Source organism: Perna viridis, chromosome 9 (assembly GCF_037379345.1).
Source record: "Perna viridis isolate PV_CMFRI_1.1 ecotype Kerala chromosome 9, ASM3737934v1, whole genome shotgun sequence".
NCBI lineage: Eukaryota > Metazoa > Mollusca > Bivalvia > Mytilida > Mytilidae > Perna > Perna viridis.
The window spans coordinates 26,550,308-26,613,540 of record NC_142453.1 but is presented as its reverse complement, the minus strand read 5'-3'; the positions used below and the strand labels follow the sequence as shown (position 1 = coordinate 26,613,540).

The window sequence follows — 63,233 nt, the reverse complement described above, 5'->3', positions numbered from 1 at the left end:
AAATCAGATTGACTGATTTTGCAACGAAGAGTACAGTCCTATTATTACCCCACAATTAAATTGAAGCTGCGATCAAATCTAGTATTACGAACAATCGCGCAAAATTAATTTGAACAAGGTCTCTAAAATCATGTGTTAAGAAGAAAGTGTGAATGACGGACAGACGGATGGAAGCAGACTTTTGGCATCCCATTTTCGTTGCACTATGCATAGGGAATAAAAGGAAGCAATTTGACCTAAGATGAGAACAAAACGGCATATATATCAGATCATCAAATAATCTTTTATAATTGCATTGATTACAAGTCATGTAGAAAGCAATTCCTAAGGTTTGAATAAAGAAGTAAGGCTTCGTCGATTGTTGCTGGCAAAGTCCAGTTGTTCTCTTCCATGTAAATATTGCAGAGCTCTAAGATATCTTTATCACAAAATCTCTCTTCGCGAAAAATGCATTCGGTTTTACAGACATCTATTTGAACTTGTTCAACTTCACATAGATACCTTTGAGTCCCATAGGAGGCAGGAAGCATGTACATGACCATTGGACGTCCGTGAGGACAATTTTGGTTTTTGGTAGGGCGAATACGATGTGTGTTCCACGTGGTCCCCTCGCAAAATATTGCCGTCTTCTTAGCCGTTTTCTTAGCCGAGCGTCAACTCCAGTAGGATCAATTATCTGCATCATCAATTGCACGGTATCTCTAGATATGTCAATACCACTCTGAATAAATTAAAGATGCATCCATCGATAACCTTGGTGTCCTCCTGATGATTGAACTTTATCCTGGATGATAAGTGCTGCTTGCAAAACATCAGTGTTTGATTTTCTACGACTTAAAGTTGCCCTCTTTAGGATTCTTTTTAGTGTTTTCATAGTAATAAAGATTCCATAAACTTCTAAAAGCAATCTTAAAATGGTTTTGTGTTCAAAACCAAGTCTAAAATAAAACTTGCATATCTGTTCCCTGCCAGAATTACAAAATGTTCTACAATTGTAGAATAAAAAAAACTCTACTTCTGCACACTATATTTCTGAAATTCAACGAAATGATTTTATATTTCTGTGGTTACATAGTTGGATACTACTTATTAATTTTTTTTATATCCCACGCAATTATCCTAACCACATCTTAATATTTTTTCTAATAATGTGTATGTATAAAAGTCATTTTTAGAATCATCCCACCAATGTGCCGACAAAGTACGTGGAAATTACGATATAGTTATGTTGAAATTAGACTTACATTGTCGAAATTACGACATCGTATGTCGAAATTGCAATGCAATTATGTCGAATTTACGATATGACCGTGTCGTAAATTCAACAGAAAGTTACAGCAATGATGTCATATCCGGTTTGACTTCCGCCACCTCGATAATAGCCGACGGTAAGTCCTAATATTTGATGTTAAAAGTTTTATTGGAAAGCGATAAACTTAAAGAACCTTTAAGAAGAAGCATGATTATTCACCAAGAGAAGAGCAAGACTTTGATGCTACAAATTCAATCGCAAAATAGCAACTCACAACTAAATAAATGGCACATTGGTGGGATGATTCTAAAAATGACTTATATATATACCCATTATAAGAAAAAATATCAAGATGTGGTTAGGATAATTGCGTGGGATATAGAAAAAAAGCAATAAGTAGTATCCAACTATGTAACCACAGAAGTATAAAATCATTTCGTTGAATTTCAGAAATGTAGTGTACAGAAGTAGAGTTTTTTTTATTCTACAATTGTGCGATGAACATTTTGTAATTCTGATTTATTGTCTCTTTTTATTTCTTTGTATAGCTATGGACAGGGAACAGATATGCAAGTTTTATTTTAGACTTGGTTTTGAATATAAAACCATTTTAAGATTGCTTTTAGAAGTTTATGGAATCTTTATTACTATGAGAACACTAAAAAGAACCCTAAAGAGGGCAACTTTAAGTCGTAGAAAAAATCAAACACTGATGTTTTGCAAGCAGCACTTATCATCCAGGATAAAGTTCAATCATCAGGAGGACACCAAGGTTATCGATGGATGCATCTTCAATTTATTCAGAGTGGTATTGACATATCTAGAGATACCGTGCAATTGATGATGCAGATAATTGATCCTACTGGAGTTGACGCTCGGCTAAGAAAACGGCTAAGAAGACGGCAATATTTTGCGAGGGGACCCGACTTTCTCTGGCATCTGGATTCTTACGACAAGTTAAAAAGATATGGACTGTGCATTAACGGCTGTATCGATGGGTTCTCCAGGCAGGTAATTTGGTTACACGCTTATACAACCAGCCGTAGTTGCAGGCTACTATATGGAAGCAGTTGATTCCAGAAAAGGGTGCCCAAACCATGTGCGAGGCGACCAAGGCACAGAAAACGGACATGTAGCAGAAATGCAAAATTTTTTGAGAGAGGAAAAATCATTTATTTATGGCTGAAGTACGGCAAATCAAAGAATAGAAATGTTCTGGAATATTTTGAGAAGACAATGTTGCCAGATTTGGATTGATAAATAAGGAGCCTTAGCAGATGAGGGTCTTTTTGACCTTGGAATTCTAGACAGAAATATATTTCAGTTTTGCTGATTGTCCCCTCTTCAGGTGAGCTAACTTTCAAAATTCCGTTTTAGTTTGGCAACAGGTAACTAGCAAAGCATATGAGTAACGAATATTTCTTGTTTTGTACAAAATTAATATGTTTATTTCGTCGTATTTTGCAAGCGAAATTTTCATGATAAAACTGGAAAATGGAGACTTATTTTCGCCGCCAGAGCAAATACGTAAAAGTTAATGCACGGAATATGATTAGAATAAGTATAAGTCTAGGGGTTGGGATTAATATAAGAGTAGGTTAGAGTTAGAGTTAATGGTCAAAGTGCAAGCTTCTTTCGGTATTTGATAAGGAACCAAATGATAATAGATTGAATGTGACTCGTCCAATAATAGTATGTGATACCATTTGCAAGGTTGAATAGGGTTTTTTGTTGCTTTTGCTTTTTTATTTGTCTTTCACTTAGCCATTTAATATTGACAGTTCGAAGTAAAGTTAGAGCATCATTTTGGACAGTAGATGTACATTCATATGTGTATTTAATAAATGTTAATTTAACATTACAATGACCACATGGAACACACATCGTATTCGCCCTACCAAAAGCCAAAATTGTCCTCACGGACGTCCAATGGTCATGTACATGTTTCCTACCTCCTATGGGACTCGACGGTATCTATTTGAAGTTAAACAAGTTAAAATAGATAAAACCGAATGCATTTTTCGCGAAGAGAGATTTCGTGATGAAGATATCTGTGAGCTCTGCCTTATTTACGTGGAAGAGAACAACTGGACTTTGCCAGCAACAATCGACGAAGCCTTACTTCTTTACTCAAACCTTAGGAATTGCTTTCTACATGACTTGTAATCAATGCAATTATAAAAGATTATTTGATGATCTGATATATATGCCGTTTTGTTCTCATCTTAGGCTTCCTTTTATTCCCTATGCATAGTGCAACGAAAATGGGATGCCAAAAGTCTGCTTCCGTCCGTCTGTCCGTCATTCACACTTTCTTCTTAACACATGATTTTAGAGACCTTGTTCAAATTAATTTTGCGCGATTGTTAGTAATACTAGATTTGATCGCAGCTTCAATTTAATTGTGGGGTAATAATAGGACTTTACTCTTCGTTGCAAAATCAGTCAATCTGGTTTCAATTATGCCATTGGCATTTTAAGTTTTATGAAAAGAAAAAGATGTCAAATAAAGCTAGATTTGTTGAATTTATACGACCGGAGAAAAACAATCTTTCCTATTATGCAATGAGGATGTCGTCGTCGTCGTAGTTAGTTTTTTTATGCGATAACTTTAGATGTAGTGAACTAAATGAAATTTGGATATATTGTTCATTGCTTCTAGTGGCATTATTTAAAATGACGTAGAAGGTTTAATTTGTATTCAATTTTAACGATTCTTTTTTTAATACGTTTCTTATACAATTCTGTGTTGTGAGTTTGACAAATTTAAAATACCGTTGGCCATTTTAGTTGTCAACAGGAGGCCTGAATGGGGCCACACCCTAAAAAGCACTTTCTTCATTTTCGGTCATTTTTTAGGGTATCCTGCACAAAATGGCCGTTTGGATTTTGATCCGTTAAAATCATGCCCCCGTTACTAAAAATAAACATATGGATTAGAGAGAGCAGTTGTTTTGCATGTATCTCAAAAAACCGTTAAGTTCAATCAACCTCTGACGGAATAAAAGTGTTCAACATGAGATCTATCTGTGGTCTAATTGTAGTGAAAATATGTTGACCCATGTTGGAATTATCTTTTTTGGACGTTTTTCTTTGCTGTTTTTTTATGTTATTACTTTCAAAAATCTTCTCCTCAGAAACAACTTCCAAGACTTCAATGAAAATATGTATGATTGTCTCTTAGGGTATCTTGCACAAAATGACAGTTTGGATTTTTGATTTGTGAAAATACATGGCCCCTGTTACTTAAAATAGCACATAGGGGTCAAAATACATATTTTTTGCAAATAACCCAAAAACAGTTGAATTATGCAAAATTCTGGTGGAGGGTAATATTATTCGACTTCAGAACACGGGCCGAACATGGCCGTCGTAACTAAGAACTGATTGTTTGTTTTGTTTGTTGGGGTTTAACGTCCGAGCAGCAATATTTCAGCTATATTCAGACAATGAACATGAAATTGATGATAAAATGAACATGAAATGATGATGAAATGAAAAAAAGGATGGGACACAAGGACATTGAGGTCAACAAATTTTGATTGCCACTGGAAATAGGGAGAGATGGGTTGGGTCGGGCAATTTAGCCTCCGCCCTATGGTTCCTAATCCGGGAGAGTACCACAGTAGGGTTCTTTAACGTGCGAGCAACGTGGCATCTTTCCCAAGACGGTGCACCACTATGATTTGCGGTCAGGTTTTCCGTATTATAGCATGACAACCCCAGCATTTAACACGCTAGGGGTACCCCATTCCACCACCTGGGACACACAACCCAGTTGCTCTGTGGGCAAAGCGCCCTAGCCCCCGGCAAGGGTTCTGAGCACTGTTTAGTCGCCTTTTACGACAAGCTTAGTGCTGCTGCAGGCCTATTCTTTTAACACTCGGACCTGCATGGGGGCAACTAAGAACTGAACATAAGGGTCAAAATCCTTTTTTTTGACATTTTTCCTCGTGCAACTGTAGAAGAATAATAAAGATGAAAGCTACTGAAAAGATAAACATTATATTCTGAGTTAACTGGCAGTATTGAAAGAGTAATCAAAAGAACCAAGGTTATAGAGGTAATCAACAGAATGTAATCCTGGGACAAATACCAGACATGGAAAACAGACACACACAACAAAGAACACAAAGTAACTAAAATCGTACATACAAAGTAAAAAAAGCAAATGAGCAACTCGTATGTGCTGTAGGGATGTTGCCACAGATGAAAGGAAAGTTGACAATTCTGAATGAAAAGTCATCAGGTTTGTTGTAAAGTTTGGTCAACAGTTGTCCTTTATCATCGATTTCCAAGTGTAGGTCAAGATATGAGGCTGACCTCACAGTGTCTGTAGTATCCTTTATCTCAAGTTCTTTTGGGGTAGATGCGATGTATCAAATCGCCGAAATTAGGATTGTTTAAAGATAATACGTCATCTATATATCGGAAACTGAGATTAAAGGGTCTAGCTAAACGTTATTCTTTCTTTCGGATCGGATTAGCTATAAAGTCAGTCACATAAGAGTAAAGAAATAGGTCAGCAGGTAGAGAAGCATAATTTGTTCCCATTGGAATGCCGACCGTTTGTTGAAAAAAGCGTCCACCACACTGGACAAATATGTTGTCGATTAAAAATTACAGCATTTTGTAAATATCTTCTGCATATTTGGAAGATGATTTGGAATTATTTTTCACAAGGTATGAGGAATCTCAACCAAGAATTATATATTTGTATCTAGGTGTACCATCTTTTTTGGAAAAAAACATCGATATATAATGTTTTAAGTAGGGATTTTAACTGACTATGGGGAATAGAAGTATACAGTGTTGAAAAATCATAGGTTTCAAAGCTATTATATTCTGATAATAGTCTTGAACTGATTGTCTCTAAAAGATCTTTCGATTTTTTTTCAGGATCCACATTGAATTGATACCACTACGGGAGTAACAAGTATTGTGTTAGGACTGCAGACCCTCTTCAACAACTGCAGAGTATAGACGTTAAAAGTTTTGAAAGAGGTTTGGTGGTAAATTTTGGAGATCCAGATATGTAACCTTGTTTGTATGAAATTTTGTGGAGTTTAGGAATCCAGTACATAGACGGTAAATCACAATCATCGTCCTTGGTAGAGGACCAAAAGAAGATAGCACAGATTTATGGTTTTCCACAATTTATTCTTTGGAGAATGTGGTGGCAGTATAGGTCTTATCACTGCTATTATTTTCTACATCTACCTCTGATGAATAAACATTGGATGTAAAACGTTTTGCAGACAAAAACAATGCTGTTTTGGGCTTTATCTGCTGGTACGACAACATATTTTTCATGTATAGTAGAGAATGCTTTTTCTACATTAGGGTCTCTGAAAACTGATGTAGTATTGGGACTCATTGGCCGACTTAAAACTTTCATTCGTTTCAAAATTAAAGATCTAGACCTCACGGCCTTTAACCACTCTGACAGAGTTGTAATCAATGTCTTCATGTTCTCGTTTTATCCATTTTCTTGCGTAGTCCGCGGCATCCATAAAAAGTTATAATTCCAATTTTTGGAGCGTGGTTCACGGTACTTGGGACCTTTAGAAAGGATATTACGCAGAGATTCGTTTTCGATGATGGGTAAATCTTCCGAAACGACGTGACCCGAAGGACCATATTTGAATGGAGAGTTTTTGCAAGAACAGTCAGGTGTTTTAGCCTTGAAGTCCTCAATCTCGAGGTTCTGCAATAGCCTTTTATAATTGAAATCACTTCAAAAAGGCGTCAAAAATGCGATGGTGTCAAAGTACTCTGGCGAGAACACAACCCTCTCCTTGTAAAATCTTACAGAAATAAACGAACTTAAATCAGTTCAAAAAACGCCCGAATCCCTTGTTAAAACAGTTTCAACTGTTTATACGTGATACAAATGTACAAGAAAAGGACCACTAGCAATTGACTGACATGCCAGCTCCAGACCAGTTTACACCCGGAAAGAGTTATACCCTCACCGTATGCAATATCAATCCCAATTCTTCCAATGCGGGTGGTGAATCACGGTACATCTTCAGTCCATACATAGGAGCTCATTTACTGATTTTACTTTGTATGTATTATTTTTGTCACATTATGTTCTTTGTTGTGTCTCTCTGTTTTCCATTCCTGGTCTTTGTCTCTTGATTACATTCTTTTGATTTCCGCTAGAATCTTGGTTGCCTTGCAACGGATTACTGTTTTTTCAAATTTAAAACTACTTAGAAATACGAGCAAATCGAACCAATTATGATATGTAAACACCATCTAATATTTAACAGGATGGTGAGAAGTGGACGTCACCATCTAAAAACGGATAGATGACAAAAGATGGTACAGAAAATAAACAGTAAACACAGAAATATGCCTTGCCTGTTACACATGTTCAGTGGGCTATGACTGTGGTCATATACATATAAAAAACATAAATGTAGAGCAACATAATCCTAATGCACCCTTATTATCATCGTCCTAGAAGGACTAACAGATAATGTAAATTCGGACAGAGAGACAGATGGACTGACGAACAAAACTGGCATACCCCGAACTTCAGTTTAGGGGTATAAAAAGTGTTTTCTACACCTTTAGGCCTCCTTCGAATGGGAAATGCCTTTAAATGCACTTTTAAACTCAAAACTATTTTCAATTGCAGGTGTCGCCCATGACTCATTGGGTAAAGTGAGGTAAATGTAAGTGATACAGGAAAGGTGAATGCATTATACAACCAAAATTGTTTTGAGTACAATATAAATAACATTTAAATGCAACAATGTCTTTATTGATAATCGGGTGTTCTTGGCACATAAAATTAAAAAAGATGTCGAACCCTATAGCATGCTAAGAATACCCCCCCACTCAACAATTTCAATCAAAGCTGGGAAAGGAACACAGTACAAATTATCATAAGAAAGCAATATACCATATATTTAAGTATTCCCTGCAATAGCAGCTGATCAGTAAGTTTCAAAAATTTACATTATGCAGATATAAAAGCTACAAAATAGATTGGTAAAATGGAGGTAGATTAACCACAAACTTGAAAAAAGGGAGACATGGTACAAGTCATCATGAGAAAGTAATATACCAAATAGTTAAGCATTTTCTCTTGTAAAAGCTGAGAAATCTGTTAGAAAAAAGTGTAACGAACGGACAGATTGACAGACAGATTGACAGACAGACAGACAAGATTATTGCAGTATATATAACAAAAACAAAATCATGAACCATGTTCCATATCTATTAGCTGGAATGTCACACCTTGGTCTACAGATACATACATGTATGTACCTCATTTGCCATTTAGATTCAGCTACTGGACTCAATATAAAATTTATACATGTTAACAAGATTAAAATTAAGCATTACTGCAATAATGTCTTGATTGCAAATCAAATGTACAATATGATAAATAATTATATATTGACGGAAGTCTTATCTGGTCTGCCGATACTTCATTGCTATTTAGCTTTAGCTTTAAGACTCAATATAAAATTCATACATGTTTACAAGTTCATAATTGACATTATTGCAACAATGTCTTTATTGCAAATCAAATGTATCCTTTATCGATACATGAAGTAAAATAAAACAACAAATAAATAAAAGTGAAAACTAAACAAATCAAACATTCAACAAGATCACAATGTCTCATCTGGTCTTTTAAAACATCTCATTTGCTATTTAGCTTTTTTTTTTAAATCTATGAAAATCATCAAATCTGATGTTAATGAAGAATAATTCTTATAAGGAGATCATATTCGTAGATAATGTTGAGCTAAGTTTAAAGTTTAAAGAAAACACTGTGAAAAATTATCATGATACTAGTTAGCTTAGAAAAGAGTCGTATAAAAATACAGCCATAGCGTCATTGCAAATAACGTATTCTCACTTAACAACATGATGATGAACACCAAGTGATGATATGTTTACACAGTGTCCATCACCCAAAAGTTCTCGCTTAGGATGCTGTCAAATTCTGAACGGAAATTCATAAAGTTTTCATATATTTTGGATAACTTTAGTATACATCCGCATTTGTGAGCAATTGGCCTCCTGTGTATACCCTGCATAACCGCAAATTCCACTTTAATACATCTACCGATTTTCTTCATTTATGGCTTAAATTTTTGGAAATATCTTCAATTTTGATAATCCGGCTGTCAGGCTAATTTTTGGTTCAAAAACATATTTATTTTTTACGTAATTTTAAGGAAAAACATGTTGAAAAAAAGTTTTTGCGTATCCGGAATGCACTGACAGTCGGATTCCGAAAATTTTATCCTTTCAGCGTCCATCCGTAACCCTGGTTTCAGAAGAAAAAAACAATAACAGCTTGCGAATCGATTGGATATTAGGGTGGTTAGGGCGTGGTTTTCACAAAAATTAAAGCGGGACCGGTTATCGTTCTTGCAACCGGATGTTACTGATCCGCCATAGCTTCTGCTAAGATTTTCGAACACTCGTGGAAAAAAGCCTTTTACCGACTCTTTTCTGGACGGACTTTTGACTGGTGGTGCAGACAACGATGGACCTAGGCCATGGAGGCCAATCACTTACGGTAAGTACCTAAATTATGTCTAATATAAGCATAATCGTACTGTTTCCGTAAGGTCAAGTTCTAGAATGACCTTTTATCATCTGCAAGTTTAAAAACTACTTTCACCTTCTTGGAAGGTCTGATTTTTGTTTGATTCTGTATGAGCTAATTTAAAAAGGTTACTCTCATTTAGCATTAGTTGGAATATGTTTCCAAAACATTTTTTTTCAACGATGAATGAGGTAAATTCTCCCAACGTTTGATTGCAATCCATTCGGAATCTTTTGGACTTTATTGACTTTTCTATATTATCGGAAGTATCTGCATTTTACCTTGATTTTTTCCTATTGGTTAGGAGAATTTGCACACATTGTATTTAATTTCCTTGATAATTCAATTTTAATTTATATGTAGTGCCGAATTTATATGAAACTCACATCTTTAAGCATAAACCTTCTTTGTATTTATTTAAACTGTTTTATTTATTCAAAATTATCATCTGTAGAAAAAAAATTCAACCTTAAATTGCTTCTTCAAATGATACACAACTTTTTTTTCTGGTTTTCATTTTATCTTAATATCAGCGTTAATATATATTAATTATGACTTTTATCAGAAAAGTTATCATGTAGCCCTGCTTGTACTTTACTTGATAAATAGAACTTATTTGATGAGATTTATATGTGTGGTTATTGCATATTTTACATATGACGTGCATCTTCTTTAAGTTTACTTTATATATTCATATTGTACAATTTTTAACAGCTAACTTACATATTCATTTTTAGAGGATTGTAAATGCTCTACTTATTTAATATTCATATACATGTACAATTGCTTGGAAAAGGTTTAAAATCCTACTAATATACATTATTTATCGTTAAATTTTAATTAATTATGGTTTAATATTTTTTCTGCCTTTTTAGGATCACATTGATTGACTCCTAATACCAATCTTTTGTTGTATGTATATACAACATACTTGTGCTATGTTTTTTTTCTTCTAATTATTGATTTATTTCGGAAGAAAGTATTAGTAAACAGGCTGCCTAAATATTTATTTTATTTTGTCATATAAAAAGTAAACTTTGATGTAAACTTAATTATGATTAAGTTTTATTTTCTGTTTGTTTTTCAACATTTTAGTTTCATTTTGTTGAGTTCTGGAGATGTTCCGAATTCATGGTAAGTTAGTTTTTATACTTTGATTTAGTTTAGTAGCTTTATTTATTTTGATAGTAAAACTTTTGAGTCTTTCAATTATGGTAACAAATAAGCATTTACATTTGAATCATATATTACTTACAAGAACAGTCGATTAGTTTTGTGTTTAGACTCTGCTTTAAAACTGCTTCACAGTACATATTCATTGAATTCCACTACTTGTTTATTTCAGATGGCCTGAGGAGCATAGTGGGCTATGCTATGAGACGAATATGGGCTGAGTCTGAGGTAGGACCATGTGGGGATGGAAGAGTTGGAAGCTCTCATCCCAGGGTATGTATGGTAGGTATGGCTGATGTTTGTCAGATCCAGACTAGGGTGAGTAAGTTAGTAAATATGATGGATGGGGAAGCTTACTTTCCCATCTATCAATTTTTGAGTCTCAACTGGATAGAGTAGGTCCTTCTTCAAGTGCACAGGTATGTATGCTGCTCTATCCAGACACCAGGTCCCGAGGAGAATTGAAGTACTTGCCAGAATGTAGACAGATAGGACTGACAGAAGCTGACCTATTGGACACTGGTGCCACAAGAAGACTTCCCTCAGGACAGATGTCACTAGGACTGATGATGGAGGTCAACAGGTATGTTGATAAGTATTGTGATGGTTCTAAAGTAGATTTTTTATTTTAATTTTTATGAAATAATTAATTCTTTATTCAAGGTAACGAAGATAACTGACACAGAGAAGAACACCTTGCATGTGAGAGTGAAGAGACAAGTGGACAGGATGAAGAAGATGAAGAAAGCCAAACAGATGAGTCAGATAGAAATGATGAAGAGAGAAGTGTTCGACATGCCTGGAAGTGGAGATGCCTTGGTTGACAGGTTGAATTCATATGGTGGAAACAGTAAGTAGGGTAGTTCCAGACAAACCTGAACCCGATAACGTGATTGGTAAGGGAGTTCAACACTTGATAGAAGAACCAGACGGATCCAGCAAATGGTATTATGGTATTGTTACAGGACTTAAGGTAAGACATGGTAAGTACATGTACAGTTTGGTGTATGATGGTGAGACAGAGACTTACAGATTCCCCTTGCTAGATGTCCTAGAGACTGGAGAGTTGAAGATTGTGCCCCTGGATCCTTCTTTTATTGTAGGTAGACGAGTTGACCACCATTTTCGTCAAGAGGCTGATGGTGAGGAGTTTTGATACACAGGAACTGTCACACGACATGATGCTGATACAGGTTTGTCAACTGTAGCATATGATTACAAGGATGGTGATGATGATGATGACGATGAGGAAGATGACATCAACATTTTTGAGGAGCCTATATTAGAGGACTATCAGAACGGAAATGTGAGGATTTTATTGTAGGAAAAATTTTTCAGCAAAATTAATTCGTTTTCTTTTTTCCTTTAGCACTAACTCTTTTTGCTTCATTTCAGGTTCTTAAACCATTTTGTTTTCTTGTAGATTTTTATCCAGGGGCTTTTAGTTTCAGGTACTAATTATTATTTCTTTATTTGTAGATTGGTTGCAGCAAAGCGTTTCGAACGCAGCGAAATTATTCATATTAAGTTATTTAACATAGCATTAATACAACCTTATAAAACAATCTTCTTGTTTTGAAATGAAGATAATTATTCTGGAAAAGGAAGTTTGGTGTTTTTAACTCCTCGCCACATCTGTTGTCATCAAGTGTTCCTGATGACGGTTAATCCAGAAAACCGCTTTGTGAGCAACCAACATCAAATAAAGTTTTACATTTTTTCAGATTGTTAGCAAACCAGATTATGATTTAATAGAAAGTAAATTAACTCTAAGTAAATTGATAAGGTAAATGATGTTAATAGGTGTAATGTCCTTATGTACATAATCTCTTTTGTAGATTTGACAGACATAGTAGATCCTGGTAAAGAAACCCTTCTGGCCTGAAATGGAAACTTCGAAAAGTTCATTAAACTTAATCAAATGATGATATTTTGTTTATTATCATTTAATGTACATAATAGTACACATAAGGAAACAGCTAGGGCTTCAAAGTTCCAAAGTGAAAGGATGCGCATTGGTTCAAGTCAATGTATTCATAAAAAGTTTCTCAATTTCTTGGGAAAACAGCATTTGTTTTTAAGCAATTTTAACATAGTAATGAGATTATTATTATGGTAATAGACCCTTTTTAAACAAGAAAACATTACAAGACTACATTAGGAATCTTCGAATTGACCAGATCTTGATATAATATTATTTTGTCACTTTTTTGCGGCAAAAATGTATGTTTATTTTGATTATCGTCTGGCTTCATTTAAGGTATAGGCCTAACAAATTTTCATCCACATTAAACATTTTATAGCAAAATAAGATGAAAGTATCTTCATGTGATAGCTTATATTCTAAGCTTTAAAATGGTACCACATAAGTATATGGTATGTTGATATTTTGATCAATATTAGCATAAATATGCGGTTGTTTTTTTAAAAAAATTTTGAGCATGAAACATGATTTTTCAAGTCAAGCAACTTAGTTGCCACACAAAACAATTGACAGAAAAAATTAGATATTTTTTTTGAATTCTTAGTAAGCAAAAATGTATTTTTTGTTGAAAAAACGCATTTAAAATAAAAGAGGGTCGGCCGCAGTGTTTTTGATTCCAATGATAAAAAAAATCAGAGGTTTTGACATAATATTTGTTTATTTGTTTCTGTTTAATGGATTACTCTTGAAAGAACAGCAAAGTATCAGATTTCTACTACCTTCCAATTTCCAAATATGAATATCCAAAAATGGCACTTTAATTCACGATGCTGTTTACAGTGCTTTTTTGCCAATTTTAAAAAAGTGTCATTTTCTTTGTATCTAAGATACAAGTTTCCTGATAAATGGCTTTATTTAAATGATTAAGACACAATGTATGAATTTCTTTACCTGTTTAACTTATTTGGGCCCCAAAAATGCCCAAAATGTGACTTTTTTTGCCTTCTCAAGAAAAATGACCAAAGATTTGAACTTTAAATTGTAATAACTTTTGAACCCCTTGACCGATTTTAAAAATTTTTGCACCATTAAGTTACATTTCGTGGGCTCTTTCAAACTAATATAAACTTTGTACACTTTCTATATACTTCATATTTTGACTGACCTCCCTACCATTAGCGGTGGCGGATCCAGAGGGGGACCAATGTTTGGCCCTGTTTAGTGGGCCCCTCTTATGAAACTTTCTGGATCCACCACTGATTAGTACTTATAAATAAAGTAATATAAGTACTAATGGGGAAAAATAAAATGCCAGGATGTGAAATAAAGAGAAAACCTACGACAAAAATGCATTTCATTTTGTAGGTGTTGTCGATATGTACCAGATTTACAAGGGGTTAATAGTGACAGGAAAAAGAAACGCCTAATAAAAATTGAATGTGGTTCACTATCCCCAAATTGGGGACATTTAGCCGAGTTTTACATCCCAAAGTTCCAATTCAATAATTACCCCACAAATCATGAAGTAAATATGACTGATTTTAATAAAATAAACTCCTAACTGTTTCGTACATATGAAGTTCTAATTTGGAATCATAACTTAACTTTTTTGTAGTTTTCGAACTATTCCGGTTTAAATTATTTATTCAATAAATCTTACAAGGCCTCCTCTCAAAATGGGATACATGATATGGTCACCCCCTTTCAATGTTTAGAAAACTAGAAGTTTTGTCTATGAGCCAAGCACGTGGAGCCAAGGCATGCCTCCGATCGTTTTAACCAAGTCGCTCAAGCAGAAAATGTAGGTCAAGGTGACCTAATTCATAATCAATCCTGTTGTACTACGTGTAACCGAGATCTATCTACCGATCAAGTATGGATGCCAGCATATATATTTCCAAATTTCCCGAAAATGATTTTTTTTAATGATTTTTTTTATTGAAAAGCTACGCCGAGTGTAGCATGATACCACAGAGAATATTGGGGGACCTATACGGACAGTAATTTGCTTGGACACATGAAGAGAATTGTGGATTGTCTACGCATCTTTGTCACATGTAGTACATACTGCATTCTTTAAAAAAAAATATTGAATGATTTTTTTTCCAAATCAGACAAAGAATCAAAAAGTAAACGTTTGGTCATACATGTAGCCAAACTGTGGCCATTACAACGATTTAAGACACGTTAAATCCGTTGCCATATTACTGAAAGCCGTGGTTTAAAGCTACATTTTAGAGAAGAAATCATTAAATTCCATTGAAAAATTAAAACTCGGTCCCGTTGACCCTTAATTACTCGGAAACCAGAGATTTTATTGAGGAACATAACGTTTTTTTTTTTTTATTTTATCAAAATCACACCAGAAATAAAAAAAGATATATATATATTTGGTCGTTGCCAGACTTTGCGTGTGATATTCTATCAACCATTTATTCCACAGTAACACTGTCACGTTTCGCCAGCTAGGTTTTAGGACGTTTTAATTTGCTACATTTATTTAATCTTTTGTCATTTATCAGTCATTTATAAGGGGCAATAATTATTATACTGTTAAGCTGTTATACGCTTTTTCACATTTTTCTACGAATTTTTACGCTATGTTACGGATGATTCAGGTTTTTGTGTTAGGTTTTAAAACGTTTTGTCACGTATAATGTACATTTTACTCCGTTTTGCTAGAATTCAGTACGTTTGAACTACGGTAAGGTGCGTTTCAAATACGTTTTAGTACGCTCTGATACGCTTTAAAGTTTTGTACGTAGATTCTGCGTACTATCACGTGTCACCACGTTTTAACTTACAAATATCACTTGAAACGGCATACATAACTCAATCCTATAGGTGAAATACTCATAAATCAGCAAACCAAAAGCTCAAGTAACTAATTTTCAAATTTGCAATATAACATAATTGTTCATAATTACATTCCTCAGATTTACATGGTTATTCTGTTATTTTTCCGGCCCCGTGCAGGTCCGGGTGTTAAAAGAATAGGCCTGCAGCAGCGCTAAGCTTGTCGTAAAAGGCGACTAAATAGTGCTCAGAACCTTAGCCGGGGGCTAAGGTGCTCCGCCCACAGAACAACTGGGATGTGTGACCCAGGTGGTGGAATGGGGTACCCCTGGCGTGTTAAATGCTGGGGTTGTCAGGCTATAATACGGAAAACCTGACCGCAAACCATAGTGGTGCACCGTGTTGGGAAAGATGCCACGTTGCTCGCACGTTAAAGAACCCTACTGTGGTATTCTCCCGGAGTAGGAACCATAGGGCTCCGCCACAGGAGGTTAAATTGCCCGACCCTACCCACCTCTCGCTATTTCCGGTGGCAATCAAAATTTGTCGACCCCGTTGTCCTTGTGTCCCATCCCTTTTTCATTTCGTCATCGTTTCGTGTTCATTTCGTCATCAATTTCATTTTCATCGTCTGAATATAGCTGAAATATTGCTGCTCGGACGTTAAACCCCAAAAAACAAACAAACAAGTTATTATTCCGAGACCTATATTGACCAATCAGTGAAGATGAAGCATAAAATCAATCTTTATATTCAATCTTTGTTTATGCAAACACGAACCGAAATTGGCACACTGTGCTCTTCTAGTTCACAATATTTTCTATGTATTGCAGATTTATGCAACCAATGCTGAAAATCCTGTCAAACGTGGATTTTTACTTAGTAACAATGTCGTCAATGGTAAATGCGAAGGAAAACGCAAGACAAGCGCAATAATACCTCTGTATAGTAAAGCCTAAAATATGTATCATCTAACATAACATAACAACAAAACCTATCAGAACGTATCAACCTCGTACTCAAATGCATTCACACCTTTGGACTACTGTTTTTTATTAGGCATTAATACGGTTTTAGTACGCATTGATACATTTGCGATACCTTTTTCTAAGTTTTAGTACTTTTAAATTGTCGTACCGTTTGTTTTGTGCAGACCAATACAAATCGGACTGGTCACGTATCAATCTACGTATAGCTACGTATATAACCGTTTTAAGTACGCGTTGATTCGATTTGATACATATATTACCGTTTCACTATGTTTATATGAAAACGTAGTTAAACGGGATAGCCAAAACGTGACAGTTTGAGCTTTAATCTAGTACAGGTCTTTAAATCACACACCTATCGTCGGTGACATTGATTTTTGAGGGTATTTTAGGGTATATGAAAGGTCCATACTTACCCAAATACATTATATCTCCACATCTATGCACGTTTTTATCAATAACTAAACGATTCTTCCAAATAAAACTCATTTAAAGCAATGTGTTATGTAATTTGTTGAAAATAAACGCATGCGACAGACTAATTTCATGAAATGTAGTTGTTCGGAGAACGACTGGGGGATAAAAAATGATCTGTATGGCTGCGAACTAGTCTACATTTTATAACATAAAGATATAAGTAGTATCATCTAGAGATGTGCTATCGTCATTATAATACAAACATGAATATTCTGCAATGGCATAATAACGCGTAAAAATATCGAAATATCATTTCCATACCTTTCTTCTTTCCACCGGTAGCCATTGCGCGATCAATTCGTTATATCAAATATTATGTTGTAATTTCAACTTAACTATGTCGTAATTTCGAATTAGTTATGTCGTTATTTCGACATATTATGTCGTAATTTCGACATAGTATGTCGTAATTTCGACTTAGCTATGTGGTTATTTCGACTCAGTATGTCGTAATTTCGACTTAGCTATGTGGTTATTTCGACATATTATGTCGTAATTTTGACATAGCTATGTTGTAATTTCGATATAGTATGTCGTACTTTCGACTTAACTATGTCGTAATTTCGACATATTTATTTTTTTTCAAATGACCCTAACCGGCTTCCGTACATATCGGCAGTCAACTTCCTGTTCTAAAAGTAAATTCAGATATTTCCGTTCATGACTGATTTCATTTGCATAAAAAAATTTAAAAATCGTTACAGAAATTCATAAACAAAACCTGATAAGATTGAATAAAAATTTGAAATAGAATCGTATGCATATATTTGTCGTAATTTTGACATAGCTATGTTTTATTTTCGACATAGGATGTCGTAATTTCGACGTAGTATGTCGTAATTTCAACATATTTTTTTTTCAAATGACCCTAAACAGCTTCCGTATTCTACCGAGGTAAAATTTATTTTATATTCATAGGACTTATGATGTGTAGAATGATACTTGCGATTTTTGAGTACATGTAAAACTTTTCGGGATATGGGATCTCTGTAACAATCATAAAGCGATAGCTCTAATGTTAGTGCTAATTTCTTTATTACAGATAAGAAACTATTGGAATAGATGTTTATGTATAATAAAAGGTATGTGAATCATTTAACCATATCAGAAGCGTTTAATGGTATCCATGTTTGTTTACGATCAAAATTCTAATTGCCGAAGCCGAATAAGGTGAACAACCAGTCAAAATCCAAGAAAAGACATACGCTAATTAGAGTAGTATAATGACTTTGACATTCTCGAAAACTCTAGTAAAACAGGTGAATCTACCGTCTAGCGCACACAGTTATTTATTTCATGTTCGACCCCGTGCTTGTGAAAAGTAGTATATCTCGAACAATTGTATACATAGTACATTAAATGTGCATTTAATCAAAATTAAGCACACTTCTATTTGTGTATTAAGATGATAATTGCGGTAATAAATAAATTTAAAAGATAACGAATGCATGCACGGCCAGAAAATTGCGACATAAAGTAAATTAAATTCATATTCTAAGATTTCAACTGTCCCGAACTCGATCTTTCATGAAAATATTGATTTCACACCTGATTAACGGAACGCTACTCCCGACAAGAGTACCAGTACCGAGGAGTGTCTCTGCAAGTCTCTGCAAGTACAGAGGATAATACGAACATGTTTATTTTTTATTGGTCTTTGATAATTTTATTTGATAACCCATAAGGGTTTCGTGCTGAAGCTTCCTCGTGTTCAAAATCTTTTTTGCTAAATTTTAACTGACCTATAAAAAATATTGTCCAGAAAATCTCCCTTAAACTCACATTGGGTCACCTATCATATACTGTTTATTGTGTCAAATTCTCCATGTTAATTGTTTTATTTCAAAATAAAGATAAAAGAAAGCTGCCCACGCTATCTCTTAATTTGGTCAATCTACACGCTGACCTTCTCCCTAACAGTTAGAATGGGGAAACGCTCTTGGACCCACGTGGGGTCTGGAAGTAAGCCAGAGCGTCAACAGAGCAGCCTAGCCGCTAGTAGGACACACTCTTACTGAGCTCATCGGTCGGATATCCAGAAGGTTGGGGTCCGCTACCTCAAACAACAAACAGACATTTAATAACAGAATCCCCGCAAGGAACGGTCGTGCGAGATCCGTAAGGATAGCCAAGACCGTAAAAACCCCAATCATCATCTCTTGGTCATAATTAAGTCTACCGGGCTTGTTAATTAACATAACCCAGCGCCAAAGAAAGAATGATACACAGAGTGTCACTATTTTAGTTGAACCCTCCAGTTCAAGTTCTTAAAAATAGTGAGCTAAAGTAGTTGTGTATTCACCAAGCGCGGGGATGTATGCCTAACTAAAATGAAAAGCTGACAGAAAACGAGAAGAACTTAAGTCTTCTTAATTTCTAAACACGATGATTGCACCCATACATAGATCAGTGGACCACTTTGCATCATATATATCATCTATATATCTATAGATCCTCTGTCAATTCATGAATGGCTGAAAATCTTCCTTTCGGAAGTGACATGTACATGCAGTTAGGATGTGACTGTTTTAACGCGCATGCCATGTGTTATAGGAAGTGTCCCATACAGTATTCTTGTTGGTCGAGACATCAGCATTACGGTGTATTATCAAAACTAAGTTAAATGTAATAACAGTAAAAATAGGCAAAGCCTAAAATCATTATTATTATTTCTAAAAAAATATATTTATCTGAAAATATAGAACAGATTGAGATTCTTACCAAACTCTGTAAACATGTATCATGCACAGAAACTTTGTGAGATTTTTTGATCCGTTGACCAACATGTTGGATTTATGGTCTTTCAGCTTTTCTATGTTTTCATATTTAAAGACCAACCCCTCTGAAACCTCAACTGAACAATGTTTTCAAACTTATAGGGACGTGGACCTCATTCATTTTTACAAATGATTCATTTTTGTTTGGCTCAAACGGCTTAGCGTGTAACAGGAATGATCGATATCTTTTTTGTTCCAAAGGATGAGCGATTCTACGGGGCGCCGAATGGGAATCTTGTGGTTTTGTACTCAAGATTCAATTTTGTACAGACAAAAGTGAATTTTGTTCAACAAAAAATGTGTTAAGATTAACAAAATTTATAACATACTACAAATTTTGTCATACAAAGTAATCTTTTAAGTGGACAAAATTCATTTTTGTATCACAGACTTTACTTTGTTACCGAATTTGAATACTGGGTTACAATAGTCAATTTTGTATGCAAATTAATTTAGTTTGGATTCTGTAAACTAATTTGCATACAAAATTGAGAAATACGAAATTCGACTTTGTGTTTACAAAATTTAATTCTGTCATAACAAAATCACTTTTGTATGCAATTTAACACAAAATTCACTTTTGTGTCACAAAATTTAATTTTGTCTCACAAAAGTCAATTTTGTATGCAAATTAGTTTACAGAATCCTTTGGATATGTAAATGACTTCTCTCAGCATGATTTTGTAAGAAGGTTTCTCATTGGATATAGTAACCGCGGGTTTCGCAGAAGCTGGTTTCCGATTACTTTGAGCAAGGACATGTCATATGGGTGATGGGCTATTCTGCAAAAGTAAGTAATACCTAATAAAGTATTACTTATTTTTGTAGAATAGCGCACCAACCATATGATATTTCCTGGCTCGAAGTAATCGGAAACCTGCGAGACCCGCGGTTACTGTATCCTATGAGAGACATTCTTTAAAAATCTCTAGGAGAGAGCATTCATTTGCAAATCGAAGGGATTCCGTCAAAATTGATTTTGATTGCAAAAAGATCAAGTTCCATTCGGCGCCCCGTAGATTCGGGCTCTTTAGAGTATCTCGTTGTGGTGTTTATGGATGACATAACCGAGACTTGATCCTTCACCGTCTACTGACTTTTTTAACCTCCATAAGAATGGAACATAATTAAATCCCTATAAAAATCACTCACTCGTTACCTAAACATAATGACCACGCGGTTTAACATGTGAGCTTTTGTCCACTTTGATACTTGTGGTAGTAATGACAATTGGCACGGAAGAGGTAAGAGCTTTTTTTTTAATTTTGCAATATTAATTTTACTTCGATTACAGTATGTGAGTATCGATTAGATTTAAAAACACGATGATTTTTCAACTCTATGGGGAAACAAATGAGTTAATCTTTAGTGGGATCATATCTATAGGCGAACATCGCCAAAAGTACAACGTGTAAGTGCTGTATAATTATCATATAATCGAGCGTGATATGATTATCATATTTATCAATTTACATATGTTTATCACATGACTATCACATGTTTTTTTTCTCAAACATATGATACTCATATGTTTACGTACCAAATTTTTGTATATTATATGTTAATTTAGGAATGGCCGTTATATTCTATGAAGAAATAACCCCAATCACATGGTGCACACTAAATAACTTGCATAGCAGGTTGTTTTCAAGTGTGCACCACGGGCAAAAAATATAACAGTCATTTTTTATAATTTTTATCCAATCAGAGAGCGTGTTACTTCTGAAATTAAATTTTAATCATATGACTATCCTATGTTAAACACCATATGAATCAGACAACATATGATGATCACATGTGGTATATTTGGTTGTGTAGCACTCTAATAAGATCGGTTTAAATAAGGTATAAACATAATTTTTTTTATTTATTTAGACAAGTCAAGCACATATAATACTTTATAAAATACAGTATACAAATACACATAGACATAAACGTACACAGATAAAGACATTACATGATTAAAAATTAGCATTTATATGTCACCTTGAAACTTGTCGAGGATAGCCCATAAAGCCATACGTATAAAAAAGGCTTTTTTCCGATGGGGTCCTTAAAAAGAAAAGAATTCATGATAAATACTTGAATCTACTCTTGAAGAATTTCGCATTTGTTAAAATATTAACAGTTTATGTAAATACAAATTTATTATATTAAAAAGTGACATTTTGTAGTTAAAAATAAATAAATTCATTTCCTTCTCCCCTTTTGGCTTCTTTTTTCATAAAGAGTCTACATTTAACTTCAGTTTTGAAAGAATTTTTTTGGTTATATTTTTAACAGTAAGTGGTAATTTGTTCCAAGTTTGTATAGCATGATATGTGAAACTATCTTTACTACATAATTTACAATAAGCTATAATTTAAATTTGAAGCACACCTTGTATTTCCTGGATTCATTTTGAAATTTTCACACAAATATTCAGGTGCAGTACCATGGTAGATATTAAAAACATGGTTAATTCTCAGTTGGTTCACTCTGTCTGGCACCGAAAGCCATGCTGATACTGTCAAATGTTTCAAAATTTATGCTTGTTCTGGGTCAAAGGCCGGGAGTTAACGTAACAACTTTGTTTTGCAAGATTTGCAATTTTTTGGCTAATCCCGCCCCTAAACTACTGTACCAAGAGGTACATAAATAACCAAAATAGTATTGTATCAAAGATGTTGTCAGTGTTATTCTCGATCTGGAATCAAGACATTTAGCATTTCTATATAAAAATTGCAGTCTTCCATTGACTTTAGAAACAATATTTGACACTAATTTTTCAAAGTTCAAATTACTATCAATATAAACTCCGAGATAATTGACAACATCTGTAGCTTTAATTACATGATCATAACATTTAACAGAAAAATTTGAGATTTGTTTGATTTTTCTTTTGGGACCAAATAACATACATTCGGTTTTACCTAAATGCAATGATAATTTATTATCAATCAGCCAGTCTCAACATTGCTCAAACACACTTCATAATGTGTTTGATATTTTGATTTGGATCTTTATGTGGAAATAATATTGCACTATCGTCTGCATATAAAATTAGTTTACATTTGTTATCTATGCTAATTGACATATCGTTCACGTAAGTTAAAAGTAGCAAGGCCCAGAATGCTACCCAGAATGCTACCCTGAGGTACACCACAAGTTACATTCTGTGGTTCAGATATAGTATTATTTACAGACACAAATTGTATTTTTGCGACAAATATGAATGAAACCAATCGATTGTATACCCATAACTTTAAGTTTACTACATAATATATTATGGTCGACAGTGTCAAAGCCTTTTGCAGGTCCGACATTATCATACCAGTGTACAAACCGTTGGCATTGTTTGTTCTCAGATAATCTAACAAATATATAAGACAAGTATCCGTCGAGTATTTTTGCCTAAAACCATATTGTAAATTATATAACTAATTATTATCTTGTAAAAAATTGTATGAGTTGTTTGTAAACACTCTTTTCTAAAATTTTTAATACAAGACTTAAAATGCTGACGCCTATAATTTCAAACTTCTAGTGGACTATTTTTCTTATAGAGAGGTTTGACTCTTGCATATTTCATACTCAGAGAGACTACCCTAGAAGATATAGATTTGTTTATTATTGACCTAATTGGATACTTTAAAACTCTAGCACCATCCCGTATAAATCTTGCAGAGATTTCGTCTAATCCAGTGTTTTTTTTGAAGCGTTTAAAGATGAAAGTTCTTTAAAAATGAAATCCTCAGACACTGGTTGTGAAAATAGTTTTTTGTTATCTGGACTTTTCCTCTTATAAAAATCTAAAAATAATTAAGTGCCGTTTGTCAAAGCTCGACCCTTTTCAATTTGGTTACAATTATTTCTAGCTAAACAAATGCTACGCTAGTGGGTTTTACATACCATAAGATACATGGTGTTTCTAAATGTCTGTAACGCTATTTCTCATCTGATTCCGTCATAAGATTATTTTTTTTCCATCACTAACACTTTGTCGGACTGAGACTTAATATTAAAAAGAATCATGAATTTACCGACTTAATAGGATACCTCCTTCAAAAGAAATTTGTCTAGAATCTTTCCACTCATTTTGCTGTTTTTTGATAATTGAAACTTGACAATTAAAGGGACAGAACGTCAGCTACGTCATATAGATGGAGATGCTCTAAAACATGATGAATTGCTCAAAATCTGTTTGTCGGAAGTGACGTAAAATGGAAATGATCGATGTATGCAGTTAAGAACTGATTGTAGTAGACTGGTTCCTAATCGCAATATGCAGTATGTTACGCATATACATGTATGAATAAAAAGATAGTTTTTGGCTAGTAGTCAATACCTGGAATGTAATCCCGGGAACCAGGATCTTTAGACGCAGACGCACCATGTGTGTCATAGGTGATGTCTTACATTCCCATTGGTTGAGACAAAACCCATAACAATTAAACACAATAGCTCCGCACCTCATTGGCAAAGCCTTAAATCATATTTAACGCATATATATCCTATAGGAATAATGATTGCTACTGATTACATTACATTACATGGTAATATAAAAAAGGCCACACATACAGACAACAGATACACAGTGTTATTCAAGTCATCGTAGCAGGTCATGACTCCAATGTCCAGCCAACTCTGCTACTCGTTTAGCAAGTATCGCTCTGTAGCAAACAACATAGAAAACGTATAACGCGTAATTAGCTACTATTCCTGGCAAACATGATGTCAATTTCAGCGTCCCCTACCTTGGACTTGTCAAATGTGTTTAGCTCTACCTAGAATGTTGCTTGATTGATTGTGGTTTTACGTCCTAAGGCACATATTTAATGCATTTCAGGACGAGAAAGTTAAAACTTTAGTCAGTCCGAATAGATGTGCTTTGAACTAGTTCGACACAATGTGGCCGATTTTCATTGTGCTAGCTAAAAGAAACAAAAACTAAGAGGTATGCATTGCACGGTGATTTTCACCCCACTTGGACACATCATTCTGATTCTATTCAACCAGCTGTAACTCAAACACCAGTATTTTGCATGTTTGGCGATGTAGCAGTGACTATCTATTGCATAGTCTTAAGCGTGACTGGGCCGATACTGTATCCGACGACTTACCGCAATCAAGGCGAGCACACAGACAGGGATGGATCCTTAGAGAAGGTTCTTGGGATTGGAACCACCCTCCTTTTTGTTGGAATAGTTGGTTAATAGATTATGCAAAATGGTATAAATGAACAAACTATAGCTTGCAAAAAGTATCTGCTTTGAAATGCTTACTTTTATCAATATCTGATCGAAGAACATTAATTAAAACACACATACCCTCTCATACAAAACAAAAATATTCCAGACATTAATCTTCTTCAGGAGAGGATTTAGGATTTTAGTTAGGGGATCGCATTGTTAAAATATTTTTAGGTTAAATTTTTGAAATATTCTTCTAGAGTGAGTGGAATGTAGATATCTATTGTGGTAAAACTAGCACAAAATTAAAGTTTCTACCCCTGACAACCCATGCTTTGCAAATTTTAGGGGGTGCACGCCCGCCACAACCCCGCCTGAATCAGCCCCTGTTCTTTCAACTTTTCTATCTGATTAATTCGTATAATTGTTCTGAGTAACATGTGCATTTATTTTAACAGCAGTTTGACTTTATTTCTCGATTTCTCAGGTAAACTGTCGCTACATATAAGGAAATTGAACCTTACCGCTTAAATAATTTTGAAAATTCTTTATAGTGACGATAATGTTATTATATATAGTTTACCCCTAATTATACACTGTTTATGGTTTAGACTTGATGTTATTAATTCTTTGTTCACCCGTTCCGGTTCCGTATTAATAAAGTGGGAATAGTAAAGTAAAGTATTTATTTGCCTATTGTAGATAAAGCGATGAAGAATAAAGACCCCTCAAACCATCTGCTCATAAGAAATTTGTTGGTATCGACAAAAACCAAACACATTCTCCATGGAGTTAATGCAGAGGCTCATAGTGGGGACCTCATGGCTGTCATGGGGCCTACAGGTAAACACTTTGCTGTGTTGTCAGATAACAATAAAAACAACAAAAATGCCCACACATTGTAGGGTTTTGCAATTTGTTACTTGATAAAGCATGTTAAAGGGAAATATAAGTGTAGCTATAGGGGTTGGTTTTACAAATATTTTTGTTTTGTTTTACCAGTTTAATTTGACCTGATACACTTTACATTTACATTCCATTTGCGGTGCACGTGTCAAATAAATATTACTTGTTTTTTTTTATTAGGATATAAAAAGGTTAAAAAAATCAACATTAATGTTTATATTTGTTTATTTAACAATTTTAGGACTGACTTCAATCTTGCAATTGACGTACATGTCATTTTTGCGCAAAATATTAATATATGTAGACGCTCGTACATAAAGACATGTTTCTGGTTTTTCATCAAGAATTTCATTGTCGAAAGCTTTCAAAACCGATGATCGAAATATGGACTTGTATTTAGTTAGATGATTCTATTATAGTTAAGAAATAGCTAACTGTCATATTTATTTATTGTTTTACGCATAACAAAACACTTCCTATGCTTTTGGATCCATTAGGTCATGTGACCAGACTGACAAGCAATTTAGGTTTATTTATCGTCTGCGAAAAGTTCTGATAAAAAAACACCGACAAAACAACAATCTTGTGGTGGCAAGAGAATATAAATTATGAATTATTACATTGTATATTTACAGGCTCCGGGAAAACAACTTTGTTGAATGCCGTCGCCGGAAGAGTGGATGTTACTTCGGGGGATGTAACCCTAAATGGACAAACTTTTAACAAACAACTCCGGCGTCGCCTTGGCTACGTTATTCAGGAAGACGTGTTCATGTCCAGTTTGTCACTTTATGAAACGTTATACGTAAGTTATAATAAGGCTCTAGACACTTCGAACGGTCTGATATCTTCCATGCAGTCTATAAAAACGCAACACTGAAGCGCATTTTACATCACGTCTACTTTTTATACCCCCACTCGACGGGTGGATTGTTTTTTGAAATCACCTCGACCGTCCGTCTAAATTTCGTTGCAATTATTTCGGTTCAAAATGGATGGATTTATTTAAAATTTTGTGTGTGGCTTTATATTGATGGGGCATACCTTGTAAGCGTGTTGTCCGGTATCAACTCTGTTTCATTGGACATTACTATTTTTCACTGTATAAATGAAAGAGAAAATTTTCTTCACAAAACTCACAGCTCTCAATACATGGATTTGGTTAAAATTTGGTTTGTTGCTTTATATAGATGGGGCATACGTTGTAAGCGATTTTGGGTATTGTCCGATGTCAACTTTCTGTTAGAGTGGAGTATACCTAACCCGACAACACGTGTAACTTCGTGTTTACGCAAACCTCGGACGGCTTGCCTATTATTGCGTAAAAATAAAACACTCGGAAAAGCATGACGTTCAATAAGAAATTTGTCGTAAGTTAATTATGATGTACAGGTAGCAATTCTCCTTCGTATAATGACGTCATAAATTACAGGTTAGGAGTAATATTACTAATCAGATATTCCCCTTAGACAGGGAAGTAACTTTTGGGTAATGAAAATTAAACTAATTTAAATGAGATCGTCGATGATCTACCACGTAACCTACATTCTTCCCATCTGTCATGTAACATTCTCAAAGTCACATCAAGGTACTTGCATATTTAGATTTTATAGATTATCAGTTCTTTATTTGTCGAAAATAAATGCACGATTGAATAATCACTGGCTTGAATCAACCCTTTGCGCTGTTTACATGAGTAGGGTAAATTGAGTACATGGATGTTATTCTTGTACTTTTACTATTACGTTCAGTCTTAATTGGTACATCCGTATAGTTGATTTTCTTGAATAATTCGTTGGTGCACAAGCTGACAGCATTTTTTTTATTTTCTCCATAAAATATATAGGCAGTTTTTATCGCAAGCATATATTTACAAGGAGCACACCGTCAATTTATTCCCGGATTTTCCACGATTTTATTAGGTTAGATTATGCTTTACTTTCTTTAGTCACTTAATGAACAAACAGGGCACTACACTTATTAAAAAAACGTTCACAATTAATATTATCACATATTTGATAGTTATATGTTCAGTTATGTTATCACGTACACAGGCAAATATTTCTCACGTGAAATTCATGTTGATCGAGCTTCACATAAAATACACGTGAACTTCACATGAAATGAACATGATTTTCACGTGAAATTTACTTAACACGAACTTCATATGAACAATTCGCGTGAATTTCACATCAAGGGTCGATTGTCCAAACTTCACGTGAACTCTGTCATAAAGTTTATTCGCTCAATTTAGGTGAAAATCATGTGAAATTCAAGTCAAAATGATGGGAAATAATTTCGCCTGTGTATTTGATAGTGTTATGTACTAGTGTCATTCCTCGAACCATAACGGATCCTTGGCTAAAGCCCTCAGTCTGATATGGAGATCTGGAGATGATACCGGAGCCTATATGGAAAATGCCAAGTTATTATAATTATTATAAAATATGTGCACGATTACACATTCAATAGGGGTATATTCATATTCAATACTTAAAGTAAAGATCCTATGACGATTCCAATTGATCGGATTTCTTTGAACAAACCAGATTTTTTGGAATTTCTGAATTAATTGGTCCCACACGCGATTCAAATACTCCCACACAGAATAACGTTTTGATTACAAAACACTTATTAATATTTAACTATCACCCGTTAGAAATTAAATTATAAGAAGTGATTCTAATTTTGAACAGGTTGTATACCCAATAACCTGATTTGGGCCAGTTTAAACCTAGGGTTTATAAGTGTAAACTGCAGTAAGCCAGGGTGCTCTGTATATATAACATACTCATAAATTAGAAACATTCCTTATAATAATCCTAAATATATAAGCATAAATAGGTGGATTAATGTATATCGCTTGATATAGTTCCGATTTGTTTAATTTTGACAAAAAGTTAAGTACTCCGCCGGGGAGTGTACAACTAAGCAAATGATAATATCTTCGATTTAAAAAAAAAAATAAAGTATTTGCGAAGTGTACAGTTGATGGATATTTAGAGACTAATACGATTCATCAATATGAACAAATGAGCATTGATATATGGGTGATAGTAGACAAAAAAACATAGCTTATTGTTTACAACAACGTCTAATCATTTGAAAATTGATAACTTAACACCCTTGTAAGAGAGTTTTTTTTCTCAACCACTTTATAAATATCTTTTATACATATATTTTTTTTCTTAGTTTACGGCAATGATACGTATCCCTGAGTTCATAAGTCACAAGGAGAAATGCAGGCGGATACAGGAGATCATTGATGCTTTAGATCTGAACAAATGTAAACACACAGGCAAGCTATTTATATTTTATTTTCTGCTCCCGAAAGAAGCTATAAGTCCAACATAACATAATAACATGAAAATTAAGGATACGGTATACAATGGGATCCGAAAACTTCCTTCATGATGGCGAAAAAGGGTTTAATGGCACATAAATTTTCTCCATCACTGATGAGCAGGCGCCGCAGAAGCAATGGCTGCCATGACAGTTTTTGTTGTCAATAGATTCCCGCGATTTTACGTCCTTCGGGAGTATTTTAGGTAGTACCTGTCTCGTATTAAATTCAATAACGTATAATACGCTGACTACCACTTCACATTGCATTGTTTTTCAAGAGAAAGGGCTGATAGAGTATACCGTACATTCTTGTTACATTTACACCAGAATTGTGAATCAGATCAATACATCTTCTATCCTGCACTACTTTCAGTGATTGGTGATATGTTCGTCCGAGGAATATCTGGCGGAGAGAAAAAGCGCGCCAACATAGCATGCGAACTGCTGACAGATCCTGATATAATGTTACTTGATGTAAGAATAGCTTGCATAGACGGACGACAAAGCAAACATAAACATTTACAAAACAAAAAAAAAAAGCAATTTTATACAATTTACCCGATACAATAAATCTAAACTTTTCATCTGGTGTTTATGATGGGAACATTTACTCAAAGAATATGTAGAATTTAAATTGCTTTTAAAATTTAAAAATCATGAGGAATGTAAATAATATCTAAATACGTTATCTTGTGTAAAGAACTTTGGTTCGATTTACGCATAACCTAAAGCGCTTCTCTGAATATATTATCTCGTATGAAGAACTCATGGTTCGAATTTCGCAGAATAAACCGCAAAGCTGTTTATCAAATGGGTGAATCGAACCAAAGTTCTTTATACAAGATAACTTATTCAGATATTATTTACATTCCTTATGATTTAATATTTTGGCAAAAATTATGATAAATTGATATTAATTTATTCCAATTCATATGCCTTTTTTTCAGACAGGATTATTTCATTGGTAAAAGTAGTCGGGTTAAAAGGGGCGTGGTTTAAAATTCGTGACCTTCTTTATTGATAGGAAAATTTTGTATCCAAGATAAAATAAAAATGGCGGCATACTTTCTAACAGTAAAATTGTCATATTAAATTATAATATAATTGATGTACAAACGAAATCGAGGTAATTGTGTATATATACATAAAATGCAAAATTCATGCATTAATGCAATACAGTTCAGGAAATACTACATCAAAGTGGGTTACTTGTAATATACTGATAAGATAGGTAAACTACGTTTATTCAACTTGCTGGAATATATAAAATCATGTAGTATGTTCCCATATATCCATTAAAATTACACCAAAATCTTGTTTTCAGGAGCCTACGTCTGGACTGGATTCAAGTACAGCTCACAGTATTATGATGCAACTCCGGAGCTATGCTACACATTCAAACAAAACAATAATAGCTACAGTACATCAGCCTTCGAGTCAAGTATATCATATGTTTTCTACTCTACTGTTGTTGATGGACGGTCACGTAAGTCTCACGTCAGCAAGTGTATCATATGATTCAGATTGTTAGTGGGCGGTCACGTGAGTCTCTCGCCACTCTTCTCGTCAGTTGTATCATATGATTCAGATTATTTGTGGACGGTCACGTGAGTTTCTGATCAGTCTTCTGGTCAAGTGATCATATGATTCAGATTGCTGATGGGCAGTCACGTGAGTCTCTCATCACTCTCCTGATCAGGTGTATCATATGTTCTTTACATTAATATTGTTCATAAACGACAACGATATTCTCACATCAGTGTTTTAGTCAAGTGTACATTTTGGAGCCTGGAATAAATTAGGCATTTGTGATGTTTTAAAGATAATTAAATACAAGCGTTAATAGTAGTAAATGAGAGAGGAGTAAACTTTGGTAGATTTATGTAATTTCCAGTCGTTACCAATATTTTATTCGATTTTCATCTAGTTACTGTTTCTTTTCTTGTACTCTCCATCTAACTGTTCCAATCATGAAAATTATATTTGTAGATGTTTTAAGTTTATTCCCCGTAAATAACATCTTTTTACCATCAAGGAATGCAGCAATTGAGAATGAGGAATTAAATTTAATGTAATTATGAACTGGAGAACTTGGAAGGGAAATAAGTACAGGAATTATAAATTTACATGGTGTTCAATTCAAGTAAAAACCATTAAATTAGGAGACATATTTTTATTAAAAAGAATTAATATGATAATGAAAAAATTGTAATGAGAACTATCTATAATGAGTTACGGGAAATCTTTTACATGATATATTTAGAGTGAAACCAAAACTACTATTATAACCATAGGGAAATGGTTGCTTTTTAGCCTTAAAATATAACAACTTTCTTGCTGATGATTTACATAGCTGTACAATTTTGAACGTATACAGTGTAAAACAAACCTGTAGTTATATGACTGATGAAAAAAAAAAAAAAAAACAAAAACAAAAACAAAAGCAAAACAAACAAAGGAACAAATAAACAAACAGTAAAGAAATTAAATTAAATTTTTATTTTCAATTATTTCATTTGTATGATTTCTTTTCAATTGAAGGTTGCTTATTTTGGTGGTGCTCAGTCTGCATTAGATTATTTTGAGAAAATGGGTTTACCATGTGCCATACACTTTAACCCTGCAGATTTCTTGGGTAAGTATTATCTCCATCTTAACGTCGAAACATTTCAATTTGCTTCTGTTTGTGCGTGTGTCGTCTGTTCAATTAACTACATTTCTAGATCCATACATTCGAATGACTTTAAATTAGAAATGTTAACAGGGTCAACATGATGGTCATCAACTTCCTGTTCAAAGAAGATAATTTTCTTTTCATAGTTAATAGGTAACCTAGCATTATAGTTTTCTCAAAATTTGTTTACTTTTTTATCAACGTCATCGTGATCTTAAAAATATGCGTATCAAATACCACAAACTTTTTGTGTATAAAATTCCCATTGATCGCGATTCTTTTGAATATGTTTCCCCAACTGTTATGTAAATTACATACAATGTCCTCCTTTTCAAAGCTCCCTGGGAACTGAATTGCGCCTGGAAATTGTAAGCATCAATTTAGAAAATGTAAATAGCAACCTTGTAGTGAATTCGATACATAATCTAGCACTTGAGTAACAATACCGGAAGCTGATTATCCATTATTCCACTTCAGACTTGATTCAGTTGCAATGTTTTGATGGCAATGAAACTTAACGTTCTTGACATCATTGCCATTTATTAATGCAAACGATGCCAATTTAGAACAAACATACATACTGTGTAAAATTTAAAACGTAAAAGCTCAGTAATGCAACATCCATCTAATGTGCATATCAGTATCACCAAAGTACCTTACCTTTTAACGCAATAAAATGCATCTGACAGAAACCACTGTCATTTCCTTCTTTTCAGTGGGTTTGTTAAAGTCCGACACAGAAACGTGTCAGAAAATATTAAGGGAAGCAGAGAAAAATCAGTAAGTTATGCTATTAATTTGCCGTCCCCAAATTAAAGTTAAAGAAACAATTGTGTGAATTCAATTGTATACCATGCAAAGGTTTCACCAACGTTTTATGAATATTACTTTTTTCACTACATAAGATGAGTAGATGTAGTGGAATTGCACATGTTTCTCACTTTACGTTGACTAGAAATGATAGAAAAATACATAGTCAATTATTAATTGAAAAAAAGTTTGCGAAAGGACATGCACACCTTTTCACTATAGTATCCGAAACCATTTGATTTTTAACGTTGGGAGAGAACAATAAGTACGACGATCGAGTTAAGACAATTATATAATATATACGCAGTTGGTCCGCAGACTTTGTAAAGATTTAGTCAGGAAGTTGCGGTAAAAAGTCCGTCAATATATTGTCTGGAATACCTATCGTCTGAGTCCACATAATTTATATCAGGAATATTTCATATTGATGTATTCAATAATTTGTAGAAAGTTTGGTAATGTTCCGGGTTCTACGTCAAACGGCAAATGTATTAACGGCAGTAACAACTCCATCAACACAGTAAACACTGATATTGATATCCTTGGCCTTAGGAAAGGAGGTAAGTTATAAAATTCAAAGTGAAGAATTTAATTATCAGGCGTGCTATGGTGTGGCGCCTATAATTATCTTGGACACGTCAGAATTTGGCGCCTATGATTACTATTTCGGGACTAGTGGGAGGGTTTTCATCACCATATACTACTGCATTAAGAACCCTTATTATCATATACAAATTCCAAAAAAAAATACCTATCATATATTAAGTATACTTCAAATGTCGATTTGTTCTACACGTGTTTCAAGGAAAATGCTCTTATCAGCAGCATTAGAATCAAATATATAGAAAGATCTTAATCCAAAAATAAACTGAATACAAGAAGTAATCAAACCTATTAAAAAATGAAGCCAAATCCATCACAGAGAAGTTCTACCATGTTAAATAGAAGAAATGAAGCCTCGGGGTTTCGTGTATCAACTTATGAAGTCACTTTGCCTATCAAATACAAACATAGAGACAAATTGTCATACTATTATATTTTTGGTGAAAAATTAACTGACTTTAATCTTTTGATATTGAAACCATTGCACTTTTCCTACCGGTGCACCTGGTCCATGCTCCCAGATTTTAGTGGAGTCCGAGTTGCTCATTTACTTTCGTTACTTTGTATGTATTAATTTAGTTACTTTATGTTTTTTGTTGTATTTGTCTTTTTTCCATGTCTGACCTTTGTCCCTGGATTACATTCTTTTGATTTCCGCTAGAATCTTGGTTCCATTGATTACTCTTGCATTAGAGACAATGAAAAAAATAAGAACAGGTTGACAGTTCTTAATGTATTCAAGGTGTGCTAAAATCCTATTGAGAAACGTTTCAGTTTGATTTTGGTACCTATAGCAATCTTTACAGAACGACTACAGATAATATGGAACATGTCGATGATATATATGTTACTGTTTTACAACATGGCATTGCTCAGTTTCTTTAATGCTATGGTCAGTACTGTATGCAACATCTCCTTAGTTATGTATTAGTCAACCAAATTCGCAATTTAATCATGTTTTAGTTTTTTTTCAGACTCAACTACGAACTTTGTTGATGTTTGTCATGTTAATGTCAGTCATAACGAAGAAATGACGTCATTTGAACGAAGATGGCCTACCTCGTTTTGGACTCAGTATCGCATGCTCACATGGCGACAATTTAAACAATCAAAAGGACACATCTTGCACAAATATGGAACAATTCAGGCCATCTTTATAGCTCTTATAACTGGGATATTGTATTTTCAGACCGATTTTACCTATAGGACTCTTCGGGATAAAATGGGAATGGTATGTAATAAAATATTCTTTGTAGTTGTATTTCTCTTGAACAAGTTTTCTTCTTCTGTTTAGCAAAGGGTATTAGACATTAATTTGTTGGCGTTTTCTTATTAGTTGGCTATAACAATGAAAACAATTTTTTGGCTGGTGAAAGCTTACCGTTGGATGCAAGTTTTACTCCGTAATGAACAATGGACAAACATTTGGCTTTAGATTTGTTGATGTCTGATTGGTAGTTGTTTCAGACATGTTCATTCTCTAACCCAATTGATAATTTAAAGTTTTGTTTTCTATTATTTTCTTCATATTTTTGTTAATTGTATCCATCTTCACGAATTCTGTCTTCAACCGAATTTTGATAATGTTATCAAATTGATTTGTGCCAAGAAAACCATGGACGTCACAATGAAATTTGACAAGTCCGAGCAAACATCCGAATTACGCGCTATGGAGGGATTTATTTGCTCGTTAATTCTTTTTGTTAAAAATTGTGATATTTACTTTGTTTTGGTTTTTTTTAACATTCTCGTGAATTAGTTTGTCTTTGGGTCATGACCATCCCGTTCCACGTTATAATCATGGTCCATGAGATTTTTTACTTAAAAAAAAAGCTAACAGGGCTTACCCAACAATTTGTTCAACAAAAACAAAAAAACTTGATTAAGCTATTTAAATATTCTTTTTATCTTTGGAAATACTCCATTTCGTTTGCGAAAATGCTGTGTCTTCGTAATACCGTGCGCAAATATTTTCTGTGTATATTTCTCTTCCATTTAGAAAGCACTTCTAAAATTCATGAAGATAGTCTTTTGAGTTATCTTTGTAAACTAAAATGTCCTTTTCAGATATTTTTCTGTATAACTAATTGGGGCTTCACCTGTATCATTAATACCATAACCAGTTGTAAGTATACGTTTGTTCAGTCAAATTAGCACATCCGGGCGTTAAATATGCTTTAAACCAGCTATTTATTACAACTCTGTATGAGCTTATATTTGTCAGTGTGCATTAATCTTAATATATTTTATACAAGTCAACCTAATAGGAATCACTATTATGTCATTAGAGATTAAAAATTAGATAGAATTATGAAATATCGTAATATTATACATGAACAAATAGCAAACACACAAAAATCCCGCAGTTGCCGACCTGAGAGACTACTATCATCATATTTTATATGTTTTCTTTACAGTTCCTGGTGAAAGAGGTGTAATTCGGAAAGAACGCCAGTCAGGGGCATATCGATTGTCGGCCCTTTATTTTGCTAAAATGACGAGTGACGTCCCTTTAGTGATAATAGTTCCAATAATATTCTATGCTATAACGTTTTGGATGTCAGCGATGGGCGATGGTGTTTTGTTTGTCATATTCACAGCTGTAAATTTGTTGCATTGTTTAACAGCGCAGGTAAGCTTTGGAAGCGTTTTAAGCTTTCATATAGATTGTTAAAGAACTTTGACGAAATTGAAGAAAAGTTAATTGCGACAAACACTCAACGACAAGATTTTGTAGCGTAAAATCTGTCTAATCCGAACAACGATTAAACGAAGTTCCTGCGATTACCAAAAATAAAATTAATTCTTTTCACGGGAAACTCCATGTATAACTTTTGTTAAATGAAGCCTATAGTTGATCACATAAAACTGGTTTTGTCGTATCCGCTTCAAATATCAGTCAAAAGAAGAAGTAGCAACACCAGAGGTGTATAAGATGGGGAAATTCATGAAAAAATAACGCTGGAAAGTACACCAAAAAGACAAAATATTTAAAACAAATCACACAAAAGAGAGAGATAAAACATACATACAGAAAACACGCAACACATCTGGGCTGAATTAATTTGCTCACAAAAAATTAGTAGTTCATGTTTCTTTCACTACACCCATTGTGCTTCTCGTTGAAGACCTTTATTGAGTAATCAGAATTCATACTTAAGTTTATTTTCAAACTCTGCTTCAGGTTATTTAACTCTTTATTTGGATATAACGTGTTTGTAATTTCGAAACAGTAACAATTTTATTTCTTTTTATTTGTAGAGTATAGGTCAAATATTAGGAGCAGGAATACATAATGTGCATCTGTGTGTTGTAGTAGGAAATACTTACATGTTATTTTCATTGTTGTTGAGTAAGTATTATTAATAATATAAATGAGAAATTTCATTACGTTTCTACAGTAACTGAGTAAAATTCCAATGTTATAACTGTAAAATACATGTAGAAAACACACAATAAGTGTATGAAACCTATTTTTCTCTCGCTGAATCGGCAAGTAACTTTCCATTTCAACTTGCTTGATAAAAGTTTAATTGCGAATTGAGGTGTTTGGAATAAATGGCGAGTTGGCCAGTGAGGTAGAACCAGCTATACTATACCACAATTAACAAACATGTACTTTTTGTCAAATTAATAACTAAGTAAATCCCTTGTAAAACGCTCGAAATAATTGATTGTTGGGACTGTTGAGAGTGCGTCTAAGTCAGACGAAAAATCTAGTAAACAAGTATTTGTACGTTCTAGAGTGTAAAAAATCTAACATTTATTTGAAAAGTGTTAAGCTACTTTTAATATAATGAAAACCTTTACTTTGAGGGATATTTTCAAAGAAGTATATTCTGATATCGAAGTATTCTGCTTACTTTCCAGGTGGATTTTTTAACACTAACCTACCAATTTGGTTACAGTGGGCAAAATATTTGTCACTTGTTCATTACGGGTTTTCCACTTTAAATATTCTAAGTACAGAAGGAATGCCAGATTTATGGTAAGTATGTATATTTTAGGTGATTGGAGGAGGGGATAGAGAGTTTAAGTACTGGTCCATCTAAAAATCAGACACTGCCTTTGGTAGAGGTGATTCATGGTGTAGAAAACCCCACTGAACAAACAATGATTTCCCAGTCTACATAAGCTACATTTTCACATAACAATAGACCTTTCTCTATTTAGATCTGTATTGTTTTAGAAAATCATACATTCATCCCACTATAATTGAATTAAGAAAGATAACTCTCGCAAAGAGCCAATTTCACACACAATCTATATAATTATTTTTTTCTCAAAAACACAACCAAATGAAAATCTAAGACTGATTATGTGATCAGTAATAGTTTCTGAACAAACATAAAAGTGAACTTGGTGGGTTTTTGACATGCATTAATCACCTCCTGTCTGATTTTTAGAACGACTGCTGCTTGATATAAGAAAAATCTTTTGCAACGTAAATCATAATGAGGCAATAACCTCAATTTTTTACTATATCAACCATAAATATATTAATACCTTGAATACACATGGTATATTCAATTCAGGTTTTCACAGTCTTAAAAGTACACATGTAAGTAAAACGGACTTAAAAATAAATATTTTTTTTATCATCTTTAACAAAACAAAAACAACATAAAAAACATGACAGCAGTATAGATCCAGGTTCCACAGCCAAAATATTTGATAGTGTTTTGCAATGACTTTTGTAAATATCAGTTATAGTTTGATTAAAACGAATTACGTGTTTAGATTATGATTGTTAAAAAATTCGTTTCTGTTATAGGTGTAACACAACATCTGTCGAACTGTTTCCTGGGTGTTCTGGAAATACGACTTTTCTCACGAAAGACGACGTTTTACGAGATTATGGTATAGATGCTCCATATTTCTGTTACATTTCAATGCTAGGAATTATATTAGTGATTTTAAAAATTATCGGGTATTACGTGCTTCGGTTTAAGCGATAATAAAAACGTTTGCCTTCTAAGTCTAATGAAGATAACCTACAAACAAACGAGGATCATGTCAATGTAAGGTAACATTTAATACAATAGCATGAGATTAAATAAATCAGCTACCATAATTGTTACCTCTGCTTAAACGCATGTAAACGACATTTGAAAATAAGGCAACAATGCAGGAACGTTGAACAAAAACACACACACACGTTCTGTCAATTTAAAATTCAATTCATGAAAACCAAGAGATGTACCAAGGATCCAGAAATATTGAATTATATTTAACTGAGAATTTATATTTGCTTTGCGTAAATCAAATGGAGAGTACCTGATTGCAAGTAATTTGCACTATTATTCAATTGCTGATGCCTTTAATCTGTCTGACTATTCTTGTGCAAAATGTGCAAAATTAAGGTATGGTGAATATTGTTACAGGCAGGATTATTTGTTTCAATTGTCCTTGTTTGTCTCACAGTAGTCAACAATACTCACATTACATTTTGTATTGTCAGAATTTTTCTATACTTCTATCCTTTTAATAAAGACTATTTTAATGAGACAGATCGTGGATTTACGTTGTATAGGAAATAACACTTACCAAAAAAAAACAAAAAAAAAAACAAAAAAAAAACAAAAACAAAAACAAAAACAAAAAAACAAAAACAAAAAAACAAAAACAAAAAAACAAACAAAATCCCAAAAAAAAACAAAAAAAAAAATATTGAGAATGGTATTTCCTATAAAAGCCTTTCTTTTGAATGTTTACTTTGAAACTTTGACAAAAAGTGCAAAACTAAAAGCAAAATATTCCAAAAATCACACAAATAGTAGGAAACAAACTAACAAGTTTAAAAAAGACGCAAAATTTAAATACAAAATTAGGATACACGGTTATTACTATTCAAACCGAGCACTAAATAGTCCGAAAACCTGCTATAACAGACATCTGTTTAAATGCATTTTAACCGGAAAACTTTATAAACTGAACCAAGAGGTTTCACTTAATTGAGACACGACGAAACCTGAAAACTTTATAGTCAACATGTATATGTTTACTCTACATTTTAATCAAGTTCCAAAGTAGCAAATGCTTTATCTTTACTTTGGAAAGTTATCAATTGTATGGACTTCATATTCGCCAATCAAACGGTGATACTTTCGAATTTGAAGTGTTACCGATCAGTGGGGGTGTTCTCGAAAGTATCCAAAAAATCGTCCTAATGCCCATCTTAAGGATGTGCTAAGGATTATCTTAGGACACTCTAAGCTATCTCTTGGGCGTTTTGTGTTAGGATGTCCTATTCATATTATAAGTTAGAGATTTTTGTTACAAAACATGTATTAATGGCGAAACCAATCTATATTTTTATTACGAATTTTATACTTCATGTATCACAAAGGATTCATTAATTTTTAAATGAAAAACAAGTTGTTTTGAAATTATAATTGAACTTGTAGTTTTATCTTATCATGAAACATGAATATCAAAGTTTAAAGTCATGCACATTTTGTTTAAATTCCAGTTAATAACCAGTTGTGCGTCTCAGTTCATTCTATTTTCGCGTTCAATAACGTCAATGAGCAAGTTATCAAATGATCCACGATTCTAGCGGAAATCAAAAGAATGTAACCCAGAAATAAAAAACAGATATTGAAAATAGACACGCTGCTCGGACTCCCGTATAAACTGGAAGTATAGACCAGATGCTTCGGTAGGGTAAACGTCCTCTGGTTTTCTAGAAACACTCGCCAAATTTCCCCAAAAAGGCAAGAAAACAGATCGGTTCCCATGCTGCAGATGTAGTCGCCGTAACGATGTACGAGTTCATGATGAAGACCATAAAAGTTTTGTATAGTGATGACTACTGTCTTGTAGCAACATAACCCTGTTCTAGAAGCCTAATTGTAAGAAGTCTTGCGCGGTAAAAAAAGTCTTCGTAGTTACGGCAAGTTCTGGCATAACGTATGATTTGTGATATGAAAACTCTATACGCAGGTGCTAAATGGATGTTGCCACAGATGAAAGGAAACTTGACAATATGGCATGAAAAGTCGTTGGGTTTTTCGTATAGTTCGGTCAAAATGATGCTGACTTTACAATGTCTGTAGTATCCTTCTTCTCAAGTTCTTTTGGATAAATGCGATTTGTAAAATTCCCGCAACTAAGATTGTTTAACGATAATACGACATCTATATTGCGGACACTGCGATTAAAGGATCTTGCTAAACTATAATCCTTAAATTCAGATCAGCTATAAAGTCAGTCTCATATGTGATATGGGAAAGGTCAGCACAATTTGCTCCCATTTGAATGCTGTGAAAAATGACGTTGAAAAATGCTTCCACCGCAAAGGACAAATAGGTTGTAATTAAAAAATTCAATCATTTTGAAAACATATTTTCGGTATATTTGGAAGATGATTCGGAATTCAGTATCAGGAATCTCTACGAAAAATTTCATGTTTGCATCTAGGTGTACCGTCTTCTCTTGGGATTTTAAATGAGTATGGGGAATAGAAGTATAAAGAGTTGAAAAATCATAAATCAAGTTCTGCCATTTTCTGTAAAGATACGGGCGATGAAAGGAACCTCGTTGGTCTGTGTAAAAGAAAGTTGACAATACGGAATGTAAAGTCATTGCGTTTGTGGTATACTTTGGTCAATAGTTTTCCTTTACTGTCGATTACTTATTGTAGGTCAAGATATGAGACTAACTTTATAGTGTCTGTAGTATTCGTTATCTCATGTTCTTAGGGGGTAGTTGCGTTGCATAAAATCACCGAAACTAGGATTGTTTAATGATAATACGTCATCTATATAGTGGAAACTAAGATTAAAGGATCTAGCTGAACAATGTTTGTTCCTTTGATTCAGATCAATTATAAAGTCAGCCTTATAAGGAATAGGTTAGCAGAGTAGAGGAGCACAATTTCACCACATTGGACAAATATGTTGTCAATCATTATCAAATCAAGAATCAGTCGGTACATTTGTATTATATCTAACGAATCCAAGTAGTCCAGAGGGTTGTTATAGTCTCTATGATTATGACTACACATGACAAATATGTCGTACCAGCACATAAAGCCCAAAACAATATTGTTTTTTTTTGCAAAACGTTTTACATCCAATGTTTATTATCAGAGGTAGACGTAGAAAATAATAGCAGTGATAAGATCTATACTACTACCACACTCTCCAAAGAAGAGATTGTGGAAAACAATAAATCTGTGCGATCCTCTTTTGGTCTCTCTACCAAGGACGATGATTGTGATTTACCGTCTATGTACTGGATTCCTGAACTCCACAGGAATCTATACAAACAATGTTTCATAGCTGGATCTGCAAAATGTACTACCAAACCTCTTTCAACTTCTATACTCACAACTGTCAAAGAGGGTCTGCAGTCCTACCACAACACTTGTTACTCCCGTAGTGGTATTAATTCAATATGGATTAATTGAAAAATTCGAAAGATCTTTTGGAGACAATCAGTTCAAGACTATTATCTGAATATAATAGCATTAAAACCTATGATTGTTCAACACTGTATACTTCTATTCCCCACACGCAGTTAAAATCCCGACTTAAAAAAATTATATATCGTTGTTTTTCAAAATAAAAGATGGTACACCTAGATACAAATATATAGTTCTTGGTAGAGATTCCTCATACTTTGTAAGAAATAATTCCAAATCATCTTCCAAATATACAGAGGAAGATGTTTACAAAATGCTGGAATTTTTAATCGACAACATATTTGTCCAGTGTGGTGGACGTGTTTTTCAACAAACGGTCGGCATTCCAATGGGAACAAATTGTGCTCCTTGACTTGCTGACCTATTCCTTTACTCTTATGAGGCTTATTTATAGTTGATCTAATCAGAAAGAAAGAATATTGTTTGGCTAGATCCTTCAATCTCAGTTTCCGCTATATAGATGACGAATTATCTTTAAACAATCCTAACTTCGGGGATTTGATACATCGCATCTACCCAAAAGAACTTGAGATAAAGGATACTACAGACACTGTGAAGTTAGCCTCATATCTTGACCTACACTTAGAAATCAATGCTAAACGAAAACTATTAACCAAACTTCACGACAAGCGTGATGACTTTTCATTCAGAATTGTTAACTTTCCTTTCATCTGTGGCAACATCCCTTCAGCGCCTGCATATGGACTGTTCATATCACAACTCATACGTTATGCCAGAGCTTTTTTATGCAGACTTTTTGTTTTGTATCGCGCTAGAATTCTAACAAATAGGCTTCTGGAACAGGGTTATGTTGCTACAAGATTGAAGTCATCACTACAGAAGTTTTATGATCGTCATCATGAACTCGTGGATCGTTATGGTGTATCCATCTGCACCATGAAAACTGATTTATTCAACGGGTCATAGTTTTCCTTTCCCCGTTTGTCTACCCCGGACTTGACATTTTATGATCAACTCGGCGGGTGTTTCTAGAAAAGCAGAGGACGCTTACCCTACCGGTGCACTTGGTCCATGCTCCAAGTTTTTAGTTGAGTCCGAGTTGCTCATTTGCTTTTGTTACTCTGTATGTATGATTTTAGTTACTTTACATTCTTTGTTGTGTATGTCTGTTTTCCATGTCTGGTCTTTGTTCCTGGATTACATTCTTTTGATTACCGCTATAACCTGGTTCCCTTGATTACTCTAAGTAGTATATTATATGAATATTCTCGTGCCTTCTTCTAATGTACACAAAAGCTGCATCCATATTTGTTTACAAATTATTGTCTGAATGTGAGACACCTTATTATTAAGTTCAGACAAAAAATGCGATATATCATAAGTTAAGAGAGCATCGAGAATACCAATTATGGCAAAGACGTATAATAAGATGGTCTACGTCTTAATCCTAAGATAGTCATGAGGACCCCACTCCAGTACGACAAGTCGTGTTAGTAAATTTTGCCTTTTGAAAGCCATCGAATCTACTTTCCATATAAACTGAAGTCTGGTAATGATCTAAAAGGTTTGAAGGCACAAAGCTCATAACGTTGAATAATAATATATAGAGCAAATGTAATAATAAGATAACAACGGAGGGCCGGAGGTTGTTAGAAGGGCGTGCTTCGCGAACAAGACTTATGATAAAGACGTGTCATAAGATGATCTTAAAATACTTCTCAATCATAAGATAGCTTCGAGAACACTACCCTTGGTGGTTAGTTCGGAAATTGAAGATTCTGTTTTTTAAAGATGACGCTATTTAAATTTGTTAACGTTCCATGATCTTTCATAGTTCTGAAAGTCTTTCATATATTTGTAGTTTTAACATAACATGGTACGTGTTGTAGTACAGGGGATACACACACTCATGTAGGAAGTAGTAATTGGACAGAATCCATAATCGGTTACAACAACTGCATCATCGGGAGCCGAGATTTTTTTTATCAGGTTTTAGATTGAAACCTCTACCAAGTAATTAAATTATGTCGTGACATAAAATAATGTTTTTCCATTATGTGCAGGCGTCTGGTTCTCGAAATAGCTCATACATTTCATATGCGGGTAACCATTTCCAAGTTTATGTTAGTCATGCAGATGGTGATATCTTTTTTTTTGTTATTTTATCTTATTCTATCTTAAAAAGCTAAGCCGTTTTAACAGACCATTTACAGATTCCTTCCAATGATGGTTTTCCTGAATATTCTGTACCTAATGAAGTGGCTATTTATTGTTAAAGTATGAAAAAGTATACCTATTTTTGCAGAAAAAAATATCCATGAATTATAATAATAGGATTAAATATTTTAAATTAAATGTTACCTTATATATTTTTTATTTGTTGGGAGCATTGTGTGTTAGACTTTCTGAAGAATACATTTATTTCGTTATAGTTTATTTGTGAACAATATAAACATATATCTCTTACTGTCAACCTTTACAAGAGTCGTAGGTGGATTATATCTTACAAATATAAATAAATGTTAATAATAAACTGTCGTATTCATAATAATCTGCACAAAATGTGTAATAAACCCGACAGTTACATGTAGACATTCTATAGAATTACCAACATAGAGATCTGCAAAAGTGAAAAAAATGAAAATATTTCTTTCTACTGTCCTTAATATACAACGAGATCAGATATATGTCAAAGAAAGAGCATTGAAGCCGTATGACGTGTAAGGAGGTAGACATAGTCTAGATGGTGCAAATCTTTGCAAGAGTAATCAAGGGAACCAAGGTTATAGCGGTAATCAAAAGAATGTAATCCAGGGACAAAGACCAGACATGGAATACAGACATACACAACAAAGAACATAGAGTAACTAAAATCATACAAAGTAGCGAAAGCAAATGAGCAACTCGCACTCCACTAAGACTGGGAGCATGGACCAAGTGCACCGGTAGGATAAGCGTCCTCTGCTATTCTGGAAACACCCGCCGAGTTGCTAATAAAAAGTCCGGGGTACACGAAAGAGGTAAGGCAATCCATGATACGTTAAAGCTGTGATATGTTTTTATCATATTAAACTTTACAGGCATTCATTTGAAACAAAATCAAACCAATGCATATAAGCGATTTATCTAAAATGGCTTACATAAACGTTGGTAAGAGTAATGGCCCTTCACCTAGGTCTACCTTCTAAACGTAATAAAATTGACATAATATTCAGTGTAAGATAAAATACATCGAATACAAAAATAAATACATTTCAATTCAATGCATTTTGAAGATAAAACGAAGTATACATCGAAATCAAAACAAATAACAATATTAAATTGTCGACGGCGCATTAATGGTATAATATATTTGACAATCAGTTTATATTTTATGTCAATAATAACATAGATATCTATATAAGCTTTAAGTGACCAATATCATAATATTTCTTTCTACTGCCCTGCATATTTAATGAGAATGGATATCTTGAGTATGTCAAAGAGTTTGGCGTCTGAATTTCTAATTGACTATATTGAAAGATTTTAGGAATTGATACTTAGTTTGAAAACCAAACATTGATCGAGAATGACATAATTTTGATTATGTATTGTTCATATCGTATCAAATAAACGCTGGAGGAAATTTATGGTAATTTGTTTCCTCCATAAAGTTTTTGCAAAATGAGGGCTTTTCATGGACTTGATCTACTGCAAAGAAAATATATTTTATATCGATGACATAAAGATGTCAAATTCAGGAAACTTTTCATTCAAGGAATGTCGTTTCAGTACCCTTTGTTAGAAAGATTCGAAATATTTTATGTTATTTGTGTTTATTTTTGAAACTTTTGTGCATTTACCTCTTATTTCTTAAATCTGAGAACGTAATATCCTATAATTCTTAAAACCACTATTAATATTCCCAGCGTTGATATATAACAAAAATATGGTGCATCTATTCCATAATCTTTCAAGACGTCGTCCTTAGAGAGAAATGTTGTATTTCCATTACACGCAGGAAATATTACTGCCGACGTTGTATTGCACCTGTAAAGGACACAATAACGAAGTATGATTAGTAATTTATCAAATATCATAACGGCTTCTTAACAAACAGTACTTTAATTCAAAAAAGGAAATTGTAATTGCGCGAAGAAGACAATTTTTTAATAGGTCCTACAATATCAGGTAAGATAATTTCTAATTTGTGATTGTTTTTAAAGGTAGATTTTTAGAAAATTCGACGTTACAAATATAACTTGGTGTAAGAGGATTTGATTATCGACGATCTAAGATGCATTAAACATTTCAAAATAAATAGAAGTAGAAAAGTGTGTCCAACGGAGGGAAAAAAAATAACAAATATTTCAGGTCTGTATTTTTAGATATCCATACATTTATCTCTCTCTGAAAATCAATCAAATCAATATCAATACGGAAAATAAAGTTCCTTTTTCCTTTACAATACATTATTTTTTTCTAAAAAAATGTAACAACTGAATGCAAAATTAACATGTTTTGTGGTCTGAAACCGTTTCAGAATTAGATAAATTGAATTTGCATTAATCATTTCCTTTCTAAATTTTCACGACTGATACTTAAATACAGAGCCAAAAATAAACAACTCAGACCCCAAATACCGTCATATGATAACGTGCGGTTTCAAAAATATATGACAAAAAGAGACAATAGAGAGATATTTTTGTTCTCTGCTACCCAGTCTACCTTAAACATTTAAGCAATGTATGGTTTATAAATCTATTATATTAGATTTTCTTACTGTAGGTCTGGCATGCCATCTGTACTTAAAATGTTCAAAGCTGCGAAGGGATAATGTAAGATGGAGAAATACTTGGCCCAATGTAGCCATTTTGGCAAATTAAAGTTGAAATATCCGCCTAAAATATGATACAAAAAAAAAATCATATAGAGGTGACCATTCAGGGAGATGTAGAAACACAGACATTATTATTTTATTTCAAATGTTGAAATGCATGTTTCGAGAACTATAAAAATGTTTTTAATTCAATGGTTTAAGACAATCGTTTTATTTTTATTTTTCAATTAGACATAAAACAATTTTGTTGAAATAATGAAATAATATACCATGAATCCTGACTAAACCGAACTATGAATTATCCAAACTGTACCTGACACTTTTAAAATCCCTCAGTGTCAGGTTAGACGTATTTCGTTTCTTAGTTAATTCAACACCTGTCTACAACGACGAATATTGCAGGTTCGTGTAAGATATGGTTACTGTGATTAGTGTCATGATCTAAGAATAAAAGCACCGGATCACAAATTTTCCTCCTCTTATTTTTATGATCTCAATATTCCTCTGGTGTCAATTTCACAAAAAAGTCTTACAGTGAAATTGATCGTAAACTATGACGTAACAATGCTATTTTAGGTTGTGACGTCATTACTTACGATAAACTTTACACTTATGAATTTTTGAGAAATCGACACCTGTTGTCTAGGTCATCATTTTCTGTTGATTGTATAGAACAGAGTCACAGTTTATAACTTGTCCTCCTAAAAGTGTAAACATGATTTTCCTGGATCGCTTTTCTATAACAAAGATGATTATTCTACTTTTACAAAATGTACATTTTTGTTTTTGTCAGTATTTAAAAGAATGCGGTTTGATATATAACAGTTTTGATACTTTGCACCGTGAAAGGTAACGACGATTAAACGAACAAATATGAGTTCTATATCATATCGATGGGTTTTATGATAATATTGTCCTTACTTACTAAGTAACAGTGCAGACAGCATGTATGTATTTCCACCAACAATTGCCTTATGTATGTTTGGAATCCCAGCACCTAATATCTGCCCGATACTCTACAAATGAGATTATTTTTAATACAAGCCAAATAGAAATTTGATGTCATTTACAATTGCGGAAAATTAGTTATAGAGGAACATTCAACTCGAATATGTCGCCTTCTTGTCAATTTTGGGGTTTAAAACTAATTAGATATTTACAAACTGAATTTAAAAAATAATCATGCATTGAAACTACTTACGTACGAACCGAATGTTATAGGTTACGTAATTTGATGTGTTGAAATGGTCAACCAAGGACCGAGTATTTCATAAAATGTGAAATTGTCCACGCAAGACTGCAATGTAATCATGATTTAGTGTCACCGGGATTTATCAACCAATCTGTACTGTTTTTTCCGTGTTTATAATATTTTATTTTTGTATGTTTTGTAGATTGTTTGCTGCTTTTGATTTAAGGTAATGGACAATGACAAGTTTTTTGCTTCAATATGTCAATGTAAAGCTAGTAACTTGGCTGTTTACTAAACTCAAAAATGCACATTTGTTTGGGTAAGATGAATTGAGAAATAAGTATACTAACCTGAGCAGCGCAACAATGCAACAAGTTAACCAGCATAAATATAACAAATAAAACACCACCTCCCATGGAAGACATCCAAAACGTGATGGAGTAGTAAAATATAGGTAGTGTAAGCACTAATGGTATATCACTGGTCATTTTGGCGCAATACAAGGCCGATAACCTATATGATCCTGCCTGTCGTTCTTTACGAATAACTTCCCTTTCAGCAGGAACTAAAAAAAATTACATTTATAAGTAGACTTTTTTTTCTTTTTCAGCTGATTATTGAACTGTCGACTAAAGCAAAAAACCATTACCTTCAATTTCCCGTCCGCAGGAAAAATCATAGTAAAAAGTATTTATCTTCAATATCTGTTCATTAACCGCAGATATTTATACCGTACGCAAATATACGCTTTGAAGTAAATAGATATAACACTGTACAGCTGTATGCTTTTCTGTCCGTCCGTTTGTCCTCCCGTTTTCCTTTCCCCATCTTTTGTAAGGGCAATTCCTCATTTACAATCAAAAACAATATGATGAAATTGTATAGGAAGGTAAAGCGTCATATACAGATGGTAATGATTGATAAATTGCTTAATGATTACGAAGGAATATAATCCATCCTAAAAATGTCCATATGAAGTATGGTAATTTTTGTGTAATGATGTGAGCCTATTCACTGTCGTACTAGTTTTAATAGGTAAATCTTGTATACAAGAAAAAGACTAAGCCAAGAAAACAAACGAAACAATTAAATTAAATAATAAAATAAACATAAACTAAAGGGTAAATGAGCAACCCGGAATCCACCCGAAAGGTCAAAAAGATCAGGTACACCTGTAGGGTAAGCGTCCTATGCTTTACTTGATTGAATCGCCGATAGTTCGGGCTAAGAGCGACAAACTATGAACAAATTTTTTGTGCTGTATAGATATATGAATTCCGATATACAATCTATGAATATTCAACGGATTAAGTACCATAACACCTTAACGGAGATCGGACATGGAAAATACATTACCGACCGTTTATATTTAATGTTGTAGAACTATTGAAATGATGACTAATAAAAGTTAATATAACTTAATTAACTTATACTGAAAAGGCTGAGTAGCTTATTCACAGTGTTTTAAAAATTTGTCAAGTTTGAGAAACTATGAATGACTCATTGGTCAATGATTTTGATACTAATAGGGATACTCACAGCTGGTAATAGAATTGATCATGCTATTAAATCCCCAGTACGTGGTACTGAAAGAAACCTGCAAGGATGAAGAAAGTAAATAAAAAAATTGGAGTCAGTTACTAATTTACATGCACTAAATGGAAGAAAATATATTTTCATGTATCCACAACTTAAAAAAGAATTAGTGTTGTGTTTGATAACGACTTCACTGCGATATGACCAATTCATTTTAAAATCGTCGACAAATTCAACATTTCGTAAATTCATACATCATACATTGATTAAGAAACCCTTCAAATTCTAACTTTGACTTTGTTGATTATTAATAACGTCAAGGTTATTTCTAATTTCGCTAAGTACAAAATGATGAAAAACCAACAGTTCTGATTCATTTACCAAACTTAAGTGAGATTTGCAGATGACCATTGAAATATACCAGGATTTTTAAGGCAATTAACACAAAAATCAATGATAGTAGTAGATTGTAAGAATCGTGGAAATTCTGTAATTTGTGATACACCCTAAAAAGGCTACATATTTGCATTTCCTTTATAGGTTTTTTTAATGAAATGTTTAATCATTCATTCCAATCTGTCTGCTCTTAGGAGATAGTCCACATGAAAAACCCAATAGTTTCTATCGAATTTTAGTGTCATTTACCGAGTTATTTCCTATAATTATGAATTCTACAGTACATTGTATATGATATTTATCTCCTTGAAGAACATGGTTTGTATGGAAAGCCAAATGTAAATTTCTGTTTACTATGGCATTTTAAACAAAATACCAAAATAAATAAATAAATAAATAAATAAATAAATAATGAAAAAAATGTGTAGGCTCTCCAACCATGAATCATATTTTGCATATGATTCTTAGCTGGAGTATTACTTAACAACTTTCTACGCAATCAGTATAAAAAGGGATTTATTCGTTGTTTCGTCTGCATTAATGAGTCTATTACGCGTTATACAAAAAAAAAAGGTTATTTTAGATTTTTAGTCAAATCACAAGAAACACAAAGAAGAGATAAAAAGTTGAGATATGTTTAGACGAAGATTTTACGATTGATAACTCATTTGATTGCTTAGGTGCTAAACGTAAGTTCTTTACATACCATTCCCATTTTATCCCGAAGACTTCTGTAGGTAAAATCAGTCTGAAAATACATGGTACCGGCCACTATTGCCATGATGATAGCCTGAACTACTTCGTACTTGTGCAAGATGTGCCCTTTTGACTGTTTAAACTGTCGCCATGAAAGCATACGATATTGAGTCCTGAAAGACGTTGGCCATTTTTGCTTATTTGTGGTCATGTTTTCTTTCTGACATACATCCACTTTACACACATCAACCAATTTTGCAATGGAGTCTGAAAAAAGAAAGTATTTTGGGTTTTGAATAAAGAATATTCGTCTATAGGTCGGTTACTGATAATTAATAATACAGTAACAAAAGAATTACCATATTTTCAATTGAATTCTGGGAATTCTGGTAAAACTTACCGCCTTTTGTGTAACCCTTAACTGTGAATCTCGACTCTGGAATGTTGATAGAGCTGGTACTATTGTACTGATGGACCATACCATTTGGTGTACTATGTGATTCTATGAAGCTGGCAAATTTCCTAAAGACAATGGTAATCAGTTCATGTAAGATACTAAGAAAAACCAATTGATAAAATATCACGAGAATTAACGTGCACTGTAGAATTTCCAAGAGATAGAAAAATGAACAATTGAACAATTATAATTCAAGTATTTAACTATTTGTTTTTATCTAGATTTTACGCTGGTACATTTTTTACGTTTCACCATATCCGCTTTATCCGAGTTATTTGTCGAATAAAAGATACTTTATTGAACAATTCCCATTTCCTCATTCAATTTTCACCTTAAGTATTGGAAAATACTGCCCTTTAACTTTTAATCACACATATAGTATTTTTTTATGACAAATATTGTGTAACACAAATAAATGGAAAACAAACAAAAGATAAAGAATAAATTGGCAATCCGGATTAAAATAAAACTATTTTAGTATGAACCAGGTGAAAGAGTAATCAAGGGAACCAAGGTTATAGCGGTAATCAAAATCCAGGGACAAAGACCAGACATGGAAAACAGACATTCACAACAAAGAACATAAAGTAACTAAAATCATACATACAAAGTAACAAAAGTAAATGAGCAACTCAGACTCCACTAAAAACTGGGAGCATGGACCAGGTGCACCGGTAGGGTAAGCGTCCTCTGATTTTCTAGAAACACCCGCCGAGTTGCTCATAAAAAGTCAAGTCCAGGGTAGACAAACGAGGAAAGGAAAACTATGATCCGTTGAATACATCAGTTTTAATGGTGCTGATGGATACACCATAACGATCCACGAGTTCATGATGACGACCATAAAAATTCTGTATTGATGACTTCAATCTGGTAGCAACATAACCCTGTTCCAGAAGCCTATTTGTTAGAGTTCTAAAGCGATACAAAAAGTATGCGTAGTTTCGGCAAGCTCTGGCATAACGTATGAGTTGTGATTTGAACACTCCATACCCAGGAGCCTAAGGGATGTTGCCACAGATGAAAGGAAAGTTAACAATTCTGAATGAAAAGTCATCACGTTTGTCGTAAAGTTTGGTCAATAGTTTTCTTTTACCATCGATTTCTTAGTGTAGGTCAAGATATGAGGCCGACTTCACAGTGTCTGTAGTACCCTTTATCTCAAGTTCTTTTGGGTAGATGCGATGTATCAAATCCCCGAAATTAGGATTGTTTAAAGATAATACATCATCTATATAGCGGAAACTGAGATTGAAGGATCTAGCCAAACGATATTCTTTCTTTCTGATCAGATCAGCTATAAATAAGCCTCATAAGAGTAAAGGAATAGGTCAGCAAGTATTAGAGCACAATTTGTTCCCATTGGAATGCCGACCGTTTGTTGAAAAACACGTCCACCACACTGGACAAATATGTTGTCGATTAAACAACATTTTGTAAACATCTTCCTCTGTATATTTGGAAGATGATTTGGAATTATTTCTTACAAATAAAGTATGAGGAATCTCTACCAAGAACTATATATTTGTATCTAGGTGTACCATCTTTTTTGGAAAAACAACGATGTATAATGTTTTTAAGTCGGGATTTTAACTGAGTATGGGGAATAGAAGTATACAGTGTTGAAAAAAAATCATAGGTTTAAATGCTATTATATTCAGATAATAGTCTTGAACTGATTGTCTCCAAAAGATCTTTCGAATTTTTCAGGATCCACATCGAATTAATACCACTACGGGAGTAACAAGTGTTGTGGTAGGACTGTAGACCCTCTTTGACGGTCGTGAGTATATAAGTTAAAAGTTTTGAAAGAGGTTTGGTGGTGAACTTACAGGGTAATGATGACTTGCTTTACTAGAAACGCATGTCGACGTTTCAATGAGTTAGGCGTATTTCAGAAAATGTCATATCAGCTAAATCATCTGTCACTATCTACCGGTTTGTTTCACGGCCATGCACGCTACATGTAATATAATTAATACATTTAATATTTTGCCTACCATCTTTATATACAATGTGTGTATACGTTAACTCGTCATGTCAATTAGCATACTAATTAATTGTTCTATGTTTACCACAGCTGTACAAATAAATCTATTTCCGTCACTTATACACGCCTTTAATCTATCATAAAGGAGATGTTTTAAAAAAAATATATGGGACCGGTTTAAGGAGGTAGACTTAGGGTAAGGTACACAACTGTTACAATCACTGGAACGTTTGTATTCACCAATTTACATCAATCTTATGTAAGCATCGAAGTAACTCGAACTGCTTTCATTCTGTTTCAGAGGAAAGCTTGAAAGTCTTTGGTGAAATTGAATATGATACAAACAAATCACTGATTTAAAGAGTAATTTCCCTTACCCTAGGTCTACGGAAAACAAAGTATTTGTTGTTCTAATATTATAAAAGAATGTGCATTGTTTGCTTCAACTCCTAGAATTTACTTGTTTTTCTCTGCTTCGTGTAATATTTTCTGGCGTGTCGCTGTCTCTGACTTCATCAAATCCACTGAAATGTATTAACATTTACTGACAATAGTTTTTAAAATACATGTTAACGACGGAAATTGGGAGAAAATGATGAAATACTTTATTTGATAGTAAGAAGTGCAATAAGGAGTTATAAAACGCATGGATATAAACATAAAACACAGCGTTTAAGATCAAGTAAATTTTAGAAGCAATTTTACCAAGACAGGATTAGATAAAGCTGTATGGAATAACCATTCCATGTACGAATAGCATCAATATATGTCACAAAAAAAAAAAAAAAACCAAACACACAGTAATAAATTATTAATAACAATCAATCGGAGTAAAGAAGTGTTAGTTATCATGTTACATATAACAGTATTGTTGATCGATCAGTTATTTCTTCAGTAAAGTATACTGCTTTTTACATAGTCAAACGGTACATATGTTTTCTCACTCTCGATTTTCTGATTTTAACAAAAGTTTAGATATACCTTTTTTTATAATATATTTGCTTTGCAACCAACCAACGTTTTTCGTTGTTGTCTTGGCCACATTTATCTAAGTAAGACAACGTTTTAAATTGTAAATTAACCGGTACTACAAGACCTTGTTGTTAGGATTTGGCACTTCATCATCAATTATTAACACTTATAGTAGAATAGCAGGCTATCAATTTTTGAAAATTTAATGCGCCAGAATATAATATGGCTATATTATATATCGATGGAAAGCGTATTTCAAGCTCTATGAAAATAGCGATGTCGTACATATTGATTGTGGTCACGTCTCTAACAAAACGGGGTCAAAGGTAAATTATGATTTTTAAGAAAAAATGTTGCACCATTTTTGTATGGCTTACTTCCCTTTGCTGGTGAGAAAAATTCCAAACTTTTTACATCAGATCAGCTCAAATTTCAATCCATACAAGAATCAATAGCTATATTTAAGAAAAACTACAAAATAGTGCCGTGCGCAGCAGTTTTTGGTAAACGTGCCATACACTTTCAAATTTTAGCAGTCCGAAATGAAAGGCAGACCTTGACCTTTGATGTATCGAAATGTAAAACTATAAAGCAAATATTTAAAAAACACATTATGAAATTATTTTCTGATATCTAAAATTTGCTGTAAAATATCGAATTTTTTATTTAAAAAGCAGCTTTAAAAGAGCCATTTCTCCATTAGTTCAAAAACAAGTTCCCATGTGGTCCAGTATGCCTCATGTAAGTATTTCGTACATTTGCAAAGATAATTATATAATATTTAACATAACTGTTTAGTATGCTTAAGTTTTACATAACCATGTAAGTTCTTAACAAAATTTTAGATAAACATGGAATTTTTCATTAACTCGGAAGAACACCACTTAACATTTCTACAATTTCTTGTTGTCCTGGCTACAACGAAAACTACCAGTTTGTTTAGAAACGGAAATCATGTAATAATTTAAAAGAGATAATACCAATAACGCAATAAATACAGTTAAAAATTGCAGCAACCACACTTCGTTATTGGGGAAAGTTATTTTTATTGCACATAACGAAACAGTGCATTATTGTATCCTAATTGATTTGGTCTTAGTTTGTTTTTGACTCCATATCGCCGATATTCGTCTTCAACATGCCAGTGCAAGCCGAAAGAAAGAAACACTTTCATTGTATTGTATAACAGTACCAGGTTTTTGGAAGGTCATGGAATGCGACAAAAACTGTCCAAGACACTTTTTTTGACCAGTTTGATTTTTTGTGTCAGCAACAAGTTTTTTCTTTTGCGTCTTGAAAAGCTTATCAGCAATTGACTTTAAACACTTTCTTTAATAGTACCCATGTGTCAAAAGTATAGGTTTCTAACAGAGTTAAGCTGTCGTAAATTAAAAGCGAGTAAAAGTATTTAACATTCTGGTATGTAAACCCGTATCCTTTGCATAAACCTTCACAGTTTGTGTCTGGATACTAAGACAGCCCTTGATTTAAAGACTGGTTATAAGAAAATTTTGTCGGAAAAGAAAGAATATTTCAATTTTATTACACTGGTCTCTTGGTGGGTGGGGGGAGCATCGACGATTGCGAAATTTTTTACCCTGTTATTTACCAACCTGCCATATTTCATATTGAAATAGTTTTTCGTTTCAAATGAACTAAAACAAAGTAGGGGCACCTCGTTAGCTTCGCTCTGTGTGTGCAGTTTATGTTCCCTTATGTAGCACCAAGTGGAACAACATAAGTACGACCTCAGCTTGACATAAGTTTTTAAAATCATTAGTATGGTTCTTGATTGTTTTGTAAAGCGTTCATTCACTGAGCTATATCACGATCGGTTACTGCACAGGTGCTTGCTCCGACTATCAAATATGCAGCCCCAGCAATATGTACAACCTATATATACTAGTGGGGTTGCAACTGCATATTTGATAGTCGAAGCAAGTTGTGGATACAGCATGTATAAGCGGCAGAGAATTTTTGAATTGCCAAGACTCATTTTTTCTTAGTTTATAGATTTTATAATGAGATAAGATTCGGAATTATGGTATATTATACAATTATAATTGCAAATATAAAATTTGCAGATATGATATCACTTTAGCCTTAATTGAATTATATGGAGTTCATGTTCTTCACGGGGTACACAAAATGAATTATAGCGAAAGAGTGTTTCCCAGAGGAACGGACAAACAGGGAATCATAGGAAAAAAATCAGTTTGTTTCATAGACCACCAACATAGTACCATAATGAGTAAGATATTCCGAATTAATCGGAGCTCCGCATAAGACTTATTTATGAACTCATTGTTTTGTGGATATAAAGGAAATGGTGCGGGTCAAGGTGGAAATGTTTTATCGGATCTATACAATTAATGCAATCGCAATCTTTCAGAGTGCCTTCTTATAAGTAAGAAACAAACATTTCCATTTGTTAAGCATGTGCACATTTTTTCAAATCATAGTGTTTTAGCATACTTATAATTTCTTATTCAGCTAAACCACTGATCAAACCCTCCCTTTTTATATGTCTTCATGTTTTATTGACTAATATTTCTTTCAACCCCATAATAATCCTCTCTCAAATTACTAGTCTTAGTACTAAATGTCCAAAGTTTGAAAGACTATCATAATCCGGAATTAAAACGAATCATACTCTGATTTGGTCAGAGTCTTATAAATGTCATTCGAACAAAATAATTGGATATCCAAATAAGAACACAAATACAAACTTCTTTAGAATATTTCTTGCAAACTAAACAGACCTAACCAGCAGAATCATATCGTATCATTAGCCTTACGCCACAACACAAGAGTGTAATTTTAACTAAGCCTACTAGTTACTGACTGGCCACAATAAACGGGAGATTGCACACGGAATACGTGAAATTCCGCATTTATGATGTAGCGTGTACCCACGATATTGACCTTTTTGTTACCTAATTAGAACACTTCTCATCATTACACAAAATTGAGTTAATTCAAAGGGTACCTGGTTATAAAATCTATACATTTAAACCCACTGTGGTCGATAAACATGTACGATTTTCATACAACTGATGATAATTGGTTAACAATTAGCACAAAAATACGGTCTGCAAAAAAATACGTAAATATTTTCTGCATGACTATAATAAATTCAGCTTCATGTTATCGCTATCGCTTACTTTAAAATACACTAAGATCATGAAGACTTTTTTGTTCATGTTTTCATAAGCAAAATTTACTTTTGAACAGCCTGTATTTGTGAAAGAAAACAGGACACCCTCACAAAACGGAACAAAATTACAAATTGTGACCACAATACGTTCGTACGACAATTCTAATTTCAACAAAGTAGAATGATTTTCCTAACAAAATGATACCAAACATATCCGTATTATATTTCGGTGCATTAAACTTCAATATTTGAAGACTTTTTAAACCTCCGCTATCATACTATTAATGACACTTTTCGAACTTGAAATTTTGCATGTTCCATGCAGCGGCAGATGTTCGTTTCTTCTTTTTACTAACCGCTGCAGATAGAACTTTCGATATTATCGTGTGTTATTCAAATCATACGTTGTTTGACAATCGAAAAAAAAAAATCATTCACTTTTTTCCGACTTTGCAAGATTCTTGCAGCTTCTGAGATGGCTGGCAGCGTCTACAATGAATTAGAACGTCAGACGCTGTTCGGAGCTTGGAAAGTTTGTTCGGTTTAGTCAGGTATCCGGTTTACGAAGGTTCAAAATACATTTATATTTTATTTTAAGTGTCTGGTTTAGACAGTTGTCACTGTACTATTACTTCCATTTCCTATTGCTAAAACTTTTTAAAAGATAAACTTACACAAGAAATCTGCAGGATTAAAATTCATATCACAGTGTAAACCCATCTTCTCAAAATATTTCAAAGCAGCAGAAGCTTCACCAAAATAGGCAACCTTAATTCAAATTGAAAGGCATTGACTATCTTCAGAATCATTTCATAATAGTTATACAAGATGTTTAACAGAAAAAAATTAACAAAGAAGAACTAGACACGACTGTTCTGAGGGTAAATCTAGAATCCAAAATGCAAACAAGTTCATTAGAGTTCATTAATTGTCAAGATAATTTTAGTCAAGATGTTATGAATGCCATTATTATGTTCCTGCAAACTTTGCTCAATGCTTCTTTATACAGTATTCTACCTATGTGCATGTTTCCATACTTCACAAAACATGTAACTACAGCTATACTTTTTTTCGTAGAACAGAAGTGTAACCATCAAATTTTAAAATGAATGTACAGATTTGCCAGAACAGGTTTTTGTTCGGAAGTGCAAAATGCAGTAGCCTAAATATCTAATGCAGTGCAAGCTAGCAATAATAAGTGAAAAATTACCCGATTGGAACGAAAATTTTAATATTTTACATTTGGTAATGTTAACATTTAGCTGGATCATGGAATAAATTATCTCAGTTTATCTATCTTTAAAGAACCGGCACTTCCTTCATGAAAATTAATACTAGCTTGCACTGCATAATACATCTAGGAACAGGACAATATGAATTTCAACTTACAAATCTTGTATTTGACATCTTGAGATTTATTCTAAAATGTGTTATTTACACTTTTTTTGTTAATGTAATACGGAAGTTATAAAAACATTTGTTCCTAAGGTTGACTTGAGCTTGAGTGCTTAATGCATAAAGGTGCATTTAGCGCTAAATTTAATGTATTATCAAATCTATAAATGAAAACATTTCTTAACGGAACGTCATAGATATTGACTCTTTAGTCCTCCAAACCTAAACTCAGCATAACCAAGATAATTAATCAATGTTTTTAAACGTATGTATCTCCATTTAAGAGTTCAAATGGAAATAACTACCAACGTGTATCACAAACACCTGGCACTACACGTATATACATATTATGTCAAAACTATCTACAAAGTTTCAAGAGATTTTGTGCTGTAGTTTCCGAGAAGTTGCGCCTACAATAACTTGACGTACTGGATAAAACAATCTGTTCCCCCGCATAAGTGGGAATAGACATAAATATATAAGTTATTAAATCTGAAAATAATACAATACAAAATTGCCTTGTGGAAATTGTAGTAAATAAACTAACTCACGTGACCGTCCATTAACAAAAGTAACGTTGAGAACATATGAAATACGTGACTTGAAGGCTGATGAATAGTTGTAATGATTGTTTTGTTCGATTTTGTAGCATAGCTACAGAGCTGCTTCATTATGCTGTGAGCTGTACTCGAATCTAGCCCAGAAGTAGGTTCCTAGTAAAGAATATGCATATCATGAAAGGAAATTTTAATAAAATATGAATGCATGTATGCAAGTTTGTTAAAAGACAGGAAAAAAAAAGATGTCATTTTAACAAATAGCTCTGACTAAAAACTGTTTGGTATGATGATTGCGCACAAAATTGTAAAATAAGGTTTAATCACATTATGAGGTTTGATCGTGATGAAATAAAATATCTATCTGCAAATCTACAGAGGCATTTATCTTATTAATACATTGTTTAGAGTGCATATGCTTCTAACTTGATTTTTTCTTTTTATAAAAAAAACACATTTTAATGCAAATAAGAAACAGTTGATGCACACCGCATGTGTATTACTTTCTTTATCGTAGTGCGTTAAGTTTTGTATTGTGTATACAAGGGCTGTTTTCGTAACAAATGTTATGTTTTCTAATTTCTTTTTTGTTTTTTTTTTCATTTAAAGGAGTAAACCTTTCCCTACATCAAGCAGCATGATATCTGGATCTGTTATCAATTCACAAGCTATATTGGCACGCTTCTTTTCCCCACCTGAAAGTCCTCGGACAAACATATCACCAATGACTAAAATAATTAAAAAAGTAATTTGTAGATACAACAATATTTCGTAAATAAGGGCAACAACAAAATTACCGACACTAACCCGATTAATAGTTAACTCAAACTAAATCTGACAAAATGTATATTACATCGCCGGAGTAGCTGGTACAATGAATTAAATTGTTTTTACTGAGATACTTAAAATATAGAATTGGAAACAAGACTTATTCTGTTACACATTATCCTTTACATGTGGAGTCCGCATTGCTAATTTATTTGTGTTTCTTTGTACGTATTATTTTTGTTATTTAATGTTCTTTGTTGTTTGCGTCTGTTTTCCCTGTTTGGTCTTTTGATTTTCCCTTGACTCTAGGTCCCCTTGATAACTATTTATGAATACAAAGAGTTAAGATATGATGATCAAGTTGATAACTTGCCTGTATCTTTACATTTTCTTAAATCAAAGGCTTCAAGGATTTTTTCTATTCGTCGACACTTTTCATCATGGCTGACAAACTCTGGAATTCGAATCATGGCTGTAAACTAAAACAAATAAAGCAAACAGTTTTTTTGAAAATTATTCAATTCAATGACAGAAAGTCTTGAAAGAAACATAATGAGGTGCTCAGTAAATTATTCTTTAATGCAAGCTTACCTACAAGCTTACAAATTGAATTTATTTTGAGATATTTTTAAAATAACTAAAAATGTTAAATCGTCGACTAATTTCCTTATCATAAAAAAAATAAATAAATGCTTGAATTTTATCATATTAACATGATTAATTGGTTGAGGTGTTGAAGTCAGTATTTAATTTAAAACGGTGGCGATTTATGAATTTGCCAAACGTTTCTCGCTTTCATCGTTTCGAACCTAGAAAGCAAAGCAACTTACGTATTAAGAGTCTTATTAGTCTTATTATTTCTTACACCGACTTCTTCAGGTTTGTGCATATAAATGTGTTTTTTTTTCTTTTGTTTATTGTTTATCTTTTGTGCTCAATTGTCGGATAATATTAAAAAATAATTGTCAGATTCGGTTTGCAATCAGTCCCATTGATAATATTTTGCGTATATTTTAGACTCCTTAAAACAAGGACATTGTTTGACAAAGTGTACATGACATAAATCCAAAATGACGAAAATCTAAAAACATCTTCAATATGCTTTAAACACTGTGGAAAGTTTGTACAAAATTGGTTTAATAGCATCTGAATTTAAGACTATAAAAATAAGATACCGTCTAAGAATGACCGATGGCGTTTGCGTTTTCACCGTTTGTGACGAAGAACCAATCCAACAGTTACACGGATTATTACATAATGCATTTAATAATTTTGTTTCCCATCTATATGACAAAACATCACATGAGCTACAATTACATACTTTTGCATGTCGTGTTCATAAAAACCGAAGATTCATACGATATTTTACACGACGTAATGTATTTATTACGAATTAAAATGGGAAAACATGTAAATGCAATTAATATTATCAAAAAATAAAATGATAAATTTTAAAATTATAAACCGATTAATTTTAAAAACAAAAACAGAGCCAATATCTTATTTGACTATAAAGACGATGTGTATTGTTGCATCAGTAGTCAACGTCTTTGAAATATATTTAGGCTAACTTATACCTACTTATTGTTTTTGTTATAGCTTAAGTATTTCTTTTGGTCATGCCTTTTAAACATTTTACTCTTTTGTCTACATTTTATCTAAGCATCTAATACTATAAACCGAATACTTTTTATGACTCCTTATTTTCACTTATTTCGTAAAAAGACCTATGGCATGAAAAAAAAGATGTCGGGAATAATTTCATCCAAGGATATATTAACACTATTGACAAAAATAGAGAAAAAACAAGGGAATCAAGGTGACAGCGGTAATTAAAAGAATGTTATCCAGAGACAAAGACCAGACACGGAAAACAGACATACGCAACAGAGAACATAAAGTAACCAGAATCATACATACAAAGCAACAAAGGCAAACGAGCAACTCGGACTCCACTAAAAACTTCGGAGCATGGACCAGGCGCATCGGTAGGATAAGCGTCCTCTGCTTTTCTAGAAACACCCACCGAGTTGCTTATAAAAAGTCATTTACGGGGTAGACGAAAGAAGAAAGGAAAACTATGACACGTTGAATGAATCAGTTTTCATGGTGCAGATGGATACACCTTAACGATCCACGAGTTCATGATGACGACCATAAAACTTCTGTAGTGATGACTTCAATCTTGTAGCAACATAACCCTGTTCCAGAAGCCTATTTGATAGAATTCTAGCGCGAGACAAAAAAATCTGCGTAGTTTCGGCAAGCTCTGGTATAACGTATGATTTGTGATATGAACACTCCATATGTAGATGCTGAAGGGATGTTGCCACAGATGACAGGAAAGTTGACAATGCTGAATGAAAAGTCATCACGTTTGTCGTAAAGTTTGGTCAATAGTTTTCCCTTACCATCAATTTCTACGAAATTCAAGAGAAACACAACAGACAGTTGGATTTACACCATGGAAGGCATTTTATTTATTATTCAGTGATAATAATATTAATTAGTACTCACGTATAAAGTTTCATAAAGCGTCAAACGTGACATAAACGCTTCTTCCTGAAGAACGTAACCGAGGCAACGCCGGAGTTGCTTATTGAATAGTTCTCCATTCAGAGTTACTCCACCTGAAGATATATCCACTCTTCCGGCGACGGCATTTAACAATGTTGTTTTACCGGAACCTTAGAAGACAAAAATATATGATCTCAGAACATTTACTTCTTAAAAAAAAACAACTTAGCAATTTAATGACTCAGCTAATAATTTAAATAATATGATAATAAAGCTTATTTGATGTCTAATATCTTACCACTGGGTCCCATGATAGCCAACAGGTTACCATTCTGTGTTGATGCATTAACGTCATAAATAATCTGCTTTGTTTTCGTTGATACTGACACATTTCGAATGTCAAGGTATGTTTCGGAGGATTTCGCCGTAGTAGTCTCCATTCCTTATTGTTTCAGTGTAAGTACTAAAGCTAAACATGGAAAAATTCATCTGCATGTAGTATTTATAAAATGGTATTTATGATATAAAATGAACTCGTCCAATCATAAACGAACAGTGTTATTTGTTTATTACTAACCACAACTAGTCCGTAAACTAGGCAAATCAGGGATCGGTTTTTTAAAATTTGCTTACCTGAACAATATATAGTGCCTCAGATAATTAATACACGTCAAGGTTACTAGGTAAAAAATAGATATGCTTATGTTGATAATGTCTAGTGTCATGCATGGAAACGAATTTACATCACCTTTTTTGAAATTTCATTACTTAAATTGTAATTAAATTATTTCGATTTATTGCATATTAATACGTCAAATTTACTAAATTGTACTTGTGTGCCATTTGTGTCGACTAAAATTTGTCGCATCATTACTTTTTTTGATGGGTAGACATAAACGTGACTTAAAATG

General features: G+C 33.4%; 2 protein-coding genes and 1 pseudogene across 3 annotated transcripts; 2 read left to right on the top strand and 1 right to left on the bottom strand.

Moving 5' to 3' along the window:
• Nucleotides 1-8,262: 8,262 nt before the first annotated feature.
• Nucleotides 8,263-16,688, top strand: LOC148607545 (uncharacterized; annotated as a pseudogene).
• A 9,159-nt stretch (nt 16,689-25,847) lies between these two features.
• Nucleotides 25,848-39,384, top strand: LOC148607544 (uncharacterized). The gene is made up of 14 exons (XM_088543542.1): nt 25,848-25,986; nt 26,685-26,854; nt 29,242-29,347; nt 29,768-29,868; nt 30,719-30,880; nt 31,936-32,029; nt 32,785-32,848; nt 33,326-33,438; nt 34,456-34,712; nt 35,549-35,606; nt 35,899-36,113; nt 36,743-36,833; nt 37,352-37,469; nt 38,256-39,384. The coding sequence occupies exons 1-14, from the start codon at nt 25,854-25,856 to the stop codon at nt 38,437-38,439; spliced, it is 1,866 nt and encodes a 621-aa protein (XP_088399668.1). The 5' UTR covers nt 25,848-25,853; the 3' UTR covers nt 38,440-39,384.
• Nucleotides 39,385-44,973: 5,589 nt separating this feature from the next.
• On the bottom strand, nt 44,974-62,809 carry LOC148607543 (uncharacterized). Of its 2 annotated transcripts, XM_088546128.1 has the most exons (15): nt 62,621-62,809; nt 62,323-62,492; nt 60,179-60,284; nt 59,665-59,765; nt 59,032-59,193; nt 57,760-57,853; nt 53,417-53,480; nt 50,910-51,031; nt 50,520-50,776; nt 49,421-49,478; nt 48,232-48,446; nt 47,615-47,705; nt 46,633-46,750; nt 45,713-45,899; nt 44,974-45,054 (listed from the first exon to the last, which is right to left on the bottom strand). In XM_088546128.1, the coding sequence occupies exons 1-14, from the start codon at nt 62,760-62,762 to the stop codon at nt 45,716-45,718; spliced, it is 1,884 nt and encodes a 627-aa protein (XP_088402254.1). In that variant the 5' UTR covers nt 62,763-62,809; the 3' UTR covers nt 44,974-45,054; nt 45,713-45,715. The 2 variants fall into 2 exon arrangements, with proteins under 2 accessions (XP_088402254.1, XP_088402253.1); XM_088546127.1 differs by having other exon boundaries at nt 44,974-45,899.
• Between the last annotated feature and the right edge of the window lie 424 nt (nt 62,810-63,233).

What these genes read in the sequence shown, in the direction of transcription:
- LOC148607543 (XM_088546127.1), bottom strand. Translation starts at nt 62,762, where the DNA reads ATGGAGACTACTACGGCGAAATCCTCCGAAACATACCTTGACATTCGA. An exon ending in AAGAAAATGTAAAGATACAG is followed by an intron (nt 59,766 to 60,178) that starts GCAAGTTATCAA and finishes TAATTATTTTAG; the next exon opens with TCATTGGTGATATGTTTGTC. An exon ending in GATCAATTCTATTACCAGCT is followed by an intron (nt 48,447 to 49,420) that starts GTGAGTATCCCT and finishes AATTTTTTTTAG; the next exon opens with TTCCTGCTGAAAGGGAAGTT.
- LOC148607544 (XM_088543542.1), top strand. Translation starts at nt 25,854, where the DNA reads ATGAAGAATAAAGACCCCTCAAACCATCTGCTCATAAGAAATTTGTTG. An exon ending in CACTTTATGAAACGTTATAC is followed by an intron (nt 26,855 to 29,241) that starts GTAAGTTATAAT and finishes TTTTTTTCTTAG; the next exon opens with TTTACGGCAATGATACGTAT. An exon ending in GAACAAATGTAAACACACAG is followed by an intron (nt 29,348 to 29,767) that starts GCAAGCTATTTA and finishes CACTACTTTCAG; the next exon opens with TGATTGGTGATATGTTCGTC.